At 47.8% G+C, this 71,879-nt stretch overlaps 1 protein-coding gene across 1 annotated transcript; it reads left to right on the forward strand.

Moving 5' to 3' along the window:
• The first annotated feature begins 4,800 nt into the window (after nt 1–4,800).
• LOC144757994 (uncharacterized) lies at nt 4,801–42,210 on the forward strand. The gene is made up of 5 exons (XM_078646406.1): nt 4,801–4,911; nt 12,100–12,533; nt 12,582–13,494; nt 41,237–42,092; nt 42,147–42,210. Exons 2-5 carry the CDS (start codon nt 12,132–12,134, stop codon nt 42,208–42,210), a joined length of 2,235 nt encoding a protein of 744 aa, XP_078502532.1. The 5' UTR covers nt 4,801–4,911; nt 12,100–12,131.
• The last annotated feature ends 29,669 nt before the right edge of the window (nt 42,211–71,879 follow it).

Below are 71,879 nucleotides of genomic sequence, written 5' to 3' on the forward strand. Positions count from 1 at the left end.
CTATTGTGAAAGGGGATATATTTGTAATTACAAACATTTATATACACTTTCAAGTGCTTATGTATAAGTCTTTTTATTGCAATATTGTGCACTAGTCCACTAAACGTAGAACACATCATCAATAACAAGATTTCCTGCAATAGGAGTAAGACGCTGACTGGACAGCCACATAAAACCTTTTTGCAAGAAAAAATATAGACTCAATCGCAAAAAGAAATATCTTTATCAATGTTTGTTCAAGCTTCTTTCATAGTACTTGGCTGGTGGACTCTAGTCAGCTTGGACTTTACATGCTTTTGCCGGCCACGGGTTCTGAAGGCTTAACACGATTAAATATTTTTGGGGCATCACACGGACTTCAATGACCCTAAAAGCAGTAATACATTCAAGTGTATTCCAAATAGGGAGCCCCAAATATGTGTTGCCTGGGCCCCACAAATCATTAGTATATCAACGAATTAGAAGGCAGCTTCATATGCTAGTTATGAATAAAACAACCACCTCACTTTAGGGAACAAAGTCCGGATATCAAAGGGTTCAATGTACAGAACTGTGGAAAAAGGTGCTTAATAAACACATGCATTCTGAGAGAAGAAACTAATATTGTTCTGTAAAAATATGCTTTTGTTTCCTCCTTGTATCAAGGAACAGGAGCATAAACCTGTCAACCGTGTTGGGATTGGGGTGAAGTGTAATAAGAACAAGGAGTATCCCAACTGGTATTATTCATAGGCAATTAATAAGGATATACATACAACATTATCCACAAGAAGACTCTATTTGATTATAGCATGTGCTCATGGCATCATTTATATAAACAGTAAATTTGGAAAGGAAAAGTAAATTACAGTTGTAACAGCACTGTACTACATAAATAAAAAGCAATTGTGGCAACCCAAATTGCACGTGGTGCTCGTGGTTTGTGAGTGAAGACCAAAGTAGTGACTCAGGTGACAATGTGAACAGCGTGGGCGGCGCAAGGTGACTGGTGCAGAAATATATACAGTGAATAATTGGCACAGTATGGTTCCGGATGGTTAGAAGAGTTCGTTTTGACTTCAATGCAATTTTACTGTTCGTGAACCACTCTGTGTAAAGCGCCTATGGCTGCGCTGGTGTGTCGATGGCGTTTCGATCCACATGAATTGGGATCATCATCAGGACAGGGTTGGGTTCGAAGGCAGTGCTGGATCCGTGACCCGGGGTCTTAAATCGCCATAGTCTGGGACGTCTGTGGGGTGGCGGTAGAGGCGGTATCTGCGAGCGATCAGCTGAAATCTGGCCTTGGAGTCGTCATGCGTGGATTCGGCGAGGAATGCGGAACAGGACGCTCATTCAAGTGGGAAGGACGACGTCCAAGGGGCCCACGGGGCCTATTCCGTAGTGATCGGTCTTGAGAGACTGAATCTCTGGCTGGCATGGAGTCGGCACGATGCTCGAACAAGGCTGGCGTTTAAGAAAGTGAATTGTGATGTAGTATCATGCGATGTAATGCCTGCGTTGTAAAGGATGTTGCGATGCAATGCCTGCGTTGCAAGTGTAGTGTGATGTAATGGTTGCGTTGTAAAGGTTGTTTCCCATTCTGGATATAAAGGAGTTAAGACCACACACTGAGGCCACACTAAATCTTTGATGTATTATAACAAGGTCACAATGTCACCCCCTTGCACAGTACAACTCAAGTCCTGAATTTCAGCAAGGATACATAGCATTCTGGCACACGTAGCTTGGATCTAAACACTGTTAATATGGGTGTTTAAATATCATAATGCACTGTTCTTTAAAGAGCCATAGCTAAATGAAGGGATTCATATATAACAGTGGGCCATGTCGTCTCACAATTAAACATTACACATACACCTGCAGGCTGCATCCCCTGATGATGTTGCGAGGTCAGTACACCTGCAGGCTGTGCCCCCTGATGATAATGTGAGGTCAGTACACCTGCCCCTTGCACCCCCTTATGATGGTGTGAGGTCAGTACACCTGCCCCTGCACCCTCTGATGATGGAGTTAGGTCAGTACACCTGCCCCCTGCACCCCCCCCCCCTGATGATGGTGTGAGGTCAGTACACCTGCCCCCTCTCCCCCCTGATTGTGGTGTGAGGTCAGTATACCTAACCCCTGCACTCCTGATGATGGTGTGAGGTCAGTACACCTTCCCCCTGCACCCCCTGATGATGGTGGAGGTGAGTACACCTGCCCCCTGCACTCCTGGTGGTGGTCTGAGGTCAGTACACCTGCCCCCTGCACTCCTGATGATGGTGTGAGGTCAGTACACCTGCCCCCTCCCCCCTGATGATGGCGTGAGGTCAGTACACCCTCAGGCTGAACCCCCTGATGACGGTGTGAGGTCAGTACACCTGCCCCCTGAACTCCCCTGATGATGGTGTGAGGCCGGTACACCTGCAGGCCGCACCCCCAATGATGGTGTGAGGTCAGTACACCTGCCCCCTGATGATGGTGGGAGGTCAGTAAACCTTCCCCCTGCACTCCTGATGATGGTGTGAGGTCAGTACACCCCCCCCCCCTGATGATGGCGTGAGGTCAGTACACCCCCAGGCTGAACCCCCTGATGATGGTGTGAGGTCAGTACATCTGTCCCCTGCACTCCCCTGATGATGGTGTGAGGCCTGTACACCTGCAGGCTGCACCCCCCAAAGATGGTGTGAGGTCAGTACACCTGCCCCCTGATGATGGTGTGAGGTCAGTACACCTTCCCCCTGCACCCCCTGATGATGGTGTGAGGTCAGTACACCTGTCCCCTGCACCCCCTGTTAATGGCGTGAGGTCAGTACACCTGCCCCCTGCATCCCCTGATGATGGTGTGAGGTCAGTACACCTGCCCCCTGCACTCCTGATGATGGTGTGAGATCAGTACTCCCCAGGCTGCACCCCTGATGATGGTGTGAGGTCAGTACACCTTCCCCCTGCACTCCTGATGATGGTGTGAGGTCAGTACACCTTCCCCCTGCACCCCCTGGTGATGTTGTGAAGTCAGTACACCTGCCCCCTGCAATCCCTGATGATGGTGTGAGGTCAGTACACCTTCCCCCTGCACCCCCTGGTGATGTTGTGAAGTCAGTACACCTGCCCCTTGCAATCCCTGATGATGGTGTGAGGTCAGTACACCTGCCCTCTGCACCCCCTGATGATGGTGTGAGGCCAGTACACCTGCAGGGTGCACCCCCAATGATGGTGTGAGATCAGTACACCTGCCCCCTGCGCCCCTGATTTATTTATTTATTTATTTAATTTATTTATTTTTGATATTTATAAAGCGCAGCATATACCCTCGGGCGTCTTGGCGCTGAAAAAACAGTTATTTGTGATGGGAGGCGAAGGGAAAGAGAATCATTGATCGAACAGCCAAGTTTTTAGGAGCTTGCGGAAGTGAAGGAGGGAGGGGCTCTGCCTGATGTTTAGGGGTAGAGTATTCCAGAGCTTCGGGGCTGCCACCAGGAAGCGTCGATCACCCCTGATGATGGTGTGAGGTCAGTACACCTGCCCCCTGCACCCCCTGATGATGGTGTGAGGTCAGTACACCTGCCACCTGCATCCCCTGATGATGGTGTGAGGTCAGTACACCTGCCCCCTGCACTCCTGATGATGGTGTGAGGTCAGTACTCCCAGGCAGCACCCCTGATGATGGTGTGAGGTCAGTACACCTTCCCCCTGCTGATGGTGTGAGGTCAGTACACCTGTCCCCCTCCCCCTGATGATGGTGTGAGGTCAGTACACCTGCCCCATCCCCCCTGATGATGGTATGAGGTCAGTACACCTGCCCCCTGCGCCCCCTGATGATGGTGTGAGGTCGGTACACTGGCCCCCTGCACCCCCTGATGATGGTGTGAAGTCAGTACACCTGCCCCCTGCACCCCCTGATGATGGTGTGAGGTCAGTACACCTTCCCCCTGCATACCTTGATGATGGTGTGAGGTCAGTACACCTGCCCTCTGCACCCCCTGATGATGGTGTGAGGTCAGTTCAGCTGCCCCCTGCGCCCCCCGATGATGGTGTGAGGGCAGTACACCTTCCACCTGCACCCCTGATGATGGTGTGATGTCGGTACACCTTCCCCCTGTACGCCCTGATGATGGTGTGAGGTCAGTACACCTGTCCCCCTCCCCCCTGATGATGGTGTGAGGTCAGTACACCTGCCACCCTGATGATGGTGTGAGATCAGTACACCTGCCCACTGCAACCCCTGATGACGGTGTGAGGTAAGTACACCCCCAGGCTGTATTCACACCTCTTAGGTTGTACGATGGTTGTGAGAGGCTCACTTACCCCTGCAGTGTCTACAATTGAAACTGAAGGTAACTGCAGCCAGGGCTCCTCCTTCCACGGGACAAACAGACAGACCCTCAGGATTCCTCCTTCCACTGGACAGACAGACAGAACCTCAGGGCTCCTCCTTCCTCTGGACAGAGAGACAGATCCTCAGGGCTCCTCCTTCCACTGGACAGACAGACAGGCCCTCAGGGCTCCTCCCCCCTGGACAGACAGACAGACCCTCAAGGCCACTCTCCTCTGCAAGAGGCTGGGACTCGCTGCTAGTGCTGACTCTGCCCTTCGTGACCCAGACACTATCATACTCACACGCCTGAGGAGAGCTCATCAACATCCGGTACAGACGCTGACTCTGACGACGCTGCCCCGGAAGCAGACATTATGGAGAGGGGTGGGGCGGGGCTTATGGTATCCTGAGAGGAGGCTCCATTCAGCCTCCGCTGCTGGTGCTGACGCTGCCCCCATTTACCCGGACACTGTTCACCTCTCAGGCCTGAGGAGAGCTCCATCGGCTCCGTTTCTTCTGCCGACTCTGCCCCGGGTGACCCGGAAGTGAAACCGTTCATTAGTTTCCAACAGCGAAGGAGAAGAGAAGAGACCCCTGAGAGAGGAGAGAGGGTGAGACTTAAAGGACAGAGGGGGGGCGAGGGGGGGGGAGAGGGGGGAGAGGAGGGAGGAGGAGGGGGTAGAGGAAGGGGCGAGGGGGGAGAGGAGAGGGGAGGGGGCAGAGGGGGGAGAAGGGGAGCAAGGGAGAGAGGAGGGGGGAAGACTGCGATGGGGGAGAGGGCGAGAGGGAACGGAGAGAGAGGGTGAGACTGAGAGGAGGGGCAGAGGGGGGGGTGAGATGGGGAGAGGAGGAGGAAGAGTGGGGAGAAGGAGAGGAGGCGGGAGAAGGAGGGGCAGAGAGGGGGCGAGGGGTGAAGAGAGAGTGTGAGACTGAGAGGGGGGGGACAGAGGGGGGGGGGGGGGGGGGGGCAGAGGGGGGGCGGGGGCAGAGAGGGGGCGAGGAACAGAGAGGGGGCACATGGGGCAGAGAGGGGGGCGAGGGGGGTGAGAGGGGGAGAGGCGCAGAGAGGGGGGCGAGGGGCAGAGAGGGAGTGCAAGGGGCAGAGAGGGGGGTGAGAGGGGGAGGGGCGCAGAGAGGGGGTAAGAGGGGGCGAGGGGCAGAGAGGGGGGCGAGGGGCAGAGAGGGAGTGCAAGGGGCAGAGAGGGGGGGCGAGGGGTGAGAGGGGGGCGAGGGGCAGAGAGGGGTAGAGGGGCAGCGAGGGGGAGAGGAACTTTTATGTTCATTCTTCATGTTTGCAAACATGTTAGCTGTTGCATATGTAGGAGCTACGCACCAAGGTTTTGTGGGAAAGGTGATGGTGTGACCATGTATTATACGGGATAAAGTACCACCTGGTGAATATCATAAGATTATTGCAAGTCACCTCAGTGTTCCCTAACTTTATAAAGGAACTCTGCCTTCCTCGTTCCTCTTTATGGTTATGGAACACCTTGTTGACTTGCAATATCCTTAGAAGGTGCATAAGGGGGTACTTTATCCCTATATATTTCCACTGAATATGGTTAAAGTGAAGTTGTAGATGGCCTAGTTAAAACACCTGAATGGGTCTTTAAATAAAACATCAGAAATTCACTTAAAAACAAGGGTAAAATGCATATATGGTTAAGACTTAAAGCCAAACAAACTCCTGAAATTTGCAAGTTATGGTTAGAACCACAATCCGTCAGTCACATTACGGTTGTGCAAACCCCAACTCAGTATGTTACGTGTGATGATGCGATGACATTTTACACAGTTAATGAGTTTGCTAAAGGCAGGATGCTGCTGTAGGGAGATCATGGCTACTTTTGTCTGCCCATAAAACAATTAACTCTCTTTACTGAGCTAGAGGTGCGCTCTGCAACTCCTGGCCTGTCGTTTGGTGCCGGATTTCACCGCGCTCTCGGCTGAGACGCGAAAGTTACGTTTTTTTCCTGCTGTTGTATTCGGGCTCTTCTCAAGCCCCCCCATCGCCCACTCCCCCCCCCCCCACCCCCACCTCCCCTGGATTGGAAGCGTTCGCTCGGCTGAGCGTGAACGCATGTGTTTCAAGACATTCTTTACCGGCAGTAGAGGGCAAGGGCAGTTCTTCCCGGAGGCTTGCAGGACACTGAGTTTTTACGCCCTTCTCAGTAACTCTTTCCTCGGAGGTCCGGTAAGCTCAGTGGATTAACTGAGTTTCTTTGACTTGTTTCTTTTGGTTCTGTTCCTTGGTACTTTAAGAGCGCTCTGATTTTTCTGCGGCTCTATAACTATTTCCTTTCCGTTCCATTTGGAGGAGCTTGTGAAACATTTGGGTGCTCAGAACATGTTACAGGACATTGTTGTATATCTTGACAACCAAGGGGGATCTGTTTTCAAATCATACCGGGCTAAGGAGGGGAGCAGGCGGACACACCTTCCCTCACCTGCTGCTGGGGCTCTGACGCTGCTCGTTCCCCCTGCCGCCGTTGTTTCCAGCTTCACGGCCGCAGTTGGGGGGAACTACAGCTCCCAGCAAGCCCTGGGACAACATCCTGCACCGCCCACGCATCCCGAGGATTAGCGCGCCCGGAGGCGCTTAAATTGAGGAAGCTCCCTCCGCGTCGCGGATGCGGGGAAAGGGCGGGCCCTCTGTGGACCCTCAGAGGCCGGAAGAGGCAGGGCAGGGCCACCTCACTTGTTCCTTGCCTGCTTACTGCTGGAAAAAAGAGGTACACCTTTCAGACCTTTTAGACCCCGAACAGTAACTGCCTCGAACACTTTGGCTAACGCTCAAAGACTACCGCGGTTACCACGTAACACGTTGGTCTAGCGCAGGAGTTTGTTCTTACCACTTAAACAATCCACATTATGACTGGTAAAGAAGTTTTAAAAAATGTTTTCTCCCAGGGGGGGCCTCGGAAGGGGACTCTGGACAACTACCTAACTAGGGTAACATCGGACATTGATTGTGAATTAGAGAGAGTTGAACAAATTCCTTTAATAGAAGCCACACATAGTTGCCAATCCCCTATGATGGTAGCAGACCCTACTGGATGAACTTAATCTGCTATGCCAAACTGTATATGCCAATGTTGATGAGGGAAACAAACAATCAGGTGCCCCATCCGTACCTAAAGCAAGTCATCCGGGAACCCCTCTTTTTTTCTCCAGAAAAAGTCAATACTCATTCGATAACGAACCCTCAGACTCCCTCTGTCAAAAGAAAGCGCAGAGGTGCCAAACAAAGGGGTCACAGGAAGAGAGGGGGCGAGGCTGGGCTCCACTGCTGGTGATGACTTTACCCCCGCTGACCCAGACACTGTTCTGCCTGAGGAGCTCAGCAGGATCCGGTACTAGAGGAGACTCTGCCACCTCGGACCCGGAAGCAGACATTGTGAGAGGGAGGGGGCGGGGTAATGTTGTCCTGAGACAAATGCTCCCCCCGGCTTCCGCTGCTGGTGCTGACTCTGCCGCGATTGACCCAGAAGAAGGAATGTGTCGGTGTAATATTACTTTCAGAAAACAAAGAGGCTTTAAACATCCTCCGCGCGGAGCTGCCTCCGGTCACCCGGAAGTGAATCTGTTCAAGAGTTACAGATAGTGTTGCCATATTCGGTGACATTTTTTCCAATTGGGAGGGAAAAACCCATGCCTGGCGGGGGGCAAATTTTTGGGCTACTATTAAGCGTGTGTGTTTTTTGTGGCTTGGGCGTGCGCCGACCACGATGAGGACGTGGCGTGCGCCTATCACAGTGGCCAGACAGTACGGTGACAAATGAGCTCGCTGACATCAGAGCAGCACAATGCTAATCATTGGCGGAGGACCCAAGATCACACCCACACTCGCGTGAATTGTGAAGTGCTGTACAGCCAAGACACACCTTGTCTAGTATCAATGTGAGTCCCCAGGGACACAGTTAAAAGTTCAGTTATGGTTCTGGCTCAATGCGTTAACCCCATCAGGGGTAACAAGTGCTATATGAATGCAAACCTTTCTTCCACTCACTCCAAATAACTGACTAATATCCACCACTCCGATTACTTTCACATTTCACCATATTAATTCACCACTAGTCCTTTATAGACTTCCGGAGTAGCGCGCTTCAACACCCCATCAGGGGTAACAAGCGCTATCTAAACACAAACCTTTTTTCCTCCTCTATCCTTCTACTATCCTTCCGAATCCAAATAACTGATTAACATATCCACCACTTAAAAAATGTACATGCATGTTTAACTATAGGGGGGAGGTAAGTCCAGGGGTGTAGGGGGGAAGTGAGTCCAGGGGTGAGGTGAGTCCAGGGGTGTAGAGAGGAGGTGAGTCCGGGGATGTAGAGGGGAGGTGAGTCCAGGGGTGTAGAGGGGAGGTGAGTCCAGGGGTGTAGAGGGGAGGTGAGTCCAGGCGTGTAGAGGGGAGGTGAGTCCAGGGGTAGAGGGGAGGTGAGTCCAGGGATGTAGAGGGGAGGTGAGTCCAGGGATGTAGAGGGGAGGTGAGTCCAGGGGGAGAGGGGAGGTGAGTCCAGGGGTGTAGAGAGGAGGTGAGTCCGGGGGTGTAGAGGGGAGGTGAGTCCAGGGTTGTAGAGAAGAGGTGAGTCCAGGGGTGTAGAGAGGAGGTGAGTTCAGGGGTGTAGAGGGGAGGTCAGTCCAGAGGGGGGGGGGGTGTGAGTCCAGGGGTGTAGAGGAGGTGAGTCCAGGAGTGTAGAGGAGGTGAGTCCAGGGGTGTAGAGAGGAGGTGAGTCCAGGGGTGTAGAGGGGAGGTGAGTCCAGGGGGGAGGGGAGGTGAGTTCAGGGGTGAAGAGGGGAGGTGAGTCCAGGAGTGAAGAGGGGAGGTGAGTCCAGGGGTGTAGAGGGGAGGTGAGTCCAGGGGGGAGTGGGTGAGTCCAGGGGGGAGGGGGGAGGTGAGTCCAGGGATGTAGAGAGGAAGTGAGTCCAGGGATGTAGAGAGGAGGTGAGTCCAGGGGTGTAGAGGGGAAGTGAGTCCAGGGGGGAGAGAGGAGGTGAGTCCAGGGGTGTAGAGGGGAGGTGAGTCCAGGGGTGTAGAGGGGAGGTGAGTCCAGGGGTGTAGAGGGGAGGTTAGTCCAGGGGTGTAGAGGGGAGGTGAGTCCAGGGGTGTAGAGAGAAGGTGAGTCCTGGTGAAAGGGGGGGTGAGTCCAGGCGTGTTGAGAGGAGGTGAGTCCAGGGGGTGGAGAGGGGAGGTGAGTCCAGGGTGTAGAGAGGAGGTGAGTCCAGGGGGGGAGGGGAGGTGATAAGCAGCTGTCTCCAAACGTTCATAGTGGCATAGCCTTGTCATTCTCAAGCCTTTTCATCTCTGGTTGAGGATTGTATGCAACATTTCTCTAACATGTTTACTTGTCTTCCCCTTCTTTGCGCATATATACTCCTCGATCCTGATGTTATTCCTTCAGGACCTCTTCTCTAAGGCCTCCTCCTTTACTGAAATATTATATTTATTTTCCCCTACTAAGTTATGTGGCGGGGTTATTGCTCTAGCTCAGAGAATCTGTTTGTTTGTCGCCTCCTACAATGACTTCATCTAGTTTTCCAACTCATCTGTGTCCCTTTGTATGTCAGCTTCACAGCAACTTTCAATTTATAATTCACTTTCACACTGTTGCGCCAACTGTGCGACACAACAAAATTAAAACCTTAATGGGGAGATTGATTCACATACCCTCCCCCTGGTAGAGACCACTTCAGCACCTAGAATTATTTGACACAGGGAGCTCTCCACTTTATACCCTGAGACTTCTGCAACTTCCTTTTGAGGTGGCTAGATCTGGCTAGCTGAACAACGTCAATCCTGTAACAAATTTCAAACATCTGAACCTCTAAGTTGGTCCAGTACCTCTGCCATTACTCCCCACTTATTTGTTAATGGTATGGTTCCTGCCCCTCTTAAAGACACCCCTGTGAATCCCTTGTTCTGGAAGCTAGGAGCAGATTCCTTGGTTTAAAAAAAGTTATTACCAATATCGTTACTTTCTTTTGCTCTTAGCTCGTGTAAAGGTTTGTAGCAAAACCACTTTCTCAAGGAAACTAGGGCATGATTTCGGCCATCACACAATACAAAGACAGTGCCTCTACCGATTATGGATGAGCTGAAATGGGAGCAGGAGCCAATGCTTTGTTCTCATTAGATCTCTCTGCTGTCGTCCCACAGTTGAGTACTCCATCTTGTTGAGGCATGTTGAGGCTTTGGGCATCGGGTGCTAGGCCCTAAAAGAGGTTCATATCATTCTTTACAGGCTGAACATGTATCGCCAGATTGGGCAACTTTTCGTCCAACATATTGCATGCAATTCCAGAGTGACTCATGGGTCCTCAATCTCGCCCCATGTGATCACTAGCTATGTAATCCCGCTTGCTGAAGCTTTACTTGAGAAAGGTGTTAGAGCATTTATGTGTTCTGACGACACCCAGATCTTGCTGTGTTTAGACAGTTAACTCTCCCCTCAGCTCACATTCCACCAAACCCTGCCTGTCTATAGCAGAGGCTGGGTTGCAATAAACTAAAGTGAAACACTGAGAAGACAAAAGTTCTGCTTATTAATTGTCATAATGATTAATGGCTTGATGCCTACTAGCCTTCGGAGATGGGCGCTCTTTCACTCTTTGCTCAAAATATGTAGAGCTTGAAAGTAAAGATCAACAGTGCTTTCTCGGTCTGGCAAGGTCTGTGAGTCATGTCATTGTGCATGTATCATATTAAACGCCAGAAAGAGTTTGCCCCTTATTTGACATTAGAAAGCAGGCACCTTGTAGCAGCAGCATAGGTTGGGTCCAGTTTGGACTAGTCGAACATCCTCTACTTACAGTTTCCTACACTCCACAAGAATGTTTATTTTGAGAGCCCAAAGCATGGCCAAGGCCTCCTTCTGGAATGTCTACATTCAGCCTCAAGCAAAGCCCTAAATGCAAAGGCAATCATGACTTGCTTTCCGATCATGCCGCTGTTTCAGTTCCACTCCTGGGCCCTTGTCTCTGGCGTCCGTAACAACGCAATGGGGCAAAACTATTCAGACTGTGAGCATTCACAAGACTCTCCTTAACTTCTGCAAATTCTTCTCATATTCCCTACTCCACACGTAGTGTGCACCCTTCCTCAGCAGGGCTCACATGGCACAAGAAAATTAGGTACAAACTGAGAATAGAATGTTTCTCACCCAAAACGTGAGTGCCTCTTCTTTCTTTATGGATCTAGGTATTTCCTGTGTGTCTTTAATTGATTCATTTTAGGGGCAGACCCCATCAGCAGAGATTACGTGGCCTAGGTAGCTTCTGACAAGCACATTTGTATTTTTATCTGGGACCTTAAATCTATTATTCCTCAATGCTCAATTTCATAGAGAATATCTATTAAGGTAATGCTTACCAAGTTTTAATTAAAAAAAAATAAAGAATTACAAAAACATAATAAGTCCGTTAAATTATAGGGTTAGGTTTGATGAGGTCATACTGATACATTTTGAAGCTTAACAGATCAGCTCTGGATAGGGAGTCCTCTCTGGCAGGGCAGAGCGGACCTGCATGAAATCTCACCATATCACGTGAGGGCAGCACTGAGCGGGTTTAGATGTGTAGCAGGGTAACTCCTGATGTCCTCGAGGACAGGCTTGACCTTGAGCAGGGTAGATCCTCTCCAGCTCTTGAGACAATTTAGTTCTTTCGAGCCATTAGCTGGACTGAATATTTTTTTTTTTTAAAGCTTAAACAACGTGTGATGAGACAGGAAGGAGTATTTTGACCTAATTGTCCTGTGATAATGTGTTGTCTTTTCTATGTTCTTCCCTTCACAGACACTTGAGGACTTGAACATCAGAATTCCAGAATGGAGAAAAGGCCGGTTCCAAGACAAATAGGAGAAGTGCAGTGTTCACCTGAACCCGTAAGAGCCACACTCCCTTCTTTTCCTATCCATAATGTGCCTTCTTCAAGATCCCAAACTGATGCTCAGAGGGACTGTGAGATGGAACCGCTATCGGGGAACGCACCTAACATGATCCTTTTATCTATGTTGGAGCAGTTGGAAGCCAAACTGGACAAATTGCAGAATACCCTAGAGGACGTGCCGTCAAGAGTCGCTGGGCTTATGGATCAAATCTGGATAGCAAAGGGTCTAGATCACCTTGTAAATGGGGGTTTGTCTTTGGAGATGGCCGGTCCCGTAGTGGTTAGAGATTGTCCTCTCAGCAGGTCCCCTCCGATCAATCTTTCACTCGGGGCCAAGGAGGTGAACCCATGCCTTCAATCTACATCTTCACCTGGTCGTGATCCACAGCCGAATCAGTGTCTTCAATCTCTGTCTCCTCGTGGGCATGAACCAAAGCAGAGCCAGTGCCTCCAACCTCTGTCTCCGGCTGGCCCTGGACCACGGCAGGACGGTACTGTCTCCAGGGGCCCTCCTCCAGATGTTCAAGTCATCCCAAGTGAGCCAAGCCTTCGTCTTCCACCAGTGTTTGATGACGGGCAGGAACCACAGTTGGACCAGTGCATACAACGAGAACCAGAGGAACACGAACAAGAGGAGCACGTGAAGAAGGAACCATTGTATGCAGATAGTTGGGGCGCACAACAGAACGTCTGCCTGCAACCACTGTTTCATGAGGGACATGAGCCACAGCGAAACCCCTGCAGAAAACCAGTGCTCCCAGATGGGGAGGGACCAATTGAACACCTGAAGCAAGAGTTGTTGTGGTTTGATGGCGACGGTCAACGGCAAAACGTCTGCAGACACCCAGCATTTCAAGAAGACCAGAATCTACAGCACATCACCTGCCTGCAGCAGATGCTCTCTGATGCACATGAACCACATCAGAACTGCAAGACCGAACCAATGCACCTTGAGGCACCCAGTCCAGATCGCGGCTATAAGCTAGAACCACCGAGTCCTGAGGACTACGATCAGAACTACAAGCTAGAACCACCGAGTCCTGAGGACTACAATCAGAACTACAAGCTAGAACCACTGAGTCCTGAGGACTACGATCAGAACTACAAGCAAGAACCACTGGGCCCTGAGAACCGAGATGAGAACTCTGACCTACAACCGACATGTGCTGATGTGCAGGGCCCATCTGGAGCCTCATCATTCCTGCCACAGAATGCTGCTGATACTGATGGAGCTATCGCTAGAGACCCACTGGAGAGAAGAAATACAGACGCAGATGGATTGCTGCTCAAAGCCATCCCAGGTATTTGGTTCGTACTGAATTAACATGCAGAATGGCGAGTAACTTGTACATTTCTGAGGGAATGTAACATAAAATATCTCCAAAGTGGATCTTTCCAGATTTTTAGTAAGACCTGCAGGGGGCCTAATCTGAGTTGTGTGGACTGGTATCTTTGGGGAGGGCCTTGAGTACACTAGAATCGGTCATGTAACTGGTATCGCCTTTATTTTTGCAAAGGAGTTTCTCCTTCCCGTTCAGTGATAGGCTAAGAAATGGAACTCTGCACATGAAAAATTACCTGAATTCTGGTCCGCGCATGAGAAGCCCCTTTTCGGACTCAGGACCTCTGAGGAATTAGTGGCAGAATCTGTGATTTCAATCGAAGTACCCGATACTCACCATCCCCTAAGTGTGAGATGTAAGTGAGGTCTTATTCACCAAGAGTAACATTGCCCTTTTTTGTTGCTAGTGCAGACTAAAGCACTTTAGAGATGGGACTGGGTCTATGTGATGTTCCAGTGTTCAGAATATAAGAGGATTTCTGGGTCAGTCAGGGTCTGACGCTTAGAAGGGGAGGAAGGCAGTGTGAAGAGGACAAATGATCTGTAAGTCAGGTCTGTAGTGGTGGAATGGGGAGGGTAAGACCCGCGGCACCCCTGAGCCTTCGATAAGAAGTGGTCATTTTTCTGTGGTGTGTAGGTACTTGTAAATAGACATGGGGAGCCTGCAGGTCAGAGAGGGCGGGCTGTATCATATCATACTACATTGTGTAGAACAACGTACAAGGTCAAGGGAGGTTCAAGATTAAGTGTTGTCTGTAGGGTTAGGTGCACAGTACAAGGTGGTCTGAATATCAAGCTGGGTTAGTTGTATTACAGTATACAGGATTGGGTGATATATTATCTTATGTTTATTTTATCTAATATGGGCCCCATTATAAGGCCTCAGCCGTGTCTCCATAATGTCTCCTATTACATTTCCCTCACTTTTTCCTCCCTCTAAGTCCGCAATATCAGCGATAAAAGAAACTCTTCTGGAGGGTGGGTGAAGTAAATGGTGATTGCTCTGAGATATGTTGAATTATTGTGGGGATTTGGCATCTGATTCCCTCAGTAATTCCAGAGTACTATGATTGCATAAGATTATTGGCTCCGTGATCATGTCTGTGCGAACAATAGCTTTACAGCATCATATGTATCTTTTGAAGCCCAATTAATCTTTCTTCCTTCTTTATATAGCTATTGTGTCTCAGTCCCTCTTTGGACATTTCAGTGCACATTACTAGGACCAAATCATACAAATTTCCGCCTCTCAGCACAAAATGGTCCCATGCAGTGTGTTGCGATAAGCTGAAAGCATAGCCCTTGAAGCATCTTCCACTTTGATACCGGCCATGAAAAAACCCTGATTGACCAATCTGTTCATCCTCTCTGCTTGGCCATTACTCTGTGGGTGATGACGACTAACACATTTATCTTGAATCAAGTTCCATCCAAATACTGCTTCATCTCCCTCAAGACAAATTGTACACCATTATCCGAAACCAATTCACACAGAAAACCCTCACTTCCATGTACAAATCATACTTTCAACCAATTTGACATGTACTCCACAAGCACAATGTCAAATTTCTGATGTACAGGAAGCATCTGAAACAGACCTAAAAAATCATTACATTCATTGCCCCACAGGAAAACCCACTTCTGTCGTATGCAGAACTCTGTATATCATCCTTTTATCATTTTGCAAACAACTGGTAACTCTCTCCAATGAGTTTTTCCACATCCCTGTCCATGGCAGGCTACCAGTATTGCATTGTCAGTCGTTTGTTGCTAGATATCACACCTAAATGTCCTTCATGGCTCCCCCCTGACAGAATGAACTTGGCCATCAGTCTGCAGTTCACACAACAAATCGTTTTTCATTGGGCCATTCTTTCCTCATGAAATGAATCACTTTCAGTAAAATAGAATCTTCATCCAATGTCTTTCTATACTTTTGCCCCCACACACAGTCTTTACCCGGCCAACAAATACTTGCAGCAATACATTCCACATCTTCACAGTCATTCTTTTTGTTCTTATGTTCCACATCTTCCTGCCCTCAGGGCAGTCGGGGCAAGCAATAAGTATTTTTGTTCCTCTCTCCTGCAGTGTGTTCGACCTCAAAATTATGTTTCAAAAGTTTTAAACTTAACCTCACCAACCTGGCAGTAGCCTGCTGGTGTTCACATTATTACCATTCAAAAGAGGTTGATTATCAGTTCATATTCTGAACTTGTTCCCACACAAGGATGACTTAAACTTTTCAGTTGCCCATGCGTAGTCCGACATCCCACGCTCAATGGTCAAGTGTTTACATTCATGTGGTCGCAGTGTGTGTGATGCCATTGCACATTCCTGATTTCCTTTGCCTTGAGCCACTACAGCGCCATTGCCAATGCTACCAGTATCATCAGTGATAGAGCACTCATTGCCTGGTAGATATGGACTCAGAAGTGCTGCATTGAGCAGTTTTCCACTAATCTCTGCAAATGCAACCTCCTGTCCCCAACCCCAGATAAATAAAACCTTCTTATTGAAAAGGTTGTGAAGTGGTTCAGCAATCACCGCAACATTTTCAGTACATTTTGAATAAAATTCATACATTCCTGTGAGGAGGACCCCGAGAGTAGGGCCCTGAACCCCCGTTACCAGTCATGGAAACCGGAGATGCCACCGAAAACCAGGGGGCGGCAAGGGTTAACCTGTTGCACCAGACCTCACCTTGCAGGAAGAAGGAGGTGGCTTTACGGAGAAGGACCAATCAGGAATGCCGACAAGAAAAGAAAATGGTGGAGACGGAAGACGCGGAGAGACCCAATGAGGAGGTGGCTTTACGGAGAAGGACCAATCATGAAGCCCGACAAGAACAAGAAAAGACTGAGATGGAAGACGCGGAGAGACCCAATGAGGAGGTGGCTTTACGGAGAAGGAGGTGGCTTTACAGAGAAGGACCAATCAGGAAGGCCGACAAGAAAAGAAAAGGCAAAGACTGAAGACGCGGAGAGACCCGATGAGGAGGAGGCTGGAGTGTGCAGCAGGATGCCTGAGGAGAAAAGAGGGAAGAGACGTTGAGAAAACGGGACGACGACGGCAATGATAACCCGGAGGAAGTAGAGGAGTGGAGCGAGGATTGGTGGATCCCCAACAACCCCAGGAGGTGCGTAAACGTTGGACAGTGAGCGAACCGGGCAAAGTGAGGGCACCAAGCTAGAAGGGGAGGGCATATTGAGGTACAGGGAGGAAGTCAAGGGGTGGTTGTACTGCACCAAGCTAGAAGGGAGAGCATATTGAGGTACAGGGAGGAAGTCAAGGGGTGGTTGTACTGCACAAAGCTAGAAGGGGAGAGCATATTGAGGTACAGGGAGAAGGTCAAGGGGTGGTTGTACTGCACCAAGCTAGAAGGGAAAGCATATTGAGGTACAGGGAGGAAGTCAAGGGGTGGTTGTACTGCAGCAAGCTAGAAGGGGAGAGCATATTGAGGTACTGGGAGGAAGTCAAAGGGTGGTTGTACTGCACCAAGCTAGAAGGGGAGAGCATATTGAGGTACAGGAAGGAAGTCTAGGGGTTGTTGTACTGCACCAAGCTAGAAGGGGAGAGCATATTGAGGTACAGGGAGGAAGTCAAAGGGTGGTTGTACTGCACCAAGCTAGAAGGGGAGAGCATATTGAGGTACAGGGAGGAAGTCTAGGGTGGTTGTACTGCACCAAAGTAAGCCACATATTGTCTTTTCTTTCATGAGGATATTTCCTTGGTGTCTGCCTTTATTTTTCTTTCACCGTTTACCGATGTCTTGGGCTATTACTCGTCTCTGGTGATTCTCTTCCTATAACTCCTGAGTGACTCGGCTTGAATTACCTACACGGGGTGCCATTAAGCCCAGGGCCGTATTAAATAGGCGTTAGCCCCCACTTCATGCACAACGTGGTGTGGTGACGGGCACTTTCCCATCTCCTGACCTAGTAATTTTCCGAGAACCTGAGTCTCGTTGTCCTTTTTTTGTTCTTTTACTTTCAAGCCATCTGGGGGACAGACAGTCAAAGGGGATGTCCGGAATCACCAGGATACAGGAACACACACCAGAAGAGACTCTCCGATCACCCGCCAGGACAGCAGCTCAAGAAGAACTCATGATTTTCTCTACAAACTACAAATAAACCAGAACAATTGATAAACTCCTAAAGCCTCAAAGCTTCTATTTCCGCCCATCCCTCCCACAAATCCCTTAAACTCAAGTTGTTGGTCACAGTGTTTTGGAACAGGTATTTTAGTGACTGTCAACAGGCCAGGCCATAGTGAAATCTCTTTAGCTGAAACCACATGCCCAAATTATTCATCCAATCATACATTTATCTTTTTTTTTTAAATCTCAAACCTCTTTTCAGGAAGGCTCTCAAGATATTCCAAGTGTACGCATATGGTTATCTAAATCTTTGCCGAAAATTAAAGCATTGTTTTGGAACACCAAAACTTCAGAGAGACCATTCACCTCCTCTGCCATCCTTCTTTGAAACATGGCTGCTGGAGGGGCCAGACCAAATGGCATTGTGTAATACTGATTTATTCCATCAGGAACTACAAATGTCATCATCTGCCTTCATATCCAATTTTGAGAAGATGTTTGCTCTAACAAGTGTTGTCATTTCATCTATTATCAATCAATCAATCAATCATTTTTAAAGCGCACTACATACCTGCGAGGGGTCTGCTGGGGGGTCGGGTGGGGTGCTACTAATCGAACAGCCAGGTCTTGAGTATCCTCCTGAAGGTCAGCAGGTCTTGGGTCTGTCGTATGCTCAGTGGGAGGGTGTTCCATGTCTTGGTGGCGAGGTCGGAGAAGGATCTCCCACCGGTGGTTGTTCTTCAGATGCGCGGGACGGTGGCGAGTGAGAGGTCGTTGGAGGTAAGCTGGCAGTGGGGGATGTAGAAGGAGAGCCGTCTGTTGAGGTAGGCTTGGCCAGTCTTGTAGAGTGCCTTGTGTGCGTGGTTGAGGAGCTTGAAGGATATCCTCTAGTTGACAGGGAGCCAGTGCAGGTTTCTCAGGTGGGGGGTGATGTGGCCGTGGTGTGTTACGTCGAGGATTAGTCGTGCCGAGGCGTTTTGGATGCGTTGTAGTAGTTTGATGAGCTTGGTGGGGCCTCCCGCGTAGAGGGCGTTTCGGTAGTTGAGTCTGCTGCTGACGAGGGCCTGGAGGACTGTCTTTCTTGTATCTGTCGGGATCCATCTGTTGATCTTGCAGAGCATGCGGAGGGTGTTGAGGCAGGAGGAGAAGATGGCGTTGACTTGCTTGGTCATTGAGAGCGTTCAGTCGAGGATGATTCCCAGGTTGCATGCGTGGTCGATGGGTGTCGGGGCTGCCCCCTGTGCCGTTGGCCACCAGGAGTCGTCCCAGGTTGAAAGGTTGGAGCTGAGGATGAGGACCTCCGTCTTGTCTGAGTTCAACTTCAGACGGCTGGTCTTCATCCAGTCGGCGAAGGCCTTCATTCCTTCGTGGAGGTTTGCTTTGGCGGTTATGGAGTCCTTGGTGAGGGTAGGATCAGCTGAGTGTCATCGGCGTAGGATATTATGTTGAGGTCGTGCTACGTGTGCGAGCGGGGCCATGTAAATGTTGAACAGTGTCGGGCTGAGGGAGGATCCCTGGGGTATGCCACAGATGATCTCGGAGGCTGGGGGGAGGCGGACGCTCTGGGTTCTGCTGGAGAGGAAGGAGGTGGTCCAATCCAGAGCCTTGTCTAGGATCCCGGCGGCGTGGAGGCGTGCGCGTAGTGTGCGGTGGCAGATGGTGTTGAAGGTGGCAGAGAGGTCTAGGAGGATGAGTGATGTGGTCTCGCCACTGTCCAGCAGGGTCCTGATGTCATCGGTGGCGGCGATGCGGGCAGTCTCAGTGCTGTGGTTGCTCCGGAACCCGGACTGGGAAGGGTCCAGGATTCTGTTTTCTTCAAGGAATCGGGTTAGCTGTGTGTTGACGGTTTTCCTGATGACCTTGGCCGGGAAGGGAAGCAGAGAGATGGGCCGGAAGTTCTTGAGGTCTCTTGGGTCTGCCTTAGGTTTTTTGAGTAGGGCGTTGATCTCGGCGTGTTTTCAGATCTCTGGGAAGGTTGTGGTCTTGAGGGGGAGATTGATGACGTGGTGCAGGTGGGGTGTGATGGAGCTGCTTGCTCTGTTGAAGACGTGGTGCGGGAATGGGTCTGATGGAGAGCCGGAGTAGATTGAGCGCATGGTCTTGATGGTGTCATCAATGCTCACGCTGGCCCAGGCTAGCCACCACCCTGATGAGGTGGTGGTGGTTGCGGATGGTATCCTTGTGTCCTGCGTGGCTGTCCGGAGTTTGTTCACTGTGCCATTTCTTCTCTAGTTTCCGGCAGGCTTGCTTGGAGGCTAGGAGTTCTGGGGTGAACAAGCTGGCCCTCTTCCTGGTGTCTCTGTGGGGGGAGGGGGGTTTCTTCAGCGGGGCTAGGGTGTTGGCGCAGTCCTCGATCCAGTGTCTGAGGCTGTGGGCAGTGTCGTCTGTGTTCGAGGGTTCGGTGGGTGGGCTGAGTGCGAGGTTTGCGTGTAGTTGGTCTCCGGGGATTTTGCTCTAGCAGCGGCGGGGGATCTGTTGGGTGCGGTGGTGTGTGGTGGGTTTCAGGAAGGCGAAGTGGATGCAGCGGTGGTCGGTCCAGAGGAGTTCGGTGGTGTGGCTGATGGAGACGTACGGGCTTGAGGAGAAGAAGGGGTCGAGCGTGTGGCCGGCGGAGTGGGTGGGCATTGTGACAAGTTGCTTCAGTCCGAGGTTGGCGAGGTTATCAATCAGATCTATTATGGTTAAAGGATGATGTAGGACAGTGCCCTTATTGTAAGGTCACCCCTGCAACCCCACACTTTTTTCCCAATGCTGATGGCTTTGACCTGCTAACCAGACCCCAGAGGCTCTGCTCTCTCCCAAAAACTGCTACATGTGAATTGGTAACCCCAATTGGCAAGGACTTTAACCCGCTTGTAAGTCACTGGAATGTGGTACCTGTGGTACCCAGGGCAGGGCCATTAAAGGTATCATTAGGGCCTGAAGCTCTGTTTGTGCCACCCCGATGTTAGCAGATCTGCCATTACAGACTGCGGAAGCAGTGCAAACCTCTCAGACTCGACTTTGATTTCCATGGCATCTTTCTTTCTCTGTCTCTGGTGGTCTTTTCTGCTGTCTGCCTCTATCATTTCCAGGAACTTTTCATCACTATCTTTCCATACCTTGTCTCTGCCTCTCTCTGTGCCACAGAATCTCTGTCTTTTTCACTGCACCTGTGTCTGCCTCTTTTCTGCTTTTCCGCTCTCTCTCTTCCACTGATGGTGTCTGCCTCTTTCAATGCCCCAGTCTCTGCCTCTCTCTTTATCTTTCATTTATGGCCGTGGCGCGGCCTGCCAGAACCAAAAACAAATGACAGATGTATTTCCTTGCAGTTAAACAGCACTACCATGCAACAACTTCACGTCGCACAAACGGAAATACGCTGGGGTAGTTCCAGCAAACGAGAAGAATATCCTCTTGTGAAAATCAGGGCCTGTTTATAATTCTTGGTCTGTGGATTTAGCACATTATTTTGAAAATAATTAGGAACGTAGCAATTTAGTGAAAATGCAATAAAAGCAGGGGGTGCAAAATCAGATTTGCTTGCCTGAAAACGAATTATTTTTAATACCCAAAACAGCTGTGTCAAAGCTTTTCCTGTTGAGCGAAGAGAAAATAAAATGTGAATATCAATTTTTTTAAGTAGCTTTTTTAGTCTATGCTGCCCAGCATTAGTAAAGCCTATTAGTCCAAACAGCAAGGCCTATTGACTGTGCCAATGCTTGTTTTAATTGGGCTCTGGATCCGCAGATCTCCACCGATTCACACGGTGGGTGCGCGCTAACCGGCGTGGTGGATCCTCCTGCGGCAAAAATACAATGTTTTTGGGCAATTTCCTTCCCAAGAGGGGCCCCCCACAGACCCCTACATTAGTCCCATGGGGTCAGGATACACCTATCCTGATCCCTCATACCCTATTTACACTTTATTGCCCCACCCCGAAACCCATGTCCCAATTCACAAAATGGCGGCGTCAACTTTTTGCTAAGGTTCCAGCCAGACAATCGCAGCTTTGCTGTTGGCGCGTGGATCCGCTCTCAATATATACATAAATCTTTTTTCTTAAAGAACTCCAAAACTACTCAACAGATTTACACCGAAAAACAAAGAGCACTTTCTGACCAAGATCTAGATTTCTGTCAAACGTGGTGTAATTCCGTTCAGCGGTTTGGGCTGTAGTCCTGTCGAAAATCCTGTGGGAATTTACATGGGGAAATCGTGTTTTGGGAACCCCCACTCCCCTTTTTCATGGCCCCTGCTTGACGAATCACCCCAAACCTATCTCTCTCTTTCGCTTTCTCTTACTTGGGTGTTGAAATAAGGTAAAAAGGAACAAAAAACAAACCTGAAGTTCACCAGGTATAATTTACTGATCTAACCATTACATGTGCCCCCATCATACTCTGCTTATGCCCCCACATATTACTTCAATCATGATATGTTAAATTACATCATTGATGAGATCACTTTTGACCTCTCAAACAGCATTACTAATGACATCACTGATGACATCATAGTCATATGCAGCATACAGTTACTGAATGTACATGTGGAAGTCAATAGCATGAAAATAGTGTAAGCCCAAGAGACAAGTGTAAATGTGCGTTTTAAAAACTATATTGTGCATGCTTTTCAAATCGCTGAAGTTCAGATGGAAGAATTACTCCATGTTGAAAAAGGTAATAGCTGAGTGCACCTCACGTGGGTGACAGGGGTATATTTGAAAGTAGGTTGTGGCTTTAAGCCCATTCAAAAGAAAATCTGTGAAAAAGGCCAAAGTAGCTGTTGCCAATTCATTAAAAATCTGGATTTCTGGCCCAAGTTAAGTAGTTGTGACACAGTGTTCTAGAGACATTTTATAAGCTGTGCATATTTATTTCCAGAACTTAACTAAAGATTTTCAGGCATTACAGATCATTGAATAATATAAAATGGAGGGGTGTCCCACGTAGAGGTGGTTTATCTCATTCTAGTGCTGTAGGCATGACCCTAAGGTTGCAGCTGTGATGCCCATCTCCAGAACGTGTGCAGTGTATTTGACTAATCTTCTTAGCGTTGAGCCCATGGAGCCCTACAGAAGCAAACCTATACTTGTCAACCTCTGGACTTAAAACCTGGATCAATCTGAAGTCTTTAAGGTGATAATAGAAAATTGTCAAGCATGTTGAATTACTTAATGTCAACACACTCACTAGTACGGTGTCAGAATGTCTGTATGGTGTCATCAATATTGTCAGTTGTGATGTAATATATGGGGTCATAAGCAGTGCATGGCGGGGGCTCAAGTTCTAGTTAGGGTTATAGTTGTTAAATATTAGTGTTTGTTTTGGTTATTTAACATTAGTTTATGTAGCATTTCAACACCTAACTATAATGTTACTTTTAACCTTAAGTCAAACGGGACTTAAGTTATTAGTGATACGAAAACACTCTTCCTATGGAAACTCTGACCTAACTATAACTACTGCCACTGCGCTGTGTGTGTGCAGACTCGTAACTCGTATTTACTCAACTCCCCACAGAAGAGGTCCAAGCCAGTACTCCTGGATTCCTAATTAAGTCGAGACCTGCCAATGCGCAAGCATTGCAGCTTGACATATAGAGGTGGATCAGGAAAGCTGACCAAGGGGCTTTGGCAGGCGGATTACGCAGAGTGCATGAGCCCATGCACGAGCTTGCCATTTGCTCCCCGAGCCGCCTCGCATCATCGCATCAGACCCGCCACAGCAATGCCGAGAGCTTCAGATCTCAAAGGAATGCTCTCTCCCATCCCCCTCTGCGCAATGCCACTCCAAAGACTTATTTTTTTACATCCCATATGCTCGAGCCTTGGCATCAGCCCCGTGCTCCAGACTTCAAAGGGATCCGCTCCCCCGCCCCCTGCTTCACACTTCAAAGGAATACGCCCCCCGCAATGGTGAGAGCATTTCCCGGCCGCTTTTAATTTCATTTCGCGGCCGCTTTTAATTTCATTTTGCCTCCGCTTTTTTCACTAAGAGAGTTTACGAGTGCCAGGGTTGTTTCTCTAAAACTCTCTTATGTGAGCACTAGCGGATGGGAGGTAAGCATGCAGTCTCACCACCCATTGCCAAATACCCTTAATAACTACCCGCGTCCCACACTAAATGCCTCACTTGTTTTTTTTACTGCAGAGTGGTCAAAGTGGAGCCACACTTTGATTTATTGGTGTTGTAGGGGAATTTCTTTAAGAATGCTGCTGTGCTAATAAAGAAAGACGAGCCTAATCCTCGTCTGTGTCCTTCATAGAACTGAAAAGTGTCCTGGAAAGCTAGGACATCACCTACAATAATACAGCGACTAATTGAGAGTCATGGAGCAGGGCACGGTAATAGAGGTACAGGCATGCTTGGAGAAATAGGTTCCGAAATACAGAGGTCAGCTCGTGGAGACTGCTTGCTTGCTGCAGTTCTGACACAAGAGTGTCTGTTTTGCATAAAGAATTGCTAGTTTTGCAAAAACTCTCATGGTGACCGGTTTCCTCGGTTTGGTTTTGTCATGCCTACATGGATCTCGATTAATCGGACTGCTTGTTTGTCTGTGTTCCGCACTGTTTAGGAATTCTGTCATGCGCCGGGTTTATCGTTTCTCTTAGGCATGGCTACAAATTTCAAATTGCGTACCCTGTCCTGATTTGTTCTTAAATTCTATAATTTCCCGATGTAAGGGTTTTAAAACGGTCCATGTTTTGCACTGCGTATTTGAGGTGCCGTCGTTGCGCCCACCCCGCACAGGCCTCTGACATGTCATGAAAACGCACCTTTGTGTGGACAAAAGCCACGGCAGGCAACAAGCACAGCTGTAATAACAGAGGTGGCCTTGTTTGCTTGACCCTGCTACGGCCATCTCCCTTACCGATGAAAAGTATGTTATACATCACTTTTAAATTGTAGGGCCTAAAACGACTTTCTTTTTTAGCTTTCGACAGATGCTGTCATTGATATTTTCCATTTGTAAGAGACGAAAAACGAGACCGCTAAATCATTTCAGCAGAGAAAAAACAGATACTGTGACAACTTTAGGAACGGATTATGAACGTATTTTCTGTGCAAAGTGAAGAACATGCCCTTCCATCCCAGCGAAGCCCTTCCATCCCCCCTCTCACCACTCTCCACTCTGTCCCCTCCCACCACTCTCACCACTCTCCCCTCTCACCACTCTCCTCTCACCACTCTCCCCTCTCACTACTCTCCTCTCACCACTATCCCCTCTCACCACTCTCCCCTCCTCTCGCCCCTCTCTTCCCTCCTCCCTCCCCTCTCTCCTCCTCACTACCCTCCCTCTCCCCTCTCCTCTCTAGGTCTCCCCTCTCCTCACTCTCCCCTCTTCTCACTATCCCCCTCTCCTCACTATCCTCACTCCCCCACTCTCTCCTCTCTCACCACTTTATCCTCTCTCATCACTCCCCCCTCTCACCACTCTCCCATCTCTCACCACTCTCCCCTCCCTCTCTCACCTCCCTCTCACTTCAATCTCCCCTCTCCTCACTATCCTCACTCTCCCCACTCTCTCCTCTCACACCACTCTCTCCTCTCACACCACTCTCTCCTCTCTTACCACTCTTCCCACTCCTCACTCTCCACTCCCTCTCTCACCTCCCTCTCTCCTCACTCTCCCCTCTCACAACTCTCCCCTCTAACCACTCTCCCCTCCCTCCACTCTCCCCTTCCTCTCTCTCCTCTTCTCACTCTCCTCTCTCCTCCCTCTCCCCTATCCCCTTTCCCCTCTTCTAACCTCTCCCCTCTCCTCACTATCCTCACTCCCCCTCTCTCTCCTCTCTCACCACTCTATCCTCTCTCATCACTCTCCCCCTCACCACTCACCCCTTTCACCACTCTCCCCTTTCACCACTCTCCTCTCTCTCCTCAGTATTCTCCTCTCTACCCCCCCTTCTCTCCTCACTCCCCCCTCTTTCTCCATTACCCTCCCTCTCTACCCTCCCCTCTCTCCTCTCCCCCCTCTCTCCTCACTTTCCCCTCCTCACTCCCCCTCTCCCCTCCCTCTCTCCAGTCCCTCTATCCTCACTCTCCCCTCTCTCCTCAGTCTTCCCTCACCCCTCTCCTCACTCTCCAATCCCTCTCTCTCCTCCCTCTCCTTCCCATCTCTCCTCACTCCCCTCTCTCCTTACTCCCCTCTCTCCCCTCCATCTCCCCTCTCTATCTATCTATTGCTCTCACTCTATCCATCGCCCTCACTCTATCGCATCACCACAGCATCACTCAGCACCACCACAGCATCACTGAATGCCACAGCATCACTCGTCGCCACCACAACATCACTCAGCGCCACCACAGCATCAATCTGTGAAACCATTCAACAATAACTGGTTCAAACATGTTTCAAGCTTCATTACAAATGTCACAAAAAGATGGTAATATTTCACTTCTGTTCTTGGATTTTCGTCACAATAAAATACACTGAACATAATCTTCATAAGTTATTTACAAAAGTTTAAGCTATTGCCATTATAAATTACAATAACTTTTATTTAAGTATTAATTAATAAAAAAAATTAAAAGCCATTGTTATTTGTAATATCACTACATGTAAGTCACGTAGATACAACACATATTGCATTTCAAATGCTATAGGTGTCACATTTGCAAAAATTATAACTATTGGCATTGGAAATGACAAAGCTATTCATTTTGCTATTTTTAAAACCAACACATAAATAAAAAAATTGTCATTTACAATACCAATAGCTCAAACTTTCTTCATACGAGACCTATTGCATTGCAAATGCTTGTTTTTGTTAAGCAAGTGTCGTAATGATGCATGGTGGCTTAACAACAAGCCTTTCTCTACCTCAAGTGAACTGCCCTAATCTCCATAGATCTGCATCTTTTGGTCCGCGATAAACAATCAATACTCATTGCCTACTCCTTTTCACATCCTCAGTCGCAATCAGTCAGTCAGAATTTACTTTATTTGGTTTGTCACAACCATAAAGCATACATGTACAAAAATTCTGTTAAAATAACAACAGGTTAAAAGTTCATGTGGTTAAAATTTGTTTTTGCATTCATTAATTAAATACTTCCTCCCAGGCCTTATCTGTGGTCTGTTTCTATTTTTTTGTAGCAAAGTCTCTACAAAGTTCATGAATTTTACCCGCGGCATATTAGAATGTTTGAACCTGCTCCCATCCAGCTGGTCACAGCTTGCCTGCAGGTACGAATCTGTAGCATATTAAAAATAGGTTTCAATAAATTTTTCCTTTTTTCTATGGAAGATTCACATGTGCACAGGAGGTGACACAAGGTCTCACTGTGGTAGTCGCATAGCCAACAACTTCGTCCCTGATGCGTGTCTTTCCATGACGGGATCAAGTCTTTGGAGCAGTGGTCTCCCATTCTGAGGTCCATGAATTTTGTTTTGAAAGATAGCCGGAAGTGCGCTATGAGGTAGGCTTGAGGTTTTAATTGTTTGTATGAATTTAAAATGGTCCATGCATGGCGCCGCTTGGCCAAAGTCTTTTTATCTTCTACCAAAGATAAGGCTTTTGCATTTAGTTTGCAAATCTATTTGAAAGATGATTCTTCCGGTGGTTTCTTCCAGATCTCCTCTCTTTTGAGGGTTTCTAGTGATGCTCGCAGATCATTGCCCCATGAATTGGATTCATGTCGGTCATATTGTTTTTTAATTTCTTGCCAACATAAGTTGTTTAAAGAGCCCGTTTCCGCCGATCTTAGTTTCCAGCACCATTTCACTAGAGCTGCTTTCCGTTGATATATTTGATGTTGTAAACCAAATTCCAGTCTTATTTGAGCCGGGGCTGATCCTTTATATAGATGGAACACAGATTTATATATTTTTGTCTGGAGGGTATTTAAAATGGCTGCTTCTTTTCCATGCCATATTTCCAGTCCATATGAGAGTGATGGTAAAACTTGGGCTGCCATTACCTTTAGCAGGTGGTCATATGATGGACATTGCAGTTTATCTTGGAGAACTTTGTACGCGAAGCTCAGTGATTGTGCTTTTGCGGTGATGAATCTTTTTTGGTCTGAAAGTGACATGTTTTTGCTTATTGTGACTCCCAGATATTTATAAGCAGTTGTTTCCTCGATTTGTCTGTCTTTTGTGTACCATTTGAAAGATCTTCTACTATTGCCCGCTAGTCTCACCACTTTTGTTTTTTTGATGTTTAGTTCTAGGCCTTCTCTTTCAAAATAGTTTGTTGATTCTGATATTATTCTTTGTAGGCCTATTGGCGTTTGACTTAAGACTACTATGTCGTCGGCATATTGGAGAAACTGAATACTTTCGTTGGCTAATTTTGGCGGATGTCCGTTTGCATTCTGGAGATGGTCTTTTAGGTCGGCCAGATATATATTGAAAAGGCTTGGGGAGAGCACGCAGCCCTGTTTGAGGCCATTAGTTATTTTTAATTCTGCAGATATTCTTCTTCCGTCTCCCAGTTTTATTTTTGCCCATGTTCCGCTATATAGTGCCATTATTGTTTCCATTAATGCCGGCGGTAGACCCCAAAGATCCAGTTTTTTCCATAGGCGTTTTCTGGGGACTCGGTCAAAGGCGGCTTTCAGGTCTATGTAGCAGGCTATTAATCCAGTCTTTCTTTTCCCTGCTCCTTCGATTAATAACGACAGTGCTGACAGGTTGGTTAAGCAGCCCATACCTTCCCTGAAACCGGTTTGAAATTTGGGTATTATATTATTGTCTTTCATCCAATGTTGAAGTAGGGACAATATACAGGATGAGAAAAGCTTTGCCTCCACATCGATTAAAGCTATTAATCTGTAATTCCCGGGTTCCATTCTACATCCACTTTTATGAATTGAATGGAAGATGTTTCCTTGCCAGGACGGTGGGATCTTTTTTTCTTTATGAATATAATTAAATAGTGGGGTCAAGTATTTTGCCCAGAAGTCGGTGTCATATTTGATAAGGCGTTCGGCATTCCATTTGGGCCAGCTGCTCCTTCCAGTTTCATTTTCCTTATTAGTGCGGTTAGGTGTTTAATCGTTGTCAACTGTGCTTTTTCCTCTTGGGCAGTGCCTTCCTGCTGGACGTTCTTCCATTGTCCGGGAACTGTATCTTTTTGTTCTAGATCTTTTTTTAGGTTTTTGGTTGTTTCTATGTTGGTTGAATAGCTCTGGATGTTGTACAGATTGTTAATATAAGCGGCCCATATTGTTTCACTTATTCCTATATTGGCTTGTTCACCAACTACTTTTAAAAGTTTATTTATTATATTCCAAAATTCTCCACTATTTGGTAGTTTACTTGTTCTTAAAAGATCTGCCCGGATTTCTTCTGTGTGAGCTTTTTGAGCTTTTCTACAGTCCTCTTTATATTCTTTCCTCATTTTTTGTATGTCGTTATTATCTACTTCATTTCCTGACCTTTTTTCTGCTGCCCTTATTCTTAATTTTTTCGCAATTTCCCTTTTCTTATCTCTTAGTTTGGTGTTGTACCACAGCTCTTTGTTTGCTTTGTGACCATAAATTACCGGTGTATTTATTGCAAATTTTCCCAGCACAAATTTATGTAGATTTTCCCAATTTGCTATGGGTGATTGGTTTTCCATGCCCGTAGAACAAATTTCATATTCTAAAACTGAGTCCGTTATCTCCTTTTTTACTGGGCCCTTGCTTTTGATTTTTTTCAGTTTGTATATTTCCGGAATTGCGGAAAGGAATTCTAATTGTGTTTTCTCTTCGGTGTTTAACCTCATTATTGTCTCTTGTGAGAAGAGGTCACTCTCAGGTCGAGTTTGTATTCCAAAATATTCTATGTTATTTTTTAGTTAATTGCTTGTTAGGGTGAAATCAATTATGGAGTTCTTTTTCCCACTGGAGAAAGTGGTTTTGGCGGGTACGTCTCCCTCCATTTTTCCATTTAGGATTGTTAGACCTAGTGGTTCCAGATCGCTCCAAATATTATGGATTTTATCCTTTTTCCTATTTGTTTTTATTAGGTTGCAATTGAAGTCACCGGAAATGAATATCTCGTGCGATTGGTAAGTTCTGTGTAAAGATTTTATCAAATTTATCAAAGTTAGAGCTTTTTCAATTTTGGTCGCCTTGTCTGGGTGAATGTATAGATTTATAATGAGTAAACTCCATCCAGGGTATTTTTTGTTTGCTTTCGGCTCTACTTTGATCACTTGTATCCAATTCTCTCCTGAGTCAAGCATTTCAGTTTTCCAGTCAAAATTATTGGTAATAAAGATTGACAGACCTCCCCTTGGGTGTCCATACTTTGCAGATTTTTCTGCCATTATGTGATGTTCCTCATATCCCATGATTTGCCTGGGGGTTACATTCCAGGTTTCCTGGAGTAGAATTATTTCAAATTTATTCAGGTAATCTATTGTTTCTCGGTCTTGGGACATTTCTTTGAAACCATGTACGTTCCACGAGCAAATCCTTATTTTTGTTTCTGGTTTTGGGGATAAATTGGCATTTGGTCTTCGATTGTTTTGTATCAATTTACATACATCAGGATCGATGGGAGTTTAGCGCCTGTGCCAACCAGGACCAGTCATTGTGTTACTTCAGACCCTGGTATAGTTGCTTTGTTTTAGTACTACTCAGATCTTGTTCCGAAATAGATTTCTTCTTGCTCCTTTCAGGATTGTTTGGGTTTTTCCCTTTACGTTGTTAGGTTGAGTAATCTTGTTGATTAGTAAGGGAAATGGATATTTTATTGGGGTGAGACGCTCTAAGGTTATTCCCCATTCTGTAAAATGTGTCCTGGTTGAGAATATGAGTTCTGCTATTTCTTTAGATGCCCAGGTGGTACTGCTTATTTCTGAGTCCATATCTGTGTTTCCTTGGATAAATTCAACTGCTTTCACGTCACTTGTTGTTATCCCCCTCAGTATTGGTATCTCTTCGATTAATCGAAGGATATTTCCCCTGTTCAGCGTGTCTGAATTTCCTTTTGTTTGGAATTCCGGCTTGAACAGTAATTTGCATTCTGTTTCCATTCTTGCTGTTTCGGGATGTCCGGTTTGATAAATTTTCCTTTTTCCCTCTGTTGGATCAAATCGAATGTGGGATATGTTGTCATTTTGACCGGCCATAGTTGTTAAGTCCGGACAAGTGGAATCTACTGTGCATGCTTGTTGTAAGAGGTGCGTTTCTTCTTGACCTGTTTGAAAAATTCCTCCATTTTGGCTGTTTTATTGTTTGACTCAGATTCGTGGTCTCTGCATGTTCTTCCTTTATTTCCTGCTGTGATGATCAGGCCAATATTTGATTTCCTCGCTTGATCGGCCTCTGTTTTTTGGCTTTGCTCTTTTTCCTTTTTTTCCTTGATGTGTGGTGAATTTCCTTCAGTATGCTGAATTAATCCTTTGCTGTCCCATGTTTCACATTCCCTTTTTGGATTATTTTCCTTTGTTTTTTGTTGTTCTGAGACCTCTATATAGTTTGATTTTAGCGTTTTGCTTTTGTCATTGGCTTTGTTTGTAGTTGACTGTTCCTCGTCTTTTGATTTTCCTTGTGTGTTTGCTGTTATTTTGGTTCTGACTGGAGGTTTTGTTTGTTCCTCTGCTTCGTCGGTGTTTGTTTCTTTGTTTCCGTCTTCTTTGGTAAGGGTGTCTGTGATTGGGTTTATTCTGGCCTCTTTTGTCTTCTGTTCGAAGATGGCAAAGAATTGTTTTGCCTGCTTACTTTTGGTAGCATTTTTTCTTGCCTTCCTTGCCCGTTTCCGCTGTCTTTTTGTTAGAGGTTCTGATGTACCCGATGAACCCATTGTTTTGTTTTCTCCCAGACCTCTCTTTATTTGTTCGTTTTCATCTGTATCATTTAAAGTTTTTTCTTCCTCGATGATGTGACTTATTCTGTTTTGGTTTCCGTTTTTATTATCCTCTGTATTGGGATTATCACCTTTGCTGGTTTTCCCACTTGTTACTGCTAATATTTCTTTCAAGATATCTGGTAAGGTTGCTAATTTATCTATTATGTCCTTACAAACGCAGTTTTGATCTATTAGTTTCTCTTTCCATTTTTTATCTTCCTCCTTTTCTTTTGTGATGTATGACGAAATTTTTTCCAGTTTCAAATTTATTCCCGCTATGTGAGATGCAATTAGGTTCATTAAATCTACCTGCACGTCGGGTTTGTTGGATTGAAAGTTCAGCGCATTAATTGCTTGTTGTAAACTTTTTAGGAGCACATCCCCCCAAAGTGTGGATTTTCCTTCCTTTTGTTGTGGGTGTACCCCTATTGATCTATTTAAACTTTCTAAAGAAGAAATAGTTATAGGGTGTTCTTCTTTTGTTGTGCTCTTTATTATGGTAGCGTCTTGGCTCTTGTCCACAGGTTGTCTTATTGGGCTTGATGTAAGGATTATTGGAGCAGTTGTTAGCTTCCTTTCTTGACCATTAGCTTTTCTTTCACCAATGTTATCCGGGTATTCCAATTTTCTTAAATTTTCTAGACTTAGTTGCGTTGGGTCGGCTTCCTTGTGTGTATTTTCTTCGAGCATTCTACGCAATTCCGTTTCATCGAAGATCGAGAAAGATTTGGACCACTCGATCTTTTGTGCGCTTTTCTGCAGATTTGTTTGGGATCCTAAATTGCTCTGATTAATGGGGACTGGGCTACTTTCGTTAACCTCATCTGATGTTTTGTTGGGTGTTGACTTTGTTTGGTTGTGAGGTGCATGAACTTGTGCCGAGGTTTTTATCAGCCAATTTTTTATTGTCGATTTTTCTTTGGGGTTAGGACTTATACTTATTTCCGAGTCATTTCTTATCTTACTTTTTTTGCATGATGAAATCGAGCAGATTGGGTGTTTTGGACTTTTTTGAGATTTTACACCATTGCTATTGTTTAGTGTTGTTGCCCTTTGCTCTTTTGAGAATTGAAAATTGTATTTCAACTTTTCACCTCCAAACTTAAAAGGTTCCGCCATGTGAGTAGGTGCCTGGTCAGGTTGTTCGTTCCTGGTTGACTCTTCTATATTGCTTTTATTCCCTTCATCTTTTTTCCCTTTTACTGTCAACCTTCTTTTTGCTTTCTGTATTCGAGATTGTCGAATTTTTCCTGACCGCATGTTAGACAAATATTCCGGAATTTTGTCTTTTCCTGCTCCTCTCCTGCGTTGTCTTTCCCTGGAATCCCCAAGCCCGTCTGCCGCCTGCGCGACAGCTGCCGTCGGGGGAGTACACTTGGGAGTATAAACGGGGATTGGATGATTGGATAATTAGCTTTTTGGCAAGGAGCGTAAGAATTTATTTCTATGTTACAGCAAATGGACTCAGTATGAATGGCTGATTCCGCTACCTCGGCTCGCCTTTATGACTTGTTATATCTTATTAGTCCATCAAAATGTACTTTTCTCATAGGTATCACTCTCCAGCCCCTTTGCTCTGGTACCAAAAACTAGGTTGACTGGACTAGTACCATGCAAGTGCCAGTATTTTCTACCGCCCCTCTCGATTCTACCGTCCCCTTTGGCCCTTGGACCCTTGAACCCTGTTCTTTTACCACTCCTTACTTGTTTCTTGATTGGGTTCAGGGGGTGTCGCTCGGCTTCTGGCGCTTTGCTTCTGCCTCTTGTGCTGGTTCTCTCTTTGTCGAACCGCTGCTCCAGCTTTTGCAAAACCCCCCTCTTAGTCTCCAAAGGGGCTTCCAAAGGGGCTTCCTAGTGTCCTGGTGTCCTGATGTCAGAAACTTTTTTGTTGCAGCCGTGCCTTTTAAAACCCCCTCTTAAACTCAAGGGACTCAGGGGCTTTCCTGCTGTCAATAGCCCTCTGTCACGATCGTCTCCTTTGGTTAGCTGCTGCTTCCGTGCCTTGCGTTGGTTCTGCCGTACCTGCGGCACCAGCTCTGTCAGCTCTGTCTGCTTACACTGCCCGGGAGCCTTGCCTCAGCTCTCGCTTCTCCTCCACAGCTGGTGGCCTGCCCCCACTTAATATTCGGCTTTTGCTTCAGCGGAGCCGCGGTGCTCCGAGATGCAGTTCGCACCGCAGCTTGAAGGCTCAGGAGTTCAAAGGCTTTTGGTTCGGCAGCATGCGGCTTTTGCTTTTGCGGGGCTGCAGTGCTCCGATATGCAGTTCGCACCGCAGCTTGAAATCGACTTGCGAGCGGTTATGGGCGGCTCGTGGGCATCTTGTACTCAGCTACAGCCACGGTTCTCGGCAGGAACGCCGCCTCTCATCTCCCGCCGCCGCTCACCGGCGCTCACCGCTGCCGCCTCCTCTCGCCTACTCCTCTGCGAAGAACGCTCTCTCTCTCTCGTGTTGCTCTCTCTAGCGCCTCTCACGGATCCAGTCGCAATCCTTTTTAGGATACATTTGTTTTGTGCACCAATGCACCATACTAAAAACAGGTTCATTATAATCCTCTTTGTTCATTCATACAGTTTTTAGAGCTTTACATTCATTTTCATGGTATTCGGCATCCGCTTTGGTTCTGTCATTAGTTAACATAGAAATGGGACTTAAACTCGACCTGTCACAAATGTATAGTATAATTATTGTTTCTATAGCATCCAGCAGTTTGTTTCTACTATGTAAATGCATGTGGGTCCATCAGATTATGTCGTTCTTTTGTGGTGGATCATAATGAGTCCAAGCAATAGAGCCTGCCCCTTAACAGCTTAGCAAACTAGAGGGGAGGGGGTGAAATGAGAACTATGGCAGCAAGTATCACATTGTATTATTCGATGCTCTGTTCCATTGCTGAAGAGTAGAACCCTATCTATGAATATATCGCTTGGGACTCGACAGTGAGGGTATAATTATACAATGCAAGTCATTGCGGTAACACCAGAGCGAGAACCCCAGTGGGCACATGATTTCCTACAATCCCATATTCGCCCACGTGTACACATCATTCATACTGGATCAGATCCTCTGATATATTCAGTTTCACAGACCCAGTGGGCTCTACTCTCAAAAGCAGGCATTGCTCAATTAATCCGGAGTTTGTATAATGCAGCTCTTCACCCCTGAGGGTCTTAAGGCGCTGAGCGGAGGGGGGGGGCTTCTGATCCCTCTGGGCGTGGAGGTTCCGTTGAAAAGCCGGGTCCTGAAGTCCTTCCTGAATTGGAGCAGCGACAGGTATTGCCTGAGGTAGGAGAAGGCGGGTACATGTAATGTGAGGCAGTGGTTCAGGTATGCTGGTCCTATGTCGTGGAGAGCTTTGTAGGCATGTGTGAGGAGCTTGAAGGGGATTCTCTTGATGATTGGGAGCCAGTGGCGTTGTCTGAGGTGCTGTGTTATGTGGCTGCAGCAGGGGATGCCTAGGACCAGTCTGGCTGTGGCGTTTTGGACGTTCTGTAGTTTCGTGAGCTGTTTCTAAGTGACGCCGACGTAGAGTGCGTTGCCGTAGTCAAGTCTGCTGGTGATGAGTGTGTGTGTGACCGTCTTTCTAGGTTTTGTGGGGATCCAGCTGAATGTCGTTTGAAGCAGGATGAGGATACAGCGTTGATATGGTGGTTCTTTGTGAGTGAGGAATTGAGTATGATGCAGTGGTTGTGTACACAGTCTGTAGGAGTGGGAGGGGTTCGTAGTGCGACGGACCACCAGGAGTCGTCCCAGGCTGAGGGGGCGGGTCACAGGATGAGTACTTCGGTCTTGTCTGAGTTGAGCTTGAGGCAGCTGTCTTTCATCAAGGTAGCAACGACCTTCGTTCCGCTATGAAAGTTGAATCAGGCGGCTGTAGATTCGTTGGTGAGGGAGAGGATCAGCTGGATGTTGTTGGCTTAGGAGACGATGTTGAGTCTGTGGTTTCTGACAGCGGCTGTGGGGGTGCGGGGGGGCATGTAGACTTTGAAGAGGGTGGGGCTCAGGGAGGAGCCCTGGGACATTCCACGGCTGATCTTTGTAGGTTCTGAGAGGAACAGGACAGTCTGACACTCTGTGTTCGACCGGTCAGGAAGGAGTGGATCCAGTCCAGTGCCTTGTCGTTGATACCCGACTGTTCAAATTGGGCGCAGGGTCAAGACGAATTTGCATATGGCTGAGTACAAACTGGAATGGCATGGTGAGCAAAAAACTATGAATTTAGGCCCAGATCTCTGAACTGGGGTGAATGTATGACATTGTTCTGGATTCTGTCCATCAATTGTTCTTTTTGCATTTGTCACCCTGAGTGGAATGGGTATGCCCAGACGTAGGTCCCGGCTCTCCATGCCACTGGAGTCGAGCTATCCTGGCTGATGAGGGGTGACACACCGAAACCAGTCCTAGGATGCTTGTTACCAGTTCTTGGATGCTTGTTTCCAGTCCAAGGAGGACCTGGCCTGGCAGTTCGGACTGGACTGTTCCCATTGGGTGCAGGGTCAAGGCTGATTTGCATATGGCTGGGTCCAAACTGGAATCGCATGGTGAGCAAAAAAACGATGGATTTAGGCCCAGATCTCTGTACTGGGGTGAATGTATGACATTGTTCTGCATTCTGTCCATCAATTGTTCTTTCTGCATTTTTCGTGGATACCAGCATCCTGGAATCTTGTGATTAGGTGCGGTGGGAGATGTTGTCGAAGGTGGCCGAGACGTCCAGTAGGATGAGGGTGGCGGTTTCGCCCGAGTCGAGGACGGAGCGGATGTCGTCGATGGCGGCGAGGAGTCCGGGATCGGTGCTATAATTGCTTTGGAGGCCAGATTGGGATTTGTTCAGGACATAGTTTGCTTCAATGAACTTGGAGAGTTGGGCATTGATGGCCTTTTCGATGACCTTGGCAAGGGGGGGGACTAGGGAGATAGGTCTGAGGTACTTGAGGTCTGTCGGGTCGGCAGACAGCTTCTTCAGCAGTGTTGATTGTGGCGTGTTTTTAGCTGGCAGAGAAGGTGACAGTTTTGATTGAGCAGCTGATGCTGCGGCTGTTCAATGGAAGATGTGATGTGGGCAAAGATTCAGTGGGAGTGGATGCCCTGCATTGTCGAGAGTGTGTCATCTGTGGTGAGTGGAGTCCCCTTGAGCACGATATGTTGAGGTAAGACCTTGTTGTGTGCGGTGGTGGCAGGCATTGTAGCAGGTTCTTGGGTGTCAAAGTTGTCATAGTTCTGCCTTATCTTGTGGTGGAATAATGTGCTGAGTTTGTTGCTGAGGTCTTAGGGAGGGTGAGACATCTGTGGTCTCGCTGTTGGGTCTAGCAAACTCTTTGACGATGGCAAAGACTTCTGTGCTGTTGTGTGCGTTTGATTCTGTCTTTGATGGCCGTTTTTGTTTGTGGTTTTAAGGAGAAGGTGGTGTGCGTTGACAGCGGTTTTGAAGGTTGCTTGGGTTTCTGGGATTTTGTTGTTTTTCTATCTCTTCTTGAGTTGTCTGCTGGTACGTTTGGACTTGTGGAGGGCTGAAGTTAACCAGATGGCTTTCTTGAAGTTTTGCCTGCCTGGTGTTTTCTTGAGGGGTGCTGTTGTGTCAGCTCAGTTGGAGAGCCATTGGTGACGGTTGTGTGCTGCAGTGTTGGCGTCTGCTGGTGGTGCGGTCATGCTGAGAAAGTTGATGAGAAGTTCTTCGGTGGCCTTGTTCCAGCTATAACAGATGGGTCATTGGGGGGGGAGAGGGGGATGGTGAACGGTGGGAATGGCTAGGTGCACACAGTGCGGGTTGGTCCAGAGGAGTTCGGTGGTGTGGCTGTAGTTGAAGGTCTAGCGTGTGTCTGGCTGTATGGGTCGATGTGGTGACTAGCTGCTTGAGTCCGATATTGGCGAGGTTCTCCAGTAGGGTGTCGGTGTTTTGGTCACTGGGGTTGTCCAAGTGGAAGTTGAGGTTTCTGAGTAGGATGTAATCGGTGGATGCTAGAGCCTGGGGTGCAATGAGGTCTTCAATGGCATCATTGAAGGGTGGGTGCCGGGGGTCCTGTAGATTTGGGAGCCATGGATGGTGGTGTTGGGGTTGCTCTGGATCTGGAAGGGGAGGTGTTCCATGGTAGTCGTTGAGTCATTCGAGTAAGTGGTCAGTTGGTGGGTGTTCTTGGGGATGATGGCTTTGCCTTCTCCTGGTCGGTTGACGCTGTATTTGTAGGTGATTTTGTAGCCGCAGGGGATCCTTATCACTTGTTCGTCATTCTTGTTGTCCTTAAGTTCAGCAATAAATGCGAGGTTGGCGAACTCCATCGGACTGCAGATTTAGAACTGTAACAAAAAAAACAAGTTAGCAGGCCTTTTCCATCTATGAACTCATGATCTCGAACAACATCCCTGTATCAATCAGGACCGCCCAACATTGCTCCCATTTAGGAAAGAGTTGAGGACTTCCTTCTTTAAAAATAATTTATGTTTATCATTGGCTCTAGCTTCAAGCTAGGTTTGCAGTATAGAAATAACATATACATACATACATAAAGAAGCTGGCCTAGCCTACACTAATGCTTGAATACTTTTGAAAAACTCTTGTGAAAATGTTCATGGGAAAGTTTGGAATGGTTATCCCACCAGAGCACCCCTGGCATCCAGTTAAGGTTTTATCAAGAGTAACAAGTCCACCTTTTAAGCCACTACATGACTTCATGCTTTTTTAGTCACAATGGTTCAGTTTTGGCCTGATTAGGTCCTAGAGGACAGGTATGGGTAGCGAGTATTCAATAAACGCTAGGGAGCAAAGACTGTAGGTATAGGTAGAAAAAAGTTATTTATTTTGATCTTTTTTTCTTTGGATATACATAAATACTTATACTTATACTATATTTCAGGTGCTCAGGTGAATAGTACGGTGCAGGACGTGACACAAGTGAACAAAGTGAACGGACTGTCACACAACAACAACAAGGTTAAAAAACAATTATATACAATGGAAAGAGTAAGAATCCTTGGGTATGTCGACGGCGTTTCGATCCATGTAACTTTAGATCATCATCAGGACTGATGAGCTTCCTGAAACTGTAAAAGTTGGTATTTTAGTTACACATTTTTAAACCTACATGTTTATTTATTTGGGCTTGCAATTAATGTGCTCCCCGGGATTGGTGAAATAACATGCACATGTTTGTGTTCCATCATATGCGCATTGAAAAGAGTTTGTCAAAGGTGAATGGGCAAATTTTCTCACCTTAGAGTGCAACATGTGTATATATATAGCCAAAGGGTTTTTTTTAAAGCTATATTTAGAAGCATATTTGCCTATTTGGATGCATGCATTTTAATAAAATCATTATAATCACTCAATGACTGTTTTTTTCTTTTACCTTGCCAAGGCATTTTCAGGCAAGGGTGATATTTGGATACTGAAGTTGAAGGTTGCTTACTGTGGAGAACCTAGTAATAATATAAACTGTAATCAATGCCACAGAAATTACTGCAAACACAAAATTAGAATAAAAGTTATTAATTCTAATTTTGTGTTTGCAGTAATGAAGAGTACAGCCACTTTTCTGTGGCATTGATTACAGTTTATATTATTACTAGGTTCTCCACAGTAAGCAACCTTCAACTTCAGTATCCAAATATCACCCTTGCCTGAAAATGCCTTGGCAAGGTAAAAGAAAAAACCTGTCATTGAGTGATTATAATGATTTTATTAAAATGCATGCATCCAAATAGGCAAATATGCTTCTAAATATAGCTTTAAAAAAAAACCCTTTGGCTATATATATACACATGTTGCACTCTAAGGTGAGAAAATTTGCCCCTTCACCTTTGACAAACTCTTTTCAATGCGCATATGATGGAACACAAACATGTGCATGTTATTTTACCAATCCCGGGGAGCACATTAATTGCAAGCCCAAATAAATAAATATGTAGGTTTAAAAATGTGTAACTAAAATACCAACTTTTACAGTTTCAGGAAGCTCATCAGTCCTGATGATGATCTAAAGTTACATAGATCGAAACGCCGTCGACATACCCAAGGATTCTTAATCTTTCCATTGTATATAATTGTTTTTTAACCTTGTTGTTGTTGTGTGACAGTCCGTTCACTTTGTTCACTTTTGTCACGTCCTGCACCGTACTATTCACCTGAGCACCTGAAATATAGTATAAGTATAAGTATTTATGTATATCCAAAGAAAAAAAGATCAAAATAAATAACTTTTTTCTACCTATACCTACAGTCTTTGCTCCCTAGCGTTTATTGAATACTCGCTACCCATACCTGTCCTCTAGGACCTAATCAGGCCAAAACTGAACCATTGTGACTAAAAAAGCATCATTCCACCCCAGGTTCTATTAAGTGGGGTTCCCTTGTTTATAAAAAACACTACATGACTTCAAGCCTTACTGTAGATAGTTGTCTACCTAGTAGCAGTCACTTCCTCAAACAGTTAGCAAACTACACACCCCATCAGTAGATGAACAGTTCCTGCAAGTTTACAAAGACAAAGTTAAATATGCACCCAGAGTTAAACATGCACTCATGCTCTGCATTATCAGAATTGAAAATGTATGAGAAATAAGACCATTTTTTGCACTGGCACAGTTTGGTATATTCTGTTTTCTACTCGTGCGGAGACTAGGGGTGGGCGCAATTTGCGTAGTCGTGTTACGCAAAGCTCAGCATAAAAAATGTCTGTGAGCACACAGAATTCTGCAAACACGCGGAATTACTTCTTCCGCTCGTTCACAATGCTTTTTTCCTGTTTGCGTGCCAGGGCGGAAATATCTTGTGAACACACATTTTGAAAACATGAACTAGCAAAAAATTCTACGAAGCCGCGGATCGCGGAGGTTTTGGCAATTCCACTTTCTCTGCGGAATGTGAAATTACCCAAATTCCACAAATTCCGCAAGTGGAACTGAATTTACCGCCCGGGCCTAGCGGAGACACCACATAGACATACCACAGGCTGAGTCCACGTGTGATAAAGATGCAACCATGGCTTTTCTACCCAACATACCTCTAGTAGATATTTGTAAAGCAGAAACATGTGGTTCTGTGCATCCTTTCATAAAATATTTCTCTGGTGACATTAACATATTTGGTCGTTGAGGTATGTGGGTCCGATGTTGTTGAGGGATTTGTAGGCGTGGATGAGGAGTTTGAAAGTGATACTCTTCTCAACGGGGAGCAAGTATATGCTTTGTAGGTGTTGGGTCATATGTTTGTGGCGTGGTGTCCCTAGAATAAGCCTGGCTGTGGCGTTCTGGACCTTACCGATTCTTTTAAGTTATGGCACAACCTATGAGAGGTCAGTAAATATTCCCCTGGACCCTCCAATACATGTTTTGTTTTTTAACAACCTGTGATGTGCCACAGCTTGCTGCAAATGGAAAATGTTACTCACTTGCAAATACTATCTGCTTGTCATGTTGCAGGCTCACATGCATCACCCACTTGCTGTATGGTTGTAAAGTATATAGGTTGCTCAGATTAAGCAGTTTATTTTTTTTATTTTACACATATAAGCAGTTGTACTCCGATGGAAAAAACAACACAATGATTTTAATTGGAGTCTGCGCGCTGATGCATTATGCCTTTCTGGTATGGGATTACGAGCGTTCTCCAGATGAAAACTCAATCTTAAATTAATTATTTTTAGTAGTCAGAACCCAACCCATGAGAGGTCACCACATGTGAACTGTAGAACTACAAGCAGCAAATGATTGTTTACAGGTAGTAACATTTTCCTTCCTTCCTAGATATTATTGTCTACCTTTCTCATATTATAACCGTGCATTTCTTTCAAGAAATATTTCCCATGTATAATTCTCAGTGTTCATTTCATTCTGCAGCACAGCAGCCGACGACAGAAAGTATGAATGGGAAAGAGAAACGTAAAGCTTCCGGAGGAAGGAAGAATTTTGCTTATAAAATAAATGAAGGAAAACACCAAGGAATACAGAGCCGGGAGAATTTTAACAATAAAACACTACTTGCAAGGCAGAAAAGAATAGACACCAGCCTAAGAGTTTATGCCTGTGCTGAGTGTAAGAAAACATTTACTGGAAAGACGCGTCTTTTACTGCATGAACAAACACACATAGATCGGTATCCCTACACTGAGCATGAAATGAGGTTTGCTGATAAGGCAACGCATGAAAAAACTCACAAGGGAGAGAGGCCCTTTCACTGCAATATCTGTGAGAAAAGTTTTACTCAGAAGGGAATTCATCTAAAACATCAAAGCGTACACACAGGAGAGAAGCCTTATCACTGCACTGTGTGTTCCAAACCCTTTTCTCAGAAGGCAAACCTTGTACTGCATCAAAGAACACACACCGGGGAGAGGCCTCATCACTGCACTGTGTGTTCCAAACCCTTTTCTCGGAAGGCACACCTTGTACTGCATCGAAGAACACACACCGGAGAGAGGCCTTATCACTGCACTGTGTGTTCCAAAAGGTTTTCTCGGAAGGCGTACCTTGTACAACATCAAAGCGTACACACAGGAGAGAGGCCTTATCACTGCACTGTGTGTTTCAAGGGCTTTACTCTTAAGGCAGCCCTTATACGCCATCAAAGCGTACACACAGGAGAGAGGCCTTATCACTGCACTGTGTGTTCCAAGGGCTTTACTCTTAAGGCAGCCCTTGTACGCCATCAAAGCATACACACAGGAGAGAGGCCTTATAACTGCACTGTGTGTGAGTAGAGGTCCCTTGTACGGCATCAAAGCGTATACACAGACTGCACTGTGTGAAGCAAGAGCTTTGATTTTAAGGCAAGCCTTGTACGCCATCAAAGAACACACAGGCGACGGCCATGACGCTGTACAGGATATGGAAACTGCTGTAAACAAAAGGTGGTGATCAGCAACCTCAAGGAACACTTACAAGATGGAAGCCTTCTCGAAGCACTGCCAAAAAACCTTCATTTAAAAAAAGAAATGTGATCTTTTAAATCATCTAAGAATCTACAGCTGAATTTAGACCTCCCATGACATCAAACAATCCTTCCGGGCTGAGATCCTCCCTTTCCTCTGAAGTCAGAGGAGCTTTGAGTTAACAGACAAACTCCAACGTTCGCAGTGTCTCCAAACAGAATGTAGGTTCTTCAACATCACTAACGTCACATCACCAAGCAATAAACTTCACAGAGGCTGCTTCACTGCGAATTAAACCTGTCAGACTCTCATGAAATGTGTGCAGTGTTGAGGACATGTTACCAACTGTGGATCATAAACTATCCTGATAGACATAACTTCTGGGATTCAACAAAAAATTATTGAAAGACCTGAGCACATGGGAAAAAGAAACTAGGAGAAGAAATAGGAATCCATAACCACTTGAGTACAACAAATATAAACTCCTTTCATCACTAAAGCAGGAACTACTACTCGCTGTCAGTATCTTCAGACCGGCTGTGTAAATATTCTGTACAACCCATCCAGGCTGAGAGATCAAAAGAGGATTCATGGCTGTCCAGATTCTAACAACATACAAAGGTGGCACCAACCATATAATTCCGCAGTTTCAACTGCCGAGACTGTGACACATTTCACAATGTTTTGAGATGGTTTATTATGGTGGGAATTTTCTTTTTTTTTTGATAATCAATTTTATTATCATTTTGAAAAGAAAAAAAAAAGACAGCATACATCTTAGACAGTAAAGCCAATTCCATCTCCAACAGACAGTAAAAAAAAACACTGTGTGGGTAGGAGTATTTATGCAAGCCACCCAAGCTGGAAAGCAGCACCCCGTTACATGGGAGAGGCAAAGCTGGCAATTTAAAACAGTAGGTTCAGCCATTTGACACCTCGTGGGACAACCATGTTCCTCCTGGACCACGCACTCATCCACTCCCTGGTGCGTCTTTCGCAGGGTAGGGGGTTTGGGCTGGGCCCAGGCCGCTGCAATATTTTATTTAGCCACAGCGACCGCAGTTCCCAGAGAATGTTTGTCCGCTCTAGAGCCGTCCAAACCTTCAAATACACCCAGGAGAAGACGTAAGGGATCGTGTGGAACCTGCCAACCCAAGATCTGTGTGAGCTCAGATTCCACCTCAGACCAAAAGGGGTTAAGGCCTGGGTAAAGCCAGACCATATGGTAGAAGTCAGCCGGAGTTTGGCCGCTATTCTGGTGAGAATTAAATACACAAAAACTAACGTTCACATAATTTACAAAACAAAGCAGATTGTCTGATAAAGACACTGTAAGGAGTATTTCATTGCATGCTGTGATGTGTTTTGTGAGGTCAGTTGTGTCCTTTTCTAGTGTGAGGGGTGAGATTAACAACTAGACACTGCTGCCGTGAGCTGTTTGCCAAGAATGTCTTATTTTACGCAATAAAACTTTGCTAATAAACCAATCTGCCTGCCTGTTTCATGTGGTGATGAGACAGGAGATACTTCAAACTCATCAGTACGTTCAGAGTGTCTGTTTTCTATCTTGGTGATTAGTATGTCACAGAAGAGGGTGGGGAGGAACTTACGCTCCCCTGCAGCCCTTCCACCACCAGCCCCTCAGATGTGAGGCGTTCCAGGGTGTAGTTTGCGCCATCACTTTGTTTATTAGAGTAGTGCAAGCGTTACAAGTACAATTTGCACTGTTGATGTTTCAGAAGACAACCTTTGAAGTTTAATAGTGTAATTGCTTTGGGAACACCTTTGTCCCTTGGACGTTTTCCTTCGCTGAGCGTATTGGTTGGCTTAAAATAGTCCGATTACTCAGGACACTGTGCCATCTGTGAGCGCACAAGGCTTGCCTCCAAACTATTATATCGAAGCAACAGAACTAGTGTATGAAGTCTTGAATCATCCTGGTGAATGTTAAGTGTCCCTCACAAGATCCACCCGTGGTCATCAGTGACCATGAAGCAAGAGACAGACAGATGCCTGGTGCGAGGCTGCTCTGGGGTCACTCAGACACCAGTGCCGATGTCGCCACCCCTATCCCCGACAATGTTTAACATCTAAATCTCTCCTTGGGCCAGACTTATCAGGAGGCATGGATTCGCCCTGGTCTCATGTGCCGGTGGAATGACTCCTAGTGGACGGTTGAGGCCGGGGAATGCCTGTGTCCTGCCCCCAAGGTCAGGAACCTCAGAGTCCTCTTCGATGACCAGTTTAATTTTTCTGCCGAGGTAAACAGCCTCACGTCCTCCTGCTTCTTTTTACTAAAAACCTTGAGAAAAATCTTCCCTTTTCTCTCATAAGAATTGCAAAAGACGCTGGTGGTGGCGCTCTTTTTGTCTAAACTGGACTATTGCAATGTCCTTTTTTGGGGCATTGATAAGACCCAGCTGAGAAAACTGCAGTCTCTACAGAACACCTCGGCAGGAATTAAGTCACTGCACTGGCTTCCCATCCAGCAGCGGGTGGAATTTAAGGCCTTATGCCTGGCGCACAAAGAACTTTATGGTGGCGATGCTGAGAATCTCCCAAAAATGTTCCTACCTTATACCCCCCAAGTACCCTTAGATCTGCTAATTTAGGCCTTATCCAGATTGCTAAGATCAGACGGGCAAGATGGGATGGCAGGACTTTATCAAGTTGTGCATCAAAGTTATGGAACAAAATGCCTATGGCCATGAAATTTCAATCTAATCAGCAGGTCTTTAGGAAGCAATTGAAAACATGGCTGTTCACTTCCACATAATCCCCTGGTAACACAGATCATACTTCCTTTCTACATACACTAGCGCCAAGACGCCACTGCAATCGCGCGCTCTATAAACATATATCCTATCCTATCCTATTTGGGCAAGTGCTGGAGCTTGCTGAGGCTGGTAGCAAGCCCTGGATCTGCAGTGACGTGTGAATCTCTAGGAATGAACTAAGTCGCAATGGTGGGCTGAGACGCCCTGGGTGCTAAGTGAATGATGAGGCTAGGAATTGGGGGCCTCAGCTGGAGCTGTGATACTGGATTATTGTCAAGAGCAAGCCAGCGGGTCACAAGATTGTTACAGCTCCGTTGGCACATTTACGGCATATCAGCCAGATATAAAACTTTATTCGGCTTACATAGGCTCTAAAAGTACAAGTTACTAGCATATTAGACTCAAAATTCATTTTCTAAAACACAGTGATTTTTTGGCAACAGATGTTTGTGCGCGCAGTAAAATCAGTGCGAACAGCACCACGCGCAGTGCAAGAGGGCGCTGCATCTTTCCGTCGCTTGAGAAGAAGTTCTACTAGAGCTGCAGCTTCCTCAACGTGAATGGAAGGTTTATCGACATGAGTGCGAGTGCCCATACCCGGGCATCCGCGTTGAGAAATCTCGTTGAGAGATGGTCTAGTGCTGGATTTTCCTTGCTCACGCTCTTCAATTTAACGTTGGTGAGCACAAGCAAGGAAACGTTTTTCTGAACTCCGAGTGTCTGAGGAGTGTGGAAAGACTCCACAAAGTCTACGAACGTAGCTGAGTTCACCGCCCAGACCTAATGTTTATGTCTCTGTTTGTTCGTGTTGAGAGAAAGCTCCAACAAATTATCACGTCAAGAATTTAAAATTCTATTTAGCACATATTGATGGGAATAATGCTTCTTTTTCTATTACTTAATTTGCACAGCAACCAATCAACAGTACACTTAAAAACAACATTTCCCATGATGTCAGTAACCACAGTCCACAAATCACTGCCCATTATGCTCAGGTATGGCCAGCACCATCTTATTTTATTTATTTGCAAGCTTGTACCGCGCTGGGAATCGACTCCCTGAGGAGTATCTCCGCGCCTTTGGCAACATCAGAAAGCAAGTAGCCTCGTATTTGTGTATTCTCAGTTTCAAACAGTTCAACCACAATATCTGGGTCCTAGATGGGATTACCTACTTTGTCTAACCTGGAACGATGCATTAGTTGTATAAACGTCACTCAGCTGAAGAGCTGTAAAGCTCTAACTTGAAGTCTGTTACCTTGTCTAGTATCCAGGTGTCTTGAGACAACATGTCCCAGTTGTTAAAGAAATACCTCACTTTTCCCCCCACCCAAATGTTATTTGACATGGAATGATCTATACCCTGAAAAATAAGCATGGAGGGATGTCTCGCTCTGGACGGTCCCCCCTTAATTGAATTATTGTAGTTCTTCTCAGTGGTAAGGCATCAGGGGCCGAGTACCCTAGTACTTGTCAGCTACTCTCTGTAGACACATAGTTTTGATCTTGCTGGTGCAAACTCTGGCCTCATTTACAAGAGGCCTGCCCAGCTGGAGCGTCACTTTTCTTTTTTAAGCTGGGGTGGTGCAGGCCTCTGAATCATATCTACAAGGCGACGCAAAACGCTTCATAGATATGGAGTAGGGCTAGGCCGCGCAAAGTGCTGCGTTGGCTTACTCTGCATCAAAGAGGCGTTCCATGGGTGTTGCTGTGGGTTTTCCCACGAAACACCCATTTATTTTGACACCGCCCCAGATTTAGACACTCAAGTAAACCTGGGGCAGCGGTAAAACCTTACACCTCCCCAGAGCAGGCAAAACGAGGAGAAATGTTTTAATTTCTCCTCTTTTATTCCTCTTTCCATGTGTGCCACGTTCTTCAGCCGACATAGACCCCAGTGCACCATGGTGCAAGGGTGTCTGCATTGGCGCTCGGCTGCATAAAGAGCACCTGAAAGGCCAGTAATGCACTGTGTCCTGGACGGTGCATTCCTGCTCTTTTGATTGGTGCAGAGCAGGGCACCAAAAGAGACTTGCAATGCTGCTGGATGCCAATTCTTGGTAAATGAGGCCCTCAGTGTTCCCCGATCAGTGTATGAGGTGTTATTGAACGTGTCTTGTTGGTCTAATTATCACAGCTCGGCCATGGGCTTATTGCTCGTGCAAAGCGGAGTGGGCACACTGGGGCGCGTGCATCAAAGCTGGCAGTAGAGGACTGCGCTCCTCCGACCAGAGAGGGCACACTGGAGCGCGTGCATCAAAGCAGGCAGTAGAAGACTGCACCCCTCCGACCAGAGAGGGCACACTGGGACGCGTGCATCAAAGCAGGCAGTAGAGGGTACGCTCCTCCGATCTGAGAGGCTACAGTCTGACCCAAATCAACTGCTCCACAGATGAAAATGCTGCGGCAATTGCCCACCGATTGCATCGCTCGGCAGACAAGTGTAGCAGCTTCTCTTTCAATTACATTAACAATCGAATAAAAGAATCAATCAAGAAGCAAATACACCGTACATAAGCGTATACAAGAAGATATGACCACAACCAGATATATGAATGATAACTGTGGGAAACTGGCTCTTTATAAAGTATACCAAAAAGAGGTCTACTGTGCATGGAGCCCAGGGGTTCCCTTATGAGTGGACGGGGTTTTCTTTAGCAATCTCAAGTTGCTCTTCTGTGGAGTAGTGAGGTCGAGCAGCCTTAGGCTTATCAGAGAGGAGTGTCAGATATCTGCGATACACGCACAGAGTCAATAAATGGTACACACGACTCAATAAGGAGAGCCACACCAATTTATGAAAATAACACATATCTTGATATATATTTAGGCACCAGAAACAATACGATCAGGCGCACCCTAACCCCGTGCACTTGTGAACGAACAGTGTTGATGCTTGGTCGTGACATGGCAATCTAGGCGCAGTTTACGGGCTCGCCGGACATTAGGGGGCTAAAGATCTTCCTCAGGTTCCGCCGGGGGGTCCAGTGTCAAACCCCTATAATCTGCCCACCTCTTCCACACCTTAAAGTGTTTGCGGGGGCATCCTCGTGCTTCAAATATCGGTCGCTCTAGACCCATACAAAAGTCCAGTCCAGCTCTCCATACACTCAGGGGGGGGGGCCCTCACATCCTTCCAAGCTCGGGCCAAGTCCCTTTTGGCAACCACCAGCCCCAGGAGCAACAAATGTCGTTTGTATATGTTTCCACCAGCCCCCTCCAGGATGTATAGTAGGCCTAGGCGATGAGTACGGGGAAGGGTCCAGCCCAGCACCTCAGACAGGCAGCTCCACACACCCCTCCAGAAACCAACCAGCCTAGGGCACGACCATACCGTATGGAGCAATGTGCCCACTGCAACCCCACAGCGCAAGCATTCCGGGGACCCAATCAAGCCTGCTTTCCACAGACGCTCACGGGTGTAGTAGGCCCTATGGAGAATTTTGAATTGGATTAGTCTAAATCGTATTGCAATGGCTGCCCCCCTAGGGGATTCCAGGGCCTCCCTCCAATCATCTTCATCCAGTTGACCGATATCTGCCTCCCAAGCTGGAAGAAGAGTGGAGGAGCAGTGGGTGACCATCGTCTGGTAGATACGTGGGACTTTCTTATCCCCAAGGTCACCCATAAAGACCTTCGCCTCAAATGGACTAAATTCAGGGAGCGAGTCTAGGTTGGCAATACTGGGAGTTAGTGCGTGTCGGAACTGCAGGTACCGAAAAAATTGGGACTGGGGCATATCGAAATCCGTGCTAAGCGCTTGGAAGGACTTGAGCGTCGTCCCGGACATCACATGTCCTAGCTGCGAGATACCGTGTCCCAGCCATCGAATCCTGATAATGTAGATAGTTCGGGTAGTAGGCCGTTACGCAACAGCGGCGTTTCGGCGGTCAGCCTGCCCCACCAGCCCATGCGGCGTAAGGCCTGCCGCCACACAGCAAAGACAATTCTTGTGACCCTCGGTAACAACCGACGAAGCCGGGGTGAGTAGAGGATGGTGTGGAGCGTATTCTCACCCATCAACGTGCGTTCCAGGACATAGGCCGGATCTCCACTGTCTCCATACCACCATTCGTTCAGGATTAGGAGGTGAGCGGCTTGGTAATAGGACAGTAGATCCGAGGTGGCCAAACCTCCACAGTAGGTGGACAAGAAGCACGTACGTAGCGCTACTCTGGCTGCTCCCCCAGCCCACAGAAAGCGGCCCAAGACCGAATTGACCTGTCGAAACCATTGGGGTGCGATCGGATAAGGATGGTTCTGCAATTGGTAGAGGAGGCGCGGGAGCGCAACCATTTTGAAGATCGCCGATCTGCCGAATATAGAAAGGGGCATTCGAGACCAGGTTTTCACATCTGTCTGGACCCGCTCCCAAACGGGCACCACGTTGCGTTCCCAGGCAGTGTTTGCCAATTCCGATAGGAACACCCCCAGATACTTCAGACCGTCTGTAACCACCCGTAGTCCCGATGTCCAGGGATCCGTCACCGTGCCATCCCCCAGTACCCATAGAGTGGATTTATGCAAGTTTAGGTATAAGCCCGAGACCTCCCCAAAGATTTGCATAATTTCCAGCACACGCGGTCCCGAGCACTGCAAGTCAGTAAGAAAGAAAAGGACATCGTCCGCGTAGAGCGCAATTCTATCCGATAGGTTATCATTCTACACAAAGCCCTGTATCTGCGCATCTACTCGCACCCTGGCGGCCAGGGGCTCCATGGTCAGAGCGAACAAGTAGGGGGAAAGCGGACACCCCTGTCTGGTCCCATGGCCGATGCGGAACGTCTCCGACACCGCCCCTGCGACCCGCACCGAGGCCGTTATGTCTGTGTAGAGTAGCTTGACATATGACAAGAGGACCGGTCCCAGATTGAGACGGGGCAAGAGTGCAAAGAGGTATGCCCAGCTGACTGAATCAAAGGCTTTGTTAATATCGGCTAACAGAGCCGCCTGTTCTCCTGTGGCTCCCATGGCAGCAATCGCTGCCTGTGCGCGTCGGATGTTATGCCGCGTTGCCCTGTGAGGCATGAATCCGGCCTGGTCCGGGTGGACCAGGTCCGTGATATGCGGTAATAATCGATTCGCTAGGGCCTTAGCCAGAATCTTAGCCTCTATATTGATTAAAGAGATGGGACGATACGAGTCATGCCTATCGGGGGGTCTACCTGGTTTCTGAAAGACCACTATCTCAGCATGACGCCAGTCCGGGGGCAACGTGCCCCGTGTACGCGCCGTCTCGAGTGCACGGCGATAATGGGACCCTAGTTGAATATGAAATTATTTTTAAAACTCACATGGGTAGCCGCTCGGGCCTGGGGCCTTCCCGGCATTGAGTTGTCCCAGGGCGTCGCCCAGCTCCTCCCCTGTAAGGGGTGTATCAAGAGCCCTCCTGGTCTCATCCAAAACCGTTTCAGGTGGCAAATCATCGAGAAATCGAGCCACTTCATCAATCGACAATCGGTCGCTCGGGGCGTACTGGGTTGCGAAGTAGTTAGCAAAGCTCGCTGCCAGCTCGTTTGGGTCAGTAAGAACCTCTCCGCTGTCGGTCGTGAGACCCGGCAGCGTGATGGGTTGGAGGTTGTGTTGGCAGAGTCTATGGAGCATCGTGCATGACTTATCCCCCCATTGGTATTCCCTACTTCGTGTGGCCAGCCACGCCTGTTTGGCCTCATCCATTAAAATAGACGCATATGATTGCTGTGCCTGAAGAAGCAACCGTACCCCGTCATCGCTCCCTTCACGGTTCTGCTGTTCCAGGGTTGCTACCTGCGCGGCCGCCTCTGTGATCATTTCCGACGCCTCCGACGGGCCGCGGTACACCACGCGATGTCTACCCCCGTATGGTGGGCTTCATAGCCTCCCACACCACTCCTGTATCAATGTCACCTACTAGGTTTTCTCTCCAAAAGAGATCTATTGCTTCTCGCAAGTGCTTAACATAGGCAGGCTGCTGGAGATGCCACGAGGACATCCTCCATCTAAACGGCTGACGTTTTTGAAGGAGTCCTAACCGACACTGGGGAGTGATCGGATAGGCCCCTCGGCAAGATTTCGGCGCTCTTCACCCTGCACAAGCACTCCCTGGGCACAAACACATAATCCAACCGCGAAAAGGAGCCATGCACTGCTGACACATACGTATACTCGCGTACTGTAGGGTGCATATGTCGCCATGTATCCATCCAGCCCATTCCCTCAATCATAGCATGCAGTCTGGTGGGTGAGAGGGAGGGGGGGGTCTCAGTCACTTCCTGGCGCCTCCGGCGATCCACACATATGTCCATCACGTCATTCCAATCTCCCCCAACCACAGCTAGTGATTCAGGGATGTCGTCCCACACTGTGAATAACTTCTCGGCCAGGGCCCACTGCAGGGGGAAGGGGGGCGTAGACACTCCCAAACACCACGGACTCAGTGCCCACCATGCCCTTAACAAATATATACCGACCTTGTGGGTCCACCCATTGCTTCTCGTGGACGTACGCCACCCTGCGATGTATCAAGATGGCCACCCCTGTAGACCCCCTGGAAAACCCGGCATGAAAAACCTGGTGATAGCCAAACCTCTGTAGGCCCAGTACTTTCGAGCCCATCATGTGAGTTTCTTGGATCAAAAGCACATCTGCAGCCTCCCTTTTCCCCCAGGGTAATACAGCCCCACGTTTAATCTTGTCCAGCAGTCCCCTGACATTCCACGTGATCACTGGTAGAGACTCCTCGGGGAGTCTATGAGTAATTTCAGCCATAGTCAAGCGGGACCCACCAAGCGGGCCTCCTGCGCCAATGCCACTCATTGCGCACTGTAAGGAACACCATTGCGGAAAACACGTGCAGTCTCTCCCACCCACCCCAGCACCCCAACACAACCTGGAACCCCACCCTCTCCCCTCCACCCCCCACCCCCCAAACACCCATCAACTCTGCAACCCCACATTCCAGAACAATTCCCATCTCCAACTCAGCAGCCTCGTCCCTGGCCACCCGCACCCCGCCTCCCCCCCCCCCTATACCTCAATGAACCATGAAGTATCTGTCGCGGCATGGGTAGCCCCGAGTCCAAAACAGAGGGCCCAGCACCAGCCATGCCAATGGATCCCAACTTCCCAGAAACAGTGAACTCATCCCCCCTCCCCTATTGCCTCCCACATTGGTAGGAGAATGGTAGCCCCTACTATGTAGTCCCCGAACCCCACCCCACAACCCCACTCATGATCAGTAAGCAGTTGCAAATCAATCCTGAGGCAGCAATAAGGCATCCAGTCCACTGAGCCTCCGGAGACCCGTCGCAGTTAGTCAGGATTTGCAATACCAAATGTAAAAGGGCGCCAAGTCCTCATAGTCTTCAGTGATCTGTTCCAGAATGATCAGAGTCTTCGGTTCTACCACTGTCCTGCGTGCCATTGACTGAGGCTGACCGCTTGCGCGATTTGGAACGCCGGTTCCTCCTGTTCTTGGTCGTTCGATCCCTCTGTTCCTGCGACGACCCCCTAGGAGAGTCCGGATTCAGCCCCGGCTGGGAGTTCGGCCTGATTCTCACCGTTTCATCGGTCCATTTGAAGAGGTCCACTGGAGTGTCGAAGAACAGTGTCTGCGATTGGAAGATTACCCTCAGACGCGCCGGGTACAGCAGGGAGTACTGGAGCTTAAGACCCAGCAACTTCGCCTTCGTGGCCATAAAGGAGTGGCGCTGCTGCTGTACTAGCTTAGTGTAGTCAGGAAAGATCATTATCTTCCGATTTTCGTAGAGGATGGCCTCCCTGGTTCTAGCTTCCCTCAAAATGACGTCCCGGTCATGATAGTTCAAAAGCCTAGCGATTACCGCCCTGGGCCGTTCGCCCTCTGGTGGCCTCTGCGTCAAGGCGCGGTGTGCGCGTTCAATGACGAAGCAGTTGGATAAAGCCCCCGGGGGCAGCCATGTCTCCAGCCATTGCGTGAGAAATTGTTCCATGTTGCCCTTCTCACACCGTTCCGGAAAGCCAATGAAACGGAGATTGTTGCGGCGTGCGCGCCCTTCAGCATCCTCCACCCGGAGCGCCATGCTCCGCTGTGCAGTTTCCATCGCCGCCATTTTCTTTTTGAGGGTACCCACATCGTCCTCCACAATGACACCCTGGATTCGGCCTCTGTAATTCGTGCCACTGCATTTCTCAAGTCTTGGCGCAACAGGGTCACATCCGCGCCTATTGCACCTATTTTGGCATCTAGCATGTCTTTTGACTGGGTGATGGCCGCCATAAGGGCTGCATTGTCTGGCCCCCCTCCTTGCTGTCCACCTCCCGATGGCCCGGGGCCCCCACTGGGTCCTGTAAATTTATCAATTGTCGCCTGGTCATGGCTGTGGGTCTTACGTGGGCCACCGACTATGCAGACAGGAATGGTGTTGTAGGGTCCCCGAGTGCGTCCGTCCAAGTCTACCAGGAGGGGCCAACACAACAGCCCCTTTCCCACTGGGAGGGTTAGGGGAATGTGTCTCTGGTATAGCCCTACACCCGGGTCAGGGCAAGACAGGCCCCAAGATCTGCCCACCAGCCGCCGACAGGCAGTGCCTCCCACGCTTCGCTGGCTGATCAGTGTCACTCCTCCAAAGGTTGCGGGCGCCCTAATGCCGGTCTCTCGTGTCTCAGAGCCGGCCCTTCCTCCGGCCTTGGGACCCGGGGGGGGGGGGGTGGGGGGGGGGGGGGGGGTACTCACTGTTCGCCGCCAGTCGCGCGGCAAGCCAGCAGGGCTCCGGTCTGTCCACCGCCGTCCAGCCTCCTATGGGACTTCTGCTCCCCTCTGAGCCCAGCAGTTCCCCTGGTAAATGCAGGATAAATCGCTCGCGGCGGGGGCCGCGAAACTCGAGGCCCCGGCTGCACCCGGGTCACAAGGCTGCAGCACTGCTCCGGTCGGCTCACAGCTCCACGGATTCTCCCATGCCCAGCGGGGCCCCGGGAGAAGAATTGCCAGCAGCCCCTCTGCTTCCAGGACAACCAAAGGCCGCGGCAACCGCTGGGCCAGCCGACCCACACAGAGGCCTTCCGGCCGGGGAGCGCCAAAATCGAGGCCCCGGCTTCTCCTCAGCGCGCTAGTCCGCTCTCCTCGCTCCGCTGTCTCTTTGCGCTGAACTGCTCGGGATCTCCGCCGACTACACCGGAGGGTCCCTGGCACCTTTGGCAATATCCGCCCCGCTCGGGTTGGGAGTTTTGGGCTCGGGGGCCAGGATAAATTGCCGGATTAATGGCGGGCCGGCGGGAGCTCTAGCAAGATGCGACCGCCATCTCCGCTCAAGTAGCCACGCCCTATGTGGTTGTACTTTTTAGCAGCGTGTTTGGAGAGGTTTTGCAGAAATGAGTTGGGGGCATATCGTTCCACGCTCCCGAAGTTGCAGTGATACTCAGAAGTTGTTTCTGGGGATAACCAAAGTTAGACTTCAGGAGAAGCATTCAGAGGTGTTCATAGTGGTCAAGAGGCAGCCTCCGACAGCTAAGATGGCCGCCTGATTGTAACATTGGGCCCTTTCAATGGACGGTTGGTGGGCACTTCTTTGGAAGATTGGGATGCGAGTGTCAGAGGCGTGTGAAAAAGGTCACCTAGGCGATCTGGTAGGATCCCTTTGAGGAAAAGGGGGCCTTGAATGCTGAAAAGCCCCAGTGGGCCTGTTGATGTCACTGGGTTCTTAGTGGCCATGGTATCTAGGAGCTGGAGGTTGTGATGGAGTTTATTGGTCAGTCTGCAGAAACGTCCTTTATATTCGAGGGCAAATATACAAGTTAAACACCAACATCATAGGTAGTATATCAACATAAGCGTAGACTAGTAGACATCACAAAGGGCGGCTCACTGCTATAGGCACATGGTAGGATAGGAAGCAGCATCAACTTGAGATAACAGTATATGAAGAAGATAATATTGGAATAAGATGGGCAAAACAATCACCATGTACGCTTAGAATAACAGTGTCAATATAAAGACACAGTATACTTGCAAGATAAAATCTTGCACTTTAGCATTGTGGAACTTCGTTGGGAGTTCATTTTAATGGTGAGATATGTTAGGAGGGGTCACTAAGTGTCATTGATATAAATTGTCTCTGACACTATAATTTTGTGGGACTTTTTTGAGAGTTGTTTTTACTGGCATGAAGTATTAGAAGGGACAGTGGGTGGCACTGGGACCTCATTTATTCTTTTGCGGTCTGGGGTCCAATATTTATACCTGGCGCCCACTAGTAGGAGTTTCTAGAGGCTTCCACCGCCATGACTTGTCAAGCATCCACTTCCTCCTTGCCCTGGAGCCAGCTTGTCTGGAGTCACAAAAGACCAGTGATAACACCTTTGTGAGAATGCTCATGCAGAGCCTTTGTGATGTGCAACTGTGATAAGTGACAGCTGCTCCCCCTCGTTAAGTCAAAGAGGCCTATCCTGCCAACACCTCGCTTCCAAATGAGCAGAGGAATACTGAATCACTCAGCGAAGTGCAATGGCCATGCCTTGTGGCCCGTAAAGAAGTACTGCAAGATCAGAGATGTTTGTTGTGATTTATTGTTGTCACAATTATTCACCTTTCTTGTGTCTGAGACGTAAAATCCATTACAGACAGGCAGACGTCACGTGTTTTGTAATAGAGCCTTTTTCAAGGCTGCAAGAGGATATAGAAAGTATCTTACACAATTGTTACAATGACATAGGGATTAGAAATGCAGCTGTTAAGTCACCACCACCAGATAGAACAAGAAGAACACTGTTGTGATCCTGAAGGATACCCTTTGAAGAGCCAAGTCCATATGGGTGAACCACGATATGAATGCTAATCGTGAAATTGTAAGTCACTTTCCTTCATTATTTCATGGGTCGGAACAAGTCAAACAAGGAAAGTTAGTGTAGTATTTGACTCGCAGACTCAGTAGAGTTAACTTCAAGTGTATTGTGGAGAAGCTACACAGCAGACCAGAGAGCGCAGGCAGGTACATCCAACTCCAACGCCTCTCTCCAGATTAACCTTCAAACTATCGCCCGGCAACAAGTGCAACCAGGCAACACTCTAACATTCTATGGAATGAAGCATGGAAAGGATAGTAGAACTAAGCACAAATGCAAATGTAAATACAGAGAATATAACAGTTACACATAAATGAGAATTGTAATCAAAGACACAGACGAGTTGTATTTCTCTTGCAAAAAGCTGTTGAAAAGGAACTTCATTTTTTACTTATACATGACATAATTGAACGCTCCATTGGTCCGACACATTGGCTTTCTCCCATTGTAACTGTGCGCTAAAAGAGACATTGAAGAACCTGTACACATAAGTGTTGACATGCGTCAGGCCAACAAGGCAACTGCGCGAGAGAAACCTCCTGGTCCGCCCATTGCTGATATAATAACTCAATTGAATGGCGCAGAGTTCTTCTCTCGACTCAACCTCAATAAAGGATCTTACCAATTGGAACTTGAAGAAAAATCCAGATACGTTGCAACGTTTTCTACGAATATTGGTTTGTTTTACTACAAGCGATCGAGTTTTGGTAGCTCCTCTGCTGTAGAACTTTTCCAAGACGTCATTTGACTTATCATATAGCCTGTAGTAAATGCATTTAACTGTAGTGATATATTGGTATTGTGGGGCTGCACAGAAAGAACATTACAAAACTCTCATGCAAGTATGTCATCTGCTAAATGATGCAGCCTTAACTCTGAATGCTGACAAATGTGAATTCCACAAGAAAAGCTTGAAATTCTTCAGCCATGTCTTTTGTGATGGGGTATGAAACCTGATCCATTTAGAGTACAAGCATTGTCTACTGCAAATCCCCCACAAGGCATTTCTATCTTACGATTATTTCTTGGAATGGTCAATTACTGTTATAGATACATAAAAGACTTTGCTATGGTCATTGCACGAGAACTAACCAAAAAGTATGCGTCTTTTCATTGGTCACATGAGTGTGAGAAGAATGAATGAATGAATGAATTTAAGTTTATATAGCGCGTAGCTACCCTGAGGCCTCCTATAGCTAATGGGCCGAGCGCAGAGGAACAGCAATGTTAGAGCGATGCCTTGAAGAGATGGGTTTTCAGGAACTTGCAGAAGGCCAACAGAGCGTCCAAAAAATCAAGCAAACCATTGAGAGCGCCATTGAAACGCCCGACTTTGATCCCAAACTCCATACAGAGTTTGTAGTTGATTCCAACCCCATCAGGGTTAGGTGCAATCCTTGTACAGCACAAGGGACCGCCATATTCCCCAAGACATATCGTGGTACAAGCCAATAGGCCTGTAACAAACTGAACGTGCATACTCGCACCCTGAGAAAGAAAGTTTGGCACTGGTTTGGGCTTGTGAATAATTTCCACATGTTTGTGTATAGAAAGCCCTTCACATTAGTGGCTGATCACCAAGCACTGTTGATGGTATTTGGCAATCCCACAGCAAAAATTCCTCCTAGATTTGAGCGTTGGGGTTTGAGGTCACAAGAATTACAACTAAACGATTCTTCATCGTCCAGGTTAAGATCAGAAACTGGCTTATTATACCCTGGTACCCCATCTAAGACAGTGGAGGATTACATCAAATTTATTGTGAAATCGAGCACACCAACGGCCATGTCTTTAGAGCAAATTGTCACTGCCATGAGCCAAGGTAGTGGCATGTCAAGATTAAAAGTTGTGGGACCAGTATTCTAGACCTCTCACTAATGACAGCGAGTATATGAAGTTCAGAAATGTAAGATGAAATTTCAGTAACATAGGAAGGTCTCATTCTGCAAGGTACACAGATTGTTATTCACCAAAGTCTCTGACAATAACTAGTCCCAAGAAGGAGATCGAGGAATAGTTGCAGCTAAAAGAGCTCTCCGTGACGAGTCTGGTTTCCGTATCTTGACAAAAGGGTCAAAAAAGAATTGAAGACTTGTCACATATGCAACTGTCTTTCATCTCAAGTTAGTCAGCAACCTTTGATTATGTCCGAATTGCCACATCATGCTTGGGAGAGAATTGCTATTGATTTTTTATGGCCCGCTGGATAATGGACATTATCTTCTAGTTATTGTTGACCAATACTCCCATTTTGCATTGGTAGAAGAACTTTCATCTGCTACACATGAGCAGTGTTGGACTTGGCCCTTCTGGCAGGTTCACCCCTAAACTTTTTGCTTTTAAATGTGACCTGATGTTAGTTGTTTTTGGCTTCTGCACACTTTAACATTGCGTCCCAATGTAAAGTGCGTGTGCAATCTTGAGTGCGTGTGGTGAGATTGGCCTGCCCTCCCATAGGAATGCATGGGGGATATTGTGTCTATGGTAGTTCCTGATGTGAGAGGAGTGCAGGGGCGAGTTTGGTGTGTACGAACTCGTGAGATTAAATGCTGTGCAATGGTGTGCACAGATTTATTGTGTCTAGTGGAGAAGTGCCACTACTAGAAGTTGGCATGTCTGTGAATTGACTGTCTGTCTTGTGATTGACAGGAGCTGGCTGGTGTGCTTGGCTCCAGGAGCCAGGATGGGTCTGCCCGGTGGTGAATAGGGAGATCTGCAAGTAGATGGGAGGGAGGAGTTGCACCTGGGACCTGAATAGGGCTGTGCCTTCCCTCCACCATGCTGGCTCCGCCCCCTGTGGTGCGTCCGATGTCCCTAGCCTGTCCTGTGAATAGGGAGAGGGCTGAGCAATAAAAAGTGCTCCAGAACCAGTTGTAACTAGTTCTCTCCTTGCCCTACAGCTTTAGACAAAGGAAAGTAGTGTATAAAAAGGGGCTGTGACCCCATGTAAAATGTTCTTTCTGCTGTTCCTAACTGGAGGGGGGCCTGCTTCTGCTGGGCGCCAGGAGGTACCGCCACTGGGGACTGCCTCCCTGCTGGAGAACCCTGTGAGCTGGCCCTTGGACCCAGCCTTTGCCCCCTTTCAAGCTGAAAGACTTTCCTGGGACTTTGTTCTACAGTGCCTGTGAGCGCTTTACTTTCTACAGAAGGAGAAGAGCTGTATTCATTTCTGGGCAGAGCGCTGGACTTATGCCCTGGCTCAGGGCCTGCCACGCGAAGCTGTACCGTATGACATTCCCCTGCATATTTGCCATTTATTTTATCCCAAGCGGGTGCTCATCCCGCTAGAGACTTTGCCGAGAGTTAAAAACCCCTAGCGGGTGCCCACCCCGCCCGGGACGTTGTGCATACAGAAAGCGGGAGCCTACCCGCAATTACTGATATCTTCCAAGCGGGTGCCCACCCCGCATTGCTGCCTGGAAATCCCCACCTCTGCCCAGGACTGCGGCGGCCAACAGGAAGTCAGGCGGGACTGCCCGGGACTGCCTGCTTGAGGGCGGGTCCTGAAAGGACTCCCGAAAGCCTGCCTACATTGAGCGGTGCTCCCGTGAGCTGAGGAGAGCTCCGCGGTGCTGACCCAGGGGGAACAAGGACGATAGGTCACTCCGGGGAGCATGGGTCAAGGCGGAAGCCTACTCCCGCCTTTGTGTGAGCCCCCCCCCCCGCAGTGAAGGGAGTTTCTACCACAGCCTGGTGAGTGGAGGCGCTCACGGTGGCTCAGTGGTGCTGGAAGGAGTAGAGGAGTCCCAAGAGGAGGGACCCAACCAGAGCTTTGAGGGTCCCCAGGGAAGGACTCTCCCCGCGTCGGAGGCCAAGGAGCAGCCAGAGGAGTCCAGCTAAATCCCGGTGAGGGAGGGCTGGGAAGGGACCATGGCTGCACTTTACTACTGCCCCCAGGAGGGGAGCATCTCCCAATTGCAGAGCCAGGGCGCTCCAACTGGTAGGGACATATTGGTGGAAGAGTTCCCCGAGCGGGACCCACCAGCATAGTTGTGCCATTTTTTGCCAGGAGGCTGACAGCGGCGCCGCAGTTGTGGGCCGCTACAACACGGGGCAAATTTGGCTATTCCTAGAGCCTGAACGTGGCTCTATCAGGGGGCAAGTTATCAGAGAAGCCCCAGAGTGAGGGCCCAGAGGCACAGTAGTAGCAGTGCTGGTTGGTTGGCCTTATTCCCCCAGCTGCCCCGTGTGACAGAGGGCAGCTGCAACATGGTGCAGTTCTTCTACAGGGGACACAGTGAATGCCCATGCCCCTCTTGGTGATTCTACAGTTGCCCAGGAAGTAGTGGGCAGCTGCTACGTTTAGGCTTGTTTTCTTGCGTTGTTGCTTTTGGCTGCGTGCGCAGCCAGCCCCGACTTTTGGGACAAAGGGCGTTTGAGCCCCATGGAAGGCCACTTGGCCTGGGGTCAGTATCCTCTGGGAATCTTGCGCAAGGTGGTTGCCTACTGTGTTCATGATGATAACTGCCTAATGTGATTTATGTGTAATGTATTTAGGCATCCTACGTTATACCTCTAACTGTGTTTTCATGACTAGGAGGTTGTTATGCCTGGTATACTTTATGCTAGTCAGTTTATGTTTCCCTGCATGATCTATGTCTAGGATGATTAGTATTGCGTAGTGTGTTCCTACCTGTCACCAGTGGTTACTGGTGGTGTTCTACAATTGTTATTTTATGCTACAGTAATTCTATGTGCTACATCTACTATTTCTACTAAGTGTTGATTCTGACAGTGGCCCATGTGGCCCTGTCATGTGTAAATAATCCCCTGTAAATACTGCCCAGTGCCAGTTGGCACAATGTATATGTGTGATTATGATCTAATGTGTTTATGGTAATACAAAGGCTATTTTTATATATAACCTTGTGTGGAGTTCCTTTTTGTGGTGTGCCTAGTGTGTTGCTGCTGTGTGTGTGTGTGTTGCGCAAACGCTTTACACACTGCCTCTGGGATAAGCCTGACTGCTTGTACCAAGCTACCAAGGGGGTGAGCAGGGGTTATCTTGGCGTGTAACTCTCTTGCCCTGACTAGAATAGTGGTCTCTGCCTGGCTTTGGCGCAAGCCTTAGCCAACCAGAGATCCTATTTCTAACAAGCAGGGTTATTCAAAAACTAGATGGCATCTTTGTGACATGACTTGTACCTGCAATCTTAAAATCTGACTACGACCAACCTTTTAATAGTTAATAGTCGAGAATTCAAAAAAGTTCTAAATCACCTCAATATAAAGAATCAAAAAAAGCACTCCCCTTTGCCCCCAGGCCAATGGTCTGGTAGAACGCCTCATGAGTACTCTAAAGAAAGCTGTTCAACATTCTACATTGGGGAAGCTCGACCTCGAAGGTGTTTTGAACACTATTCTTTGAGGTTACTGTTTGACTCCCTCACTCAACCACAGAGGAAACCCCTGCAACTATCATGTTTGGAAGAGTCATGACAACCACACATTCCCAATGGGAGGGGAAGGGTGTGACAGGGGATACATCTGCATTCATCTGCATGCTGATAGTCTTCTTGGGCTGGGAGAGAGGTGATTCACACTTACATTTGAATAGGTTGTGTCCTGCCCTCACTCAAAGGGCTGATTTACCTCCTACTGACCGCCTGGAGTCAGGACTGGGCTGCAAGGGACTGTTGCACACTTCTGAGGGTTCATTTGAAGATCACTCATTCATCAAATACATTTTTGAGTACATGTACTGGAGCTCTGATCCCATGTTTTTAGACGCTGCCTGGGACTTGTAGCCAGACACTGTTGGCTCTACAAACTGCTCATTGCCATGAGGACTGCTGTGCTACCAGGAGCAACCACCATTTCGACTAACTGCCTTGTTGTGTTGACCTGCTGCTGCTGGGCTGCAGGAGGGACTGACAAATTGCAACCTAACTGTATGTGCTGTCTGCAGCCTGCCACCTCCTTTTGTTCCCCGAAGTGCTCTCCAAGGGTTGTTTGTTTGCTCCCGTTCTCCCGGGATCTCAGGGCCATCAAAGACCTTGTGGCCTCTTTTCTCTGAAACCTCTGCTGGCTGAGCCCATTTTAGAAGGTCTAGCATGTCCCCAGTGCTCCTGCTCCCTTCTCCACCAAGGTAAAACTTTGTGCATTACAGGACAGTGCAGCATGGGCCTACAGTGCAGCGCTCTGACCAGGGGAGTGCCTTTGTGCATTCTAAGGAAGTGCTCCATCTTTTACAAACCAGCATGTGGTGAGCGTTTTTCTCCAGCGAGAACAGCGTTGTTTCGCTTGGAGGCATTACCAGAGAAATAAACACGTCCTTGAGCCAGCGTGCTCACTGCAGCTGAATTGGATTGTGAACCTCCCCCCCCCGGAGTCTGGAAAGATATCTCCACCGTCAGATGCCACTAAGAACAAACTAGTGCGGCCCCTCTGGCCGTGAGACCAGAGGAACAGCCCCCTGAAGACTTGTACTGCTCTGAGGTGGTACAGTGCAGCGTCTAAGGCTGCAGAGCTACAGGAGCTGCACAAAGCCTTCAAGGCAGGCGTTTCGACAACACGTTGTTATGCAACATGTGGCGGGTGAGCATTTTGAGGCTCATTCCAGCCAGCCTCGCCCTCTGGTTTTAACGCGTATACTGCACAAAGCTCTCAACGTCGGGTCCCCCTCCCGAGACAGGACAACATTGTTAGCAAGTTACAGATGCCCTGAGGACAGTGACCCTGCACCCACAAAGGTACTGTGAGGCGGGTTGGGTCCAGAAGAGTGGTAAAGCCGCCCTACTCTCCTTCACGGGTGGCTTGGTTTCCCTTGGACAAAGAGACGCGATTCAGGTGGCCCCGGCGGGCTCCAAATTCGCAAGAGCGTGAGGGGCATTTCTTGTTCAGCATTGTCTCTGCTCTGGAGATGACCGCAAGAATGGTGCAGGACTGTTCATAGAGGAGAACTGCTGGAAGACTCAAGGTCAATTACTGTTTAGCGTTTAGTAGGTGCTCCTGCGCCGTACGTTTGGTTTCTAAATGCAATCGCGTCAACCACGTTCACTACAGTTACCATATGAAGTGTAATAGGAGCGCAGGTGCGATGTGACCTATGTTTTCATAGTAATTTGTGTTTTTCTCTGTCAAACCTGCATTATTTGCACGAACGGTGTGATGTAAGTCATTTTGGTCTTGTTTGATTTACAATATAGAATTTATTTTTACATAATCCTGCGTGGATTCCCTTTTGTGGTTTACTCACTGTGTTGCTGCTCTAGTGTGTTGCACAAATGCTCTGCACATTGCATCTTTAAACTAGCCTGACTGCTCTGCGCCAAACTACCAGTGTGTATCTGGCTTACCCTGACTAGAGTGGTGGATTCTGCCTGGCTTTGGTGCCTACCCTAGCCAACCAGTAAGCCTGTGTCGAACAGTGGTCCTTGTGAATCACTTGATTTCCCAGCAGGCTCCTGCTGCAGGACTAGGTCACCGCACTTTGTGTCGGAGGACTAGCCACCATTTGTTTCTCAAAGGGAAGTGTGACTCTTTTTCCTAGAACATACATTTTTTTCCCTTAATTGTAACTGTTCACTTCCCCATATTATACCAATGCAGCTTTTTCAAGAAATATTTTCTTCATGTAATTTTCAATGTTTTTTCTATTTTGCAGAACAACAATCACATCTAGAAAATATGAATGGGAAAGAAAGCCATAAAGGTTCCGGAGGCAAGATGAATATAACTCAAAATATCGACTTAAGGAAACGGCGCAGGATGCACATGAAGGAGAGACGCTTTGCTTGTAATGTGTGTGACAAAGAATTTATCAATGAGACACTTCTTGTGAGGCACAAAAAAGGACACACCAGCCTCAGGCCATATCCCTGCGAAAAGTGTAAAAAGTTTTACAGCATCAAAGAACACACACTGGCGAGAGGCCTTATCAATGCACAGTGTGTTCCAAGCACTTTGCTCATAAGAACAGCCTTGTACGGCATCAAAGTGTACACACAGGAGAGAGACCTTATCACTGTACTGTATGTGCCAAGAGCTTCACTCAAAAGAAAATTCTTCTTCAGCATCAACGCATACACACAGGAGAAAAGCCTTATCACTGCACCATGTGTGAGAAGAGCTTCAGTCAAAAGGCAAATCTACTAAAGCACCAACTAATACACACCGGAGAGAGACTTTATCACTGCACTGTGTGTTCCAAGCGCTTTGCTGATAAGTCGACCCTTGTACGGCATCAAATTGTACACACAGGAGAGAGGCCTCATCACTGTACTGTATGTGCCAAGGGCTTTATTTTATTTATTTATTTATTTATTTATTTATTTATTTTATTTATGAAGCTTGTAGAGCGCACAGCTACCTCCGAAGGAAGTGTCCCGGCGCTAAGATTACTGGATTGTCCCCAGGGAAAGAAAACAAAGACAGATCTCATACAGGGTTTTGACCCAACCAGGTCCTACTGCTTAGTGAACAACCAAGTCTTGAGTTTGCGGCGAAAAACAGGCTCAGATTCGCAGAACCTGAGGTCAAGAGGGAGGCTGTTCCAGAGCTTGGCGGCAGTGATGGTAAAAGATCTGCCGCCAGTCCGAGAGAGCTTAAATCTGGGCACTGTCAACAGGCGAAGGTTGTTAGATCTAAGATGTCTGGCTGAAACCGAGATTTTAAGACGCTTTTTCAGATATGACGGGCCAGTACCATGGATAGCCCGGAATGTCAAAGTCAAAATCTTGAAATCAATGCGTCGTAAAATAGGAAGCCAATGAAGTTCTTCTCGAAAGGCTCTGACTGAGGTGCGGGCAGGAATATTGCCAATGAGCCGGGCGGCTGCATTTTGCACAATTTGCAGGCGGTCAATAAGAAAAAGTGGGGCACCTGAGTAAAGACTGTTGGCGTAGTCCAAGTGGGAGGTAATGAGAGCATGGACCACAGTTTTGCTTATAAGGGAGGCCTTGTACGGCATCAAAGCGTACACACCTGAGAGCGGCCTTATTACTGCACAGTGTGTTCCAAGTGCTTTGCTGATAAGGGATCCCTTGTGCGGCATCAAAGCGTACACACATGAGAGAAGCCTTTTCACTGCACTGTGTGCGAGAAGAGCTTAAATCAAAAGTCAAGTCTCGTAACACCAAACACACTGGAGAGAAACCTTATCACTGCAAAGTGTCTTCCAAGCTCTTTTCTCAGAAAGAAAGGCCATGTACGGCATCAAAGAGGACACACAGGAAAGAGGCCTTATCACTGCACAGTGTGTGGGAAGAGCTTTAATGGTAAGGCACATATGCAACGGCATCAAATAATACACACTAAACTGAACCCTATCACTGCACAGTTTATGCCAGGAACTTCACTCAAAATGACCGTTTCTACAACACCAATAAATACAAACTAGATCCATTTTCACTGTAACAGTCTTATGTCCTGCTTACCCCAAAGTAATTTTTACTGGAATGTTGTAACTTAGCGAGGCCTTATAGTCATAAATTCCTAATGGCCAGTGTTCCCTGTAGGGTACGTGCATTTAGTGTAATAACCCTGAGTGCGCAAACTCCGTTGCGAAGCGCATACACTACATACATCACTGAGGCACCATTTGCATCTCTTGCTTTTAAAAAGCGAGCAGCGTGGAAAAAAAGATCTCTTGCGTGAAGGAGCACAGAGAGCAGATCTTGGGCGTAGCAACATACCACCGTGGAAGAGGGGAGAACTTTGCAGTGTGCCTCTTAAACTGCAGTGTATCGGATTGCCGAGGGTCACAAGTTGTGCAGCATGTTTCTTCTTCGCATGCTGTTTGCTGCACTAGTTTCTGAGAGAGGTTGCAGGGCTTTACAGGCTGAAGTGGCTGTCCGGGTATGATCCGTGCCTTGCAGATTAATTTATTTTAAAAGTCCATGCACTAATTAGCATTGTTCGGTATTTAAGGGCACGATGTACGGCATACTGATGTTTAAGTCCCAGCTAAAAGTGTTGGTATGCCTGTGTTAAACTTATTTAGAGAAGTCATTTCTGACCCTGCCGCAAGCATGCCAAGTCATATGTGCCCCCAGTGAGGCAGCATCATTAAGATGAGTCATTTTCCCGGCCTACACCTGGGCTCTGTAATTGCAGCTCTGGTCACCTGTGAAGCGTGATTGTGAGCAGCCATACAAGAATGTAAGGAGATATGATTGGTAACCAATCACATCCTTGTGTTATTTCTTTATAAATGTTCTGAGTCTTTCTCACTGCGAGTTGATTCTATTGCAGCAACAGATTATAGGATTCATTGACCACCTCGCTCACGCCATTATATGAGGGCACAGCCGCAACGCTATCACACCGTCTTACAAAACACACACTAAACTACTTCTTACACGTCACAACAACTTTTAGCTCACAGCTAGGGCTCTCAGCACAGCCCCCTATTCGCAGATGCCAAAGTGCCAACAAATCGAAGCCTGATGTCCCTCTGCAGCGCTACTCGCCTCTCGGAACGGACTTGCTTCCATCCTAAGCCCAGGTGCTGCTCGCTCTTTGTGGTGTGTGATCACCGTTGGAGCTGCAGAAAGAAACGTGGGCTCTTTTCCCTTCCCATCATACCTTTTATCACATATGTTTAAGAGTTAGTAGTTGAACTGTAGTTATTGCAGATGTATGTAGACCTCTTTTCCTCAATAAATCCTGCTGTATCTTGCATTGCAATGGGTTTGAGTCAGCATTCTGTGCATTTAAGATCCCCTCCTATAGGGCTCACATTTATTTTTTTGTCACTCTGTAAGCTCTGCAGCGCTCAGGCTTCGGTAGTGAAGAGCGCTGCCGCAACCAACTGCAAAGCTGCTAACCCACTGAGCAGCCCCTTATCTATGAGTGCCGCCAGGTATAACTTGATTTACCTCTTATAAGGAGTAAGTACTGTGTCCAGACTGACTTTTTAAATTTCTTTTTTCATCCCAGTTCTTTTTTGCTTATCTCATTCGAAGAATGCAAAATACAACAAGACTTAGGGCAGGATGTACTAGCATCAGGAATACCGATTTCCTAATTGCAATTCTCTATGAGTCGCAATTTGGAAATTGGAATTCCTAATATATGAAAGCAACTCTTTTGAGTTTCATTAGCGATTGCTAGCAAGTGACAAATAGACCTACCTCATGCATATTAGTGAGGTAGGTCGCAATTTGAGACCCATTAGGAATCACAACCATCACAGAGATGGCAACCTGCTGAGGTCAGCAGACCACAATGTCTATGATTGGTTTTTAATAAAGCAGTCTGTTTATTATTTTTTAATGCAGCCTGTTTTCCTTAAAGGATAATGGAATGCATTTAAAAAGAAAAAAAAAAGCTTTTTATTTAAATTTTTTAAGAGTAGACAGTGGGGTCCGTGGGACAGCCGCCTGCTCTCAAAAATATTTGTTTTCCATTCTTCAAAGGACCCCTATCTATTTGCAAATGGGTTACCACCTCCTTCAAGGAGTCAGTAAAACTTGACCTTAATTCGGTCGCAAAACTTTCATACAGCACATTCAGATTCAGTAATTGGAAGAAATGCCGTAACCACGCCCCTTTTAAATACCAAATCGCAAACACTAATTGCAAGTAGGTAGCGTGTTACTGAATCACAATTTGTATTCGGTACATTTGTAAAAGCATTTTTGTGGTTGGGCGTTTCCGACTGCAAAAATGCTTTGTACAAGTGGCCCTTAATGATTTACTCCCCAGCAGCAGAACTAGCCAATAGGGCACTAAACTTCTGGTGCAGCGCCAGCTTTGCACGTGTGCAGCAACAGCGGTGGCATGAGCACCGGCACAAGTTTTGTTTTTTTAAACAAATTAATCACTGCAAGCATTCATTTATTTGTGCTCCTCATGATTGCAGATGTCTCTTTCAGCCTTAGGCTTGGAGCTAATATTTTGTTAGAAGTCCATGTTCGTGTTTTCCCAACGGACGGCAGATGCTCCTGCTGTTCTTAGTCCATTCATCACACACTCCTGCTGGTGCTTGATGACTCTTCATGCTTCTGTGCGCTTTACCATTGGTGCAGCAGGTGCAGTGGCACCGAGCCCAGGCCTGTGAGGGGCCAGTTGAACCTTGTAAATTACTGTATATTAGCAGCCCAACAACAATCAAATAGGTGATTTCCTTTGCTTGCACCTGAGCTCATGGCATCCTGATCTTTCCACAAATATGCATGAACCCGACTGGGCGTCACTGCTAGCGCTGATGGAGGGCTGTATGTTTTAGAAGGAGAGTCGATCTCTCAGGACCATGAAAAGATAAAATGATCATTATTACGAGTCACTGCACTGCCGACACCTGAGCAGCAGGAACCCTTAGTCTACCTCTTCTTGGTTCATGCGGGACTTCATTCTGCCTAAAATAAGGTTCCCGTATGTTTCATTTAACAACACAGTTTGCTTCCTAAATGCAATGGCAAAGTTAGGTTTTAGAGGGATGAACAGCACATAGGATTATACCTGCACGCGTTTTGGAAATACAAAACAGACACACACACGCATCAACCTTTTAATAATATCCACACCTTATGTCCATAATACTCCACTCCACATGTTGTAAAGCATTCCCCATCATAGGGAGGGGACGGCTTCACAAAATAAGGGTCGAATACGTGTTGCATCTTAAAAGGCTTGAAGCCTGTGCTCTGCATGCTGCAGATGTCCGCAGTGGATGTCATAACCATCTGCGCTACCTTACATGCTTACTAAGACACAAGAACAACGGTGTGTGTGTGTCAGTTGTAACTGAGGATCAACAAACGTTTTGGTTTAGAGGGTTGCCTAAACCTTTTTGTTTAGTAGCTACAAGCACTTTCTTTCTGTAGCACTTTGCACTTTGCATATCATGTTCACTGTGCTGCGGCTCACCATTACCAGTCCAACGAATACAAAATGCAATTGAGAATTGGTTGCAGGTTGCAGGCTCCACTCATACTCCACCGTTCCACAAGCAGATAGTTTGGATCTTCCATTTATTTAAGGCAATTACTGAAATATCAGAAATAGCTGTATAGTCCAGAAAAATCTTTCACACTCTCAGGGGATTCCTTTCTTTTCTTGCCCAACTCCTATATGCTGTTTTTTTTAATTTTAATTCTTTTTTTATTAACATTTTAAAGATCACACGTGCACATTTGACCACCTCGTAGTCCCACTGCACAACATAGTTCTTGTATGATACAGAAAGTAGTACAAAGCATTCAGTGGAAAGTGGCGCTCTTCATTATACCTTTCTGCTGCTGACAGTCATTCGATATGCCTATCCCCACACATCTGCCCCAGAGGACCTGTCGTCGGTACATTCTTCAACTGCATACATTCGTTAGTCCTTTGCAGGGGTCTGGTGTTAACGCAGCCCCATTCCATAGCCCACACGCTGCAGCCTGCAATCCTCTTTTAGTATTCTGTGTCCAGCATCGCCCCTCTGCGTGCCCTTCCTCCTCGGCATTTTCGCCTTTGTCCACTAAGTATGCCTTATAAAGGGCCCAGTAGTCCCTATGGTGGTTCTGCACAGACTGAAGCTCATTAGAAGTGTCCACCTACTCATTACAGTATGCCATGTCCGAGTGCCGTTCCCCCAATTTTGGAGCTGGGCCCCTTGCCCAGCGCATCGCTACTCTGCGCTTAGCTAATAGTAGTCAATAACTACTAGCTTCCTGACCGATTTTCCTAGGTCCTTATCGTATCACAATAAAGCTCACATTGGTTCCATCTGTATAGTGAGGCTGTTCTAGCCGTCAATGCCTGGAAAACTCAATCAATCAATCAATCAAAGCATTTATATAGCGCGCTACTCACCCGGAGGGTCTCAAGGCGCTTGGGTGATCCTCTACTGCTCAAAAAGCCAGGTCTTGAGTTGCTTCCTGAAGGAGAGGTGGTCTTGTGTCAGGCGGAGGTGGATGGGGAGGGAGTTCCATGTCTTGGCAGCCAGGTAGGAGAAGGATCTTCCTCCCCTTGTGGCTCTTCGGATGCGCGGAACAGCGGCTAGGGAGTGGGTGGGTGGGTGGTCGATCGTAGCTGGCGGGTGGGAGTGTAGAAGGTCAGGCGGTCGTTGAGATATCTGGGGCCTTGGTTGTGGAGGGCTTTGTGTGCGTGGGTTAGGAGTCGGAACGTGATTCTTTTGCTGACGGGGAGCCAGTGCAGGTCTCTCAGGTGTCCGGAGATGTGGCTGTTTCGGGGGATGTCCATGATGAGTCGTGCTGAGGCGTTCTGGATGCGCTGGAGTCTTTTCTGGAGTTTGGCTGTGGTTCCGGCGTAAAGGGTGTTCCCGTAGTCCAGTCGGCTGGTGACCGTCTTCCTGGTTTCAGTGGGGATCCACCGGAAGATCTTCTGTAGCATGCGTAGGATGTTGAAGCATGACGAGGAGACGGCGTTGACTTGTCTGGTCATCGAGAGGGAGGAGTCCAGGATGAAGCCCAGGTTTTGTGCGTGGTCCGTTGGTTTGGGTGCGTTGCCGAGTGCAGGGGGCCACCAGGAGTCGTCCCAGGCAGAGGGTGATGATCCCAGGATGAGGACTTCCGTCTTATCAGAGTTCAGTTTCAGGCGGCTGTTCGTCATCCACTCTGCTACGTCTTTCATCCCTTCGTGTAGGTTGGCTCTGGCGGTGGCTGGGTCGTTGCTGAGGGAGAGGATCAGCTGGGTGTCGTCGGCGTAGGAGATGATGTTGATGTTGAGGTTGTGTTGGCGTGCGATGGCCGCGAGGGGGCTCATGTAGATGTTGAACAGCGTGGGGCTGAGTGAGGATCCTTGAGGTACGCCGCAGATGACTTCGGTGGCCTCTGATCTGAACGGGCGGAGGCGGACTCTCTGGGTTCTTCCAGCGAGGAAGATGATCCACTCCAGTGCCTTCTCCTGGATTCCGATGTTGTGCAGGCGCTGTACTAGGGTGCGGTGGCAGACCGTGTCGAACGCCGCAGAGAGGTCCAGGAGGATGAGGGCCGCCGTTTCCCCGTTGTCGAGCAGGGCTCGGATGTCGTCGGTGGCTGCGATGAGGGCGTTCTCAGTGCTGTGGTTGGCTCGGAAGCCAGACTGTGAGTGGTCGAAAAATCCATTCTTCTCAAGGAAGGCGGCCAGCTGTCTGTTGACTGTCTTCTCGATGACTTTGGCAGGAAATGGCAGGAGCGAGATGGGGCGGTAGTTCTTGAGGTCGGTGGGGTCCGCTGATGGTTTCTTCTTCAGTTGGGCGCTGAGTTCGGCGTGCTTCCAGCTCTCTGGGAAGGTGGCGGTGTTGAAGGAGGCGTTGGTGATGTCCCGGAGATGGGGTGCGATGATGGAGTCGGCCTTGTTGAAGACGTGGTGAGGGCAGGGGTCGGTAGGTGATCCGGAGTGGATGGAGTTCATCGTGCGGATGATGTCTTCGGTGTTGACCGGTGTCCAGGCGCGGAGGGTGGTGGTGGGTGGCGTTGGTGCGTTCGTGGGGTGCGTCGGCTGTGTGCGAAAACTCCCTCCCAGAATTGAAGTATCGCTGGACAGTACCAAGCAGCATGTATAAACCCTTCTTCCTGCTCACTGCATCGCAGGCAGTTTGCAGATTCCTGTCGGCCATATCGGTACAATCTTTCCAGCGTATAATACACAAGGTTCATGTACTTAAAGTGTATCAACTGGTGTCCCCATTTACAGATCCCTCCTTAGTTCTAGCGCAGCAGGACTGCCATACCTTATCTTCTATGGGCCTACCCAAGTCTCTCGGCTAGTCCGATCATGCTTTAGTCACACGCTTGCGACTGCAGAAGGCTCCAGCTGGGAACTGCGAGGCCCAGAAGGCAGTGGGCACACCGGAGGACAGCTTGCCCCTCCCCCTAGCCACCAGGGGGCTAGATAGACTATAGAGCCACCGGGGGGCTACATAGACCTCTCGCGTCTCCCGCACTGTGGGAGACGCTCGCAACTGCAGAAGGCTCCAGCTGGGAACTTCGAGGCCCAGAAGGCAGTGGGCACACCGGAGGACAGCTTGCCCCTCCCCCTAGCCACCGGGGGGCTACATAGACCATAGTAGCCACCGGGGGCTACATAGACCTCTTGCGTCTCCTGCACCGCGGGAGACGCTCGCGACTGCAGAAGGCTCCAGCTGGGAACTGCGAGGCCCAGAAGG

The sequence above is a fragment of the Lissotriton helveticus genome, chromosome 1_1 (assembly GCF_964261635.1).
Source record: "Lissotriton helveticus chromosome 1_1, aLisHel1.1, whole genome shotgun sequence".
In the NCBI taxonomy this organism is placed as follows: domain Eukaryota; kingdom Metazoa; phylum Chordata; class Amphibia; order Caudata; family Salamandridae; genus Lissotriton; species Lissotriton helveticus.

Excerpts from the sequence above, each read along its gene's own strand:
- LOC144757994 (XM_078646406.1), top strand. The coding sequence starts at position 12,132 with ATGGAGAAAAGGCCGGTTCCAAGACAAATAGGAGAAGTGCAGTGTTCA. Across the intron at positions 12,534-12,581 it reads TTTCACTCGGGGCCAAGGAG|CCGAATCAGTGTCTTCAATC; the intron begins GTGAACCCATGC and ends CGTGATCCACAG. Across the intron at positions 42,093-42,146 it reads TATAACTGCACTGTGTGTGA|CAAGAGCTTTGATTTTAAGG; the intron begins GTAGAGGTCCCT and ends CACTGTGTGAAG.